General features: G+C 44.5%; 1 protein-coding gene across 1 annotated transcript; it reads right to left on the bottom strand.

Annotated features, from left to right (window-relative positions):
• Positions 1–36489: 36489 nt before the first annotated feature.
• On the bottom strand, positions 36490–71852 carry LOC148662280 (G protein-coupled receptor 22). The gene is made up of 3 exons (XM_088637260.1): positions 70778–71852; positions 47060–47138; positions 36490–41857 (listed from the first exon to the last, which is right to left on the bottom strand). Exon 3 carries the CDS (start codon positions 41715–41717, stop codon positions 40233–40235), a length of 1485 nt encoding a protein of 494 aa, XP_088493386.1. The 5' UTR covers positions 41718–41857; positions 47060–47138; positions 70778–71852; the 3' UTR covers positions 36490–40232.
• Positions 71853–72089: the final 237 nt, after the last annotated feature.

Genomic DNA, 72089 nt, shown 5'->3' with positions numbered 1-72089 from the left:
GATCCCTCGGAAGTCTGATCCAGTCCAGGTTATACTCTTCCATTCCGAATCCCTTGGAAGTTGAATCCGCTCCAGGTTTTACTCTACCAGTACAGATCTCTTAAAAGTCTGATGAGGTCTGGGTTTTACCCATCCAGTCTTGATCCTTTGGAAGTCTGATCCACTCCGGGTTTTACTCTACCAATGCTGTCCAGGTTTTAATGTTCCAGTTCAGATCTTTTGGACATTTGATCCGGTACGGGTTCTACTCGACCATTCCGGATCCCGAGGAAATCTGATCCACTCTTGGTTTTACACGACCAGACCTGATCCCAAAGACATCTTATCCGTTCTGGGCTTTACTCTAGCTATCCGGATTCCTTTGGAATTCTGAGCCGCTTCGGGTTTTACTCTACCAGTCTGGATCCCTTGGAAATCTGATCTGTTCTGGGTTTTTCTTCTTCTAGTCGGGATCCCTTGGAAGTCCGATCCGCTCCTGGTTAAACTCGACCTGTACGGAACCCATGAAAGTCTGATCCAGTCCGGATTCACATCTACCTTTACGAATCCCATGGAAATCTGATCCACTCCGCGTTTTACTCTACCAGTCCGGATGCCTTGGATGTATGTTCCGGTTCGGTTTTTAATCTACCATTTTGGATCCCTTGGAAGACTTATCAGATCCCGGAATTAACTCGACCAATCCACATCACTCTGAAGTTTGATACACTCTGAGTTTTACTCTTAAAATTCAGATCCCTTTGAAATCTGCTCCGTTCCGGGTTTAACTCTTCCAATCCGGTTCCCTCGGAAGTCTGATCCAGTCCTGGTTTTGCTCTTCCATTCCGAATCCCTTGGAAGTTTTATCCGCTCCTGGCTTTACTCTCCCAGTCCAGATCTCTTGGAAGTCTAAAGAGGTCCGGGTTTTACCCAACCATTCTTAATCCTTTGGAAGTCTGATCCTGTCTGGATTTTAATCGACCAGTCCGGATCCAATTGAAGTCTGATCCAATCCGGGTTTTACTCGACCAATTCAGATCCCTTGGAAGTCTAATCTGCTCCGGGTCTAACTCTACCAATCTGAATCCCTCGGAAGTCTGATCCAGTCCGGATTTAACATTTCCATTCCGAATCCCTTGGAAGTTTAATCCGCTCCAGGTTTTGCTCTACCAGTACAGATCTCTTGGAAGTCTGATGAGATCCAAGTTCTACCCAACCAGTCTTGATCCTTTGGAAGTCTGATCCTGTCCGGATTTTTTCGACCAGTCTGGATCCATTGGAAGTCTGACCCGCTCTGGGTTTTACTCTACCAGTCCAAATCCCTTTGAACTCAATCTACTTTGGGTTTTACTCTACCAGTCCAGATCCCTTGGAAATCTGATTGGGTCCTGGTTTAACTCTACCAGTACTGATCCATTGGAAGTCTGATCCAATCCGGGTTTTACTCAAACAATCCGGTTGCCTTGGAAGTCTGATCCGCTTCGGGGTCTAACTCTCCCAGTCCGTATCCCTCGGAAGTCTGATCCAGTCCAGGTTATACTCTTCCATTCCGAATCCCTTGGAAGTTTAATCCGCTCCAGGTTTTACTCTACCAGTCCAGATCTTTTGGAAGTCTGATGAGGTCCGGGTTTTACCCATCCAGTCTTGATCCTTTGGAAGTCTGATCCACTCCGGGTTTTACTCTACCAGTCCAGATCCCTTTAAAGTCTGATCCAGTCCAGATTTTACTCTACCAGCAGGGTTCCCATGGAAATCAGATCTGCTCCGGGTTTCACTCTTCCAGTACGGATTCCTTGGAAGTCTGATTGGGTCCAGGTTTTACCCTAACACTCCTGATCCCAATGAAATCTCTTCCGGTCCATGTTTAACTACCAGTTCAGATCCCTTAGAAGTCTGATCTGCTCTTGGTTTTACTCTTCCAGTCAGGATCCCTTGGAAATCTGATGTGATCTGGGTTTGCTCTACCAGTCCAAATCCCATTGAAATCTGATCCAGTCTGGGTTTTACTCTTCCAGTCTGGATCTTTTGGATGTCTGATCCGCTCTGGGTTTTACTCTACGGATCTGGATCCCTTGGAAGTCTGATCCAGTCTGGGTTTTACGCTACCAGTCCGGATCCTTTGGAAGTCTGCTCCTTTCCGAGTTTTACTCTACCACTCCGGATGCCATGAAAGTCTGATCCGCTCCAGGTTTTGCTCTTCCAGTCTGGATCCCTTGGAAGGTTGATCCGTTCCAAGATTTACTCTTCCATCCCGGAACCCTTGAAAGTCTGATGCAGTCCAGATTTTACCATACCAGTCCAGATCCCTTGGAAGTCTGATCCACTCCGGGTTTTACTCTACCAGTCCAGATCCCTAGGAATTCTGATGAGGTCTGAATTTTAATCTTCCAGTTCGGATCTTTTGGACGTTTGATCCGCTCTGGGTTTTACTCGACCAGACATCATCCCATGGAAATCTGATCCAGTCCGGGTTTTACCCTACCAGTCAGGATTGCGTGGAAGTCTGATCCAGTCTGGGTTTTACTCTGCCAGTCGGGATCCCTTGAAAGACTGATCGGATCCAGGTTTTACTCTACCAGTCCGGATCCCTTCAAATTATGATCTGCTTCGGGTTTTCCTCTACCAGTCCGGATCTGTTGGAAATCGGATGCGCTCCAGGTTTTGCTCTTCCAGTTCGGATCCCATGGAGATCCCATGGACCTCTCCCGGCTTTACTCTACCTGCCCGGATCAATTGGAAGACTGATTGGATCCGGGTTTTACTCTACCAGTCCGGATCCCTTTGAAGTCTAATACAGTCCAGATTTTAATCTGCTAATCCTGATCTCATGGAAATATGATCCACTCCAGGTTTTGCTCTTCCCATCTGGTTCCCGTGGAAGTCTTATCCGCTCCGGGTTCTAGTCTACCAGTCCAGATCCCTAGGAAGTCTTATGCAGTCCAGGTTTTAATCTTTCAGTTCAGATCTTTTGGACGTTTGATCCGGTACGGGTCTTACTCGACCAGTCTAGATCCCGAAGAAGTCTGATCCGCTCTGGGTTTTACTCAACCAGACCTGATCCCTTGGAAGTCTGATCCATTCTGGGCTTTACTCTAGCCGTCCGGATCCCATGGAAGTCTGATCCAGTCCAGGTTTTACTCCACCAGGCCAGATATTTTGGAAATATGATCCGCTCCACGTTTTACTCTAAAACTCCAGATCCCGTAGAAGTCTCTTCCAGGCCGGCTTTAACGCTACCAGTCCAGATCCCTTGGAAGTCTAGTCCGCTTTGGGTTTTACTCTGCCAGTCCGGAACTCTTGGAAGTGTAATCCAATCCAGGTTTTACTCTACCAATCCGGATCCCATGGATGTATGTTCCAGTCCGGATTTTACTGTACCATTCCGGATCCCCTGAAAGACTGATCGGATCCCGGAATTTACTCCACCAATCCAGATCACTTTGAAGTCTGATCCGCTCAGACATTGACTCTTACAATTCGGATCCTTTATAAGTCTGATCCGTTCCGGGTTTCACTCTTCCAGTCCAGATCCCTCGGAAGTCTGATCCAGTCCTGGTTTTACTCTTCCACTCCAAATCCCTTGGAAGTTTTATCCACTCCTGGCTTTACTCTCCCAGTCCAGATCTCCTGGAAGTCTAAAGAGGTCCAGGTTTTACCCAAACAGTCTTGATCCTTTGGAAGTCTGATCCAGTCTGGATTTTACTCGACCAGTCCGGATCCAATCGAAGTCTGATCCAATCCGGGTTTTACTCGACCAATCCAGATCCCTTGGAAGTCTGATGCGGTCGGGGTTTTATTGTTCCAGTTCGGATCTTTTGGATGTTTGATCCGGTACGGGTTTTACTCGACCATTCCGGATCCCGAGGAAATCTGATCCACTCTTGGTTTTTCACGTCCAGACCTGATCCCAAGGAAATCTTATCCGTTCTGGGCTTTACTCCAGCCGTCCGGATCCCTTGGAATTCTGATCCGCTCCGGGTTAAACTCGACCAGTACGGAACCCATAGAAGTCTGATCCACTCCGGGTTTTACTCTACCAGTCCGGATGCCTTGGATGTAAGTTCCGGTTCGAATTTTACTCTAATTTTTTGGATCCCTTGGAAGACTGATCAGATCCTGGAATTAACTCGACCAATCCAGATCACTTTGAAGTCTGATCCGCTCCGGGTCTAACTCTCCCAATCCGGATCCCTCGGAAGTCTGATCCAGTCCTGGTTTTGCTCTTCCATTCCAAATCCCTTGTAAGTTTTATCCACTCCTGGCTTTACTCTCCCAGTCCAGATCTCCTGGAAGTCTAAAGAGGTCCGGGTTTTACCCAAACAGTCTTGATCCTTTGGAAGTCTTATCCAGTCTGGATTTTACTCGACCAGTCCGGATCCAATTGAAGTCTGATCCAATCCGGGTTTTACTCGACCAATCCAGATCCCTTGGAAGTCTGATGCGGTCGGGGTTTTATTGTTCCAGTTCGGATCCCTTGGAAATCTGATGCAGTCCAGGTATTGCTCTACCAGTCCAGATCCCATGGAAATCTGATTGGGTCCGGGTTTAACTCTACCAGTACTGATCCATTAGAAGTCTGATCCAATTCGGGTTTTACTCAAACAATCCGGTTCCCTTGGAAGTCTGATCCGCTTCGGGGTCTAACTCTCCCAGTCCGGATCCATCGGAAGTCTGATCCATTCCAGGTTACACTCTTCCATTCCGAATCCCTTGGAAGTTTAATCCGCTCCAGGTTTTACTCTACCAGTCCAGATCTCTTTGAAGTCTGATGAGGTCTGGGTTGTACCCATCAAGTCTTGATCCTTTGGAAGTCTGACCACTCCGGGTTTTACTCTACCAGTCCAGATCCCTTTAAAGTCTGATCCAGTCCAGATTTTACTCTACCAGCAGGGTTCCCGTGGAAATCAGATCTGCTCCTGGTTTTACTCTTCCAGTACGGATCCCTTGGAAGTCTGATTGGGTCCAGGTTTTACCCTAACACTCCTGATCCCGTAGAAGTCTATTCCGGTCCGGGTTTAACTACCAGTCCAGATCTCTTAGAAATCTGAACTGCTCTTGGTTTTCCTCTACCAGTCCGGATCCCATGGAAATCTGATGTGGTCTGGGTTTTGCTCTACCAGTCCAGAACCCATTGAAGTCTGATTTTTAGAGTTTTACTCTTCCAGTCTGGATCTTTTGGATCTTTTGGGTTTTACTCCACCAATCGAGATCCCTAAGAAGTCTGATGCGGTCCGGGTTTTAATGTTCCAGTTCGGATCTTTTTGACGTTTGTTCCGGTACGGGTTTTACTCGACCATTCCAGATCCCGAGGAAATCTGATCCACTCTGGGTTTTACACGACCAGACCTGATCCCAAGGAAATCTGAGCCGTTCTGGGCTTTACTCTAGCAGTCCGGATCCCTTTGAATTCTGATCTGCTCCATGTTAAACTCGAACAGTACGGAACCCATAGAGGTCTGACCCAGTCCGGGTTTACATCTACCAGTACAAATCCCATGGAAATCTGATCCACTCCGGTTTAAACTTGACCAGTACGGAACCCATGGAAATCTGATCCGCTCCGCGTTTTACTCTACCAGACCGGATGCCCTGGATGTATGTTCTGGTTCGGATTTTACTCTACTTTTTCGGATCCCTTGGAAGACTGATCAGATCCCGGAATTAACTAGACCAATCCAGATCACTTTGAAGTCTGATCAAATCCAGGTTTTACTCGACCAATCCAGATCCCTTGGAAGTCTGATCCGCTCCGGGTCTAACTCTCCCAATCTGGATCCCTCGGAAGTCTGATCCAGTCTTTGTTTAACCCTTCCATTCCGAATACCTTGGAAGTTTAATCCGCTCCAGGTTTTGCTCTACCAGTAGAGAACTCTTGGAAGTCTGATGAGGTCCGGGTTTTACCCATCTAGTCTTGATCATTTGGAAGTCTGTTCCACTCCGGGTTTTACTCTACCAATCCAGATCACTAGGAAGTCTGATGCAGTCCTCGTTTTAATGTTCCAGTACGGATCTTGTGGACTTTTGATCTGGTACGGGTTTTACTCGACCATTCCGGATCCCGAGGAAATCTGATCCACTCTGGGTTTTACACGACCATACCTGATCCCAAAGAAATCTTATCCATTCTCGGCTTTACTCTAGCCGTCCGGATCCCTTGGAATTCTGATCCGCTCCGGGTTTTAATCTACCAGTCTGGATACCATGGAAATCTGATCTGATCTGGGGTTTTCTTCTTCCAGTCGGGATCCCTTGGAAGTCTGATCCGCTCCTGTTTAAACTCGACCAGTACGGAACCCATGGAAGTCTGATCCAGTCCGGGTTTACATCTACCAGTAAGAATCCCATGGAAATCTGATCCACTCTGGGTTTTACTCTACCATTTCGGATCCCTTGGATGTATGTTCCAGTTCGGATTTTACTCTACCATTTCGGATCCCTTGGAAGACTGATCGGATCCCGTAATTAACTCGACTAATCCAGATCACTTTGAAGTCTGATCCGCTCCGAGATTTACTCTTCCAATTCGGATCCTGTCGAAGTCTGATCCGTTCCGGGTTTAACTCTTCCAATCCGGATCCCTCGGAAGTCTGATCCAGTCCGGTTTCACTCTTCCATTCCGAATCCCTTGGAAGTTTTATCCGCTCCTGGTTTTACTCTCCCAGTCCAGATCTCTTGGAAGTCTAAAGAGGTCCGGGTTTTACCCAACCAGTCTTCATCCTTTGGAAGACTGATCCAGTCTGGATTTTACTCGACAAGTTCGGATCCAATCGAAGTCTGATCCAATCCGGGTTTTACTCTACCAATCTAGATCCCTTGGAAGTCTGATCCGCTCCGGGTCTAACTCTCCCAATCTGGATCCCTCGGAAATCTGATCCAGTCTGGGTTTAACCCTTCCATTCTGAAACCCTTGGACGTTTAATCTGCTCCATGTTTTTCTCTACCAGTACAGATCTGTTGGAAGTCTAAAGATGTCCGGGGTTTATCACACCAGTTTTACACGACCTGACCTGATCCCATGGAATTCTGAGCCGCTCCGGGTTTTACTCTACCAGTCTGGATACCATGGAAATCAGATCTATTCTGGGTTTTTCTTCTTCCAGTCGGGATACCTTGGAAGTCTGATCCGCTCCTGGTTAAACTCGACCAGTACGGAACTCATGGAAATCTGATCCACTCTGGGTTTTACTCTACCATTTCGGATCCCTTGGATGTATGTTCCAGTTCGGATTTTACTCTACCATTTCGGATCCCTTGGAAGACTGATCGGATCCCGTAATTAACTCGACCAATCCAGATCACTTTGAAGTCTGATCCACTCCGAGATTTACTCTTCCAATTCGGATCCCGTCGAAGTCTGATCCGTTCCGGGTCTAACTCTCCCAAACTGGATCCCTCGGAAGTCTGATCCAGTCCGGGTTTAACCCTTCCATTCTGAATCCCTTGGAAGTTTAATCCGCTCCAGGTTTTGCTCTACCAGTATAGATCTCTTGGAAGTCTGATGAGGTCCGGGTTTTACCTATCCAGTCTTGATCATTTTGAAGTCTGATCCACTCCGGGTTTTACTCCACCAATCAAGATCCCTAAGAAGTCTGATGCGGTCCGGGTTTTAATGTTCCAGTTCGGATCTTTTGGACGTTTGTTCCGGTACGGGTTTTACTCAACCATTCCGGATCCCGAGGAAATCTGATCCACTCTGGATTTTACATGACCAGACCTGATCCCAAGGAAATCTGAGCCGTTCTGGGCTTTACTCTAGCCATCCGGATCCCTTGGAATTCTGATCTGCTCCGTGTTAAACTCGACCAGTACGGAACCCATAGAAGTCTGATCCAGTCCGGGTTTACATCTACCAGTACGAATCCCATGGAAATCTGATCCACTCCTGTTTAAACTCGACCAGTACAGAACCCATGGAAATCTGATCCACTCCGCGTTTTACTCTACCAGTCCGGATACCCTGGATGTATGTTCTGGTTCGGATTTTACTCTACTTTTTCGGATCCCTTGGAAGACTGATCAGATCCCGGAATTAACTAGACCAATCCAGATCACTTTGAAGTCAGATCCAATCCAGGTTTTACTCGACCAATCCAGATCACTAGGAAGTCTGATGCAGTCCTCGTTTTAATGTTCCAGTACGGATCTTGTGGACTTTTGATCTGGTACGGGTTTTACTCGACCATTCCGGATCCCGAGGAAATCTGATCCACTCTGGGTTTTACACGACCATACCTGATCCCAAGGAAATCTGATCCATTCTCGGCTTTACTCTAGCCGTCCGGATCCCTTGGAATTCTGATCCGCTCCGGGTTTTACTCTACCAGTCTGGATACCATGGAAATCTGATCTGATCTGGGGTTTTCTTCTTCCAGTCGGGATCCCTTGGAATTCTGATCCGCTCCTGTTTAAACTCGACCAGTACGGAACCCAGGGAAGTCTGATCCAGTCCGGGTTTACATCTACCAGTACGAATCCCATGGAAATCTGATCCACTCTGGGTTTTACTCTACCATTTCGGATCCCTTGGATGTATGTTCATGTTCGGATTTTACTCTACCATTTCGGATCCCTTGGAAGACTGATCGGATCCCGTAATTAACTCGACTAATCCAGATCACTTTGAAGTCTGATCCGCTCCGAGATTTACTCTTCCAATTCGGATCCCGTCGAAGTCTGATCCGTTCCGGGTTTAACTCTTCCAATCCGGATCCCTCGGAAAACTGATCCAGTCCGGTTTTACTCTTCCATTCCGAATCCCTTGGAAGTTTTATCCGCTCCTGGTTTTACTCTCCCAGTCCAGATCTCTTGGAAGTCTAAAGAGGTCAGGGTTTTACCCAACCAGTCTTCATCCTTTGGAAGACTGATCCAGTCTGGATTTTACACGACAAGTTCGGATCCAATCGAAGTCTGATCCAATCCGGGATTTACTCTACCAATCTAGATCCCTTGGAAGTCTGATCCGCTCCGGGTCTAACTCTCCCAATCTGTATCCCTCGGAAGTCTGATCCAGTCTGGGTTTATCCCATCCATTCTGAATCCCTTGGAAATTTAATCCGCTCCAGGTTTTGCTCTACCAGTACAGATCTGTTGGAAGTCTGATGAGATCCAGCTTTTTACCCAACCAGTCTTGATCCTTTGGAAGTCTGATCCTGTCCGGGTTTTTTCGACCACTCTAGATCCATTGTAAGTCTGCTTGGGTCCAGGTTTAACTCTACCAGTACTGATTTATTAGAAGCCTGATCCAATCCGGGTTTTACTCAACCAATTCGGTTCCCTTGGAAGTCTAATCCGCTCCGAGTCTAACTCTCCCAATCTGGATCTCTCAGAAGTCTGATCCAGTCCGTTTTTAACCCTTCAGTTCCGAATCCCTTAGAAGTTTAATCCGCTCCAGGTTTTGCTCTACCAGTACAGATCACTAAGAAGTCTGATGAGGTCCGGATTTTACCCATCCAGTCTTGATCCTTTGGAAGTCTGATCCACTCCGGGTTTTACTCCACCAATCCAGATCTGATGCGGTCCGGGTTTTAATGTTCCAACTCAGATCTTTTGGACGTTTGATCCGGTACAGGTTTTACTCGACCATTCCGGATCCCGAGGAAATCTGATCCACTCTTGGTTTTACACGACCAGACCTGATCCCAAAGACATCTTATCCGTTCTGGGCTTTACTCTAGCCAACGGGATCCCTTGGAATTCTGATCCGCTCCAGGTTTTACTCTACCAGTCTGGATCCCATGGAAATCTGATCTGTTCTTGGTTTTTCTTCTTCCAGTCAGGATCCCTTGGAAGTCCTATCCGCTCCTGGTTAAACTCGACCAGTACGGAACCCTTGGAAGTCTGATCCGTTCCGGGTTTAACTCTTCCAATCCAGATCCCTCTGAGGTCTGATCCAGTCCGGTTTCACTCTTCCAATCCGAATTCCTTGGAAGTTTTATCTGCTCCTGGTTTTGCTCTACCAGTACAGATCTCTTGGAAGTCTAAAGAGGTCCGGGTTTTACCCCACCAGTCTTAATCCTTTGGAAGACTGATCCACTCTGGATTTTACTCGACAAGTCCGGATAAAATCGAAGTCTGATCCAAACCGGGTTTTACACTACCAATCTAGATCCCTTGGAAGTCTGATCCGCTACGGGTCTAACTCTCCCAATCTGGATCCCTCAAATTCTGATCCAGTCTGGGTTTAACCCTTCCATTCTGAATCCCTTGGATGTTTAATCTGCTCCATGTTTTGCTCTACCAATACAGATCCGTTGGAAGTCTAAAGAGGTCCGGGGTTTACCACACCAGTTTTACACGACCTGACCTGATCCCATGGAATTCTGAGCCGCTCCGGGTTTTACTCTACCAGTCTGGATACCATGGAAATCTGATCTGTTCTGGGTTTTTCTTCTTCCAGTCGGGATACCTTGGAAGTCTGATCCGCTCCTGGTTAAACTCGACCAGTACGGAACTCATGGAAATCTGATCCACTCTGGGTTTTACCTCTACCAGTCCGGATGCCTTGGAAGTCTAAAGAGGTCCGGGTTTTACCCAACCAGTCTTCATCCTTTGGAAGACTGATCCAGTCTGGATTTTTCTCGACAAGTCCGGATGCAATCGAAGTCTGATCCAATCCGCGTTTTACTCTACCAATCTAGATCCCTTGGAAGTCTGATCCGCTCCTGGTTAAACTCGACCAGTACGGAACTCATGGAAATCTGATCCACTCTGGGTTTTACTCTACCAGTCCGGATTCCTTGGAAGTCTAAAGAGGTCCGGGTTTTACCCAACCAGTCTTCATCCTTTGGAAGACTGATCCAGTCTGGATTTTACTCGACAAGTCCGGATGCAATCGAAGTCTGATCCAATCCGCGTTTTACTCTACCAATCTAGATCCCTTGGAAGTCTGATCCGCTCCTGGTTAAACTCGACCAGTACGGAACTCATGGAAATCTGATCCACTCTGGGTTTTACTCTACCAGTCCGGATGCCTTGGATGTATGTTCCGGTTCGGCTTTTACTCTACCTTTTCGGATCCCTTGGAAGACTGATCGGATCCCGGAATTACCTCGACCAATCCAGATCACTTTGAAGTCTGATCCGCTCCGAGATTTACTCTTACAATTCAGATCCTGTCGAAGTCTGATCCATTCCTGTGTTTAACTCTTCCAATCCGGATCCCTCGGAAGTCTGATCCAGTCCGGTTTTACTCTTCCATTCCGAATCCCTTGGAAGTTTTATCCGCTCCTGGTTTTACTCTCCCAGTCCAGATCTCTTGGAAGTCTAAATAGGTCCGGGTTTTACCCAACCAGTCTTAATCCTTTGGAAGACTGATCCAGTCTGGATTTTACTCGACAGGTCCGGATCCAATCGAAGTCTGATCTAATCCGGGTTTTACTCTACAAATCTGGATCCCTCGGAAGTCTGATCCAGTCTGGGTTTAACCCATCCATTTTAAATCCCTTGGAAGTTTAATCCGCTCCAGGTTTTGCTCTACCAGTACATATCTGTTGGAAGTCTGATGAGATCCAGATTTTTACCCAACCAGTCTTGATCCTTTGGAAGTCTGATCCTGTCCGGGTTTTTTCTACCAGTCTAAATCCATTGGAAGTCTGACCCGCTCAGGGTTTTACACTACCAGTCCAAATCCCTTTGAACTCAAATCTACTTCGAGTTTTACTCTACCGGTCCAGATCCCTTGGAAATCTGATTGGGTCCGGGTTTAAATCTACCAGTACTGATTTATTGGAAGTCTGATCCAATCCGGGTTTTACTCAACCAATCCGGTTCCCTTGGAAGTCAAATCCGCTCCGAGTCTGACTCTCCCAATCTGGATCTCTCGGACATCTGATCCAGTCTGGGTTTAACCCTTCCGTTCCGAATACCCTTGGAAGTTTAATCCACTCCAGGTTTTGCTCTACCAGTACAGATCTCTTAGAAGTCTGATGAGGTCCGGGTTTTACCCATCCAGTCTTGATCCTTTGGAAGTCTGATCCACTCCGGGTTTTACTCCACCAATCCAGATCCCTAGGAAGTCTGATGCGGTCTGGGTTTTAATGTTCCAATTCAGATCTTTTGGACGTTTGATCCGGTACGGGTTTTACACGACCAGACCTGATCCCAAAGAAATCTTATCCGTTCTGGCTTTACTCTAGCCATCCGGATCCCTTGGAATTCTGATCCGCTCCAGGTTTTACTCTACCAGTCTGGATCCCATGGAAATCTGATCTGTTCTGGGTTTTTCTTCTTCCAGTCGGGATCCCATGGAAGTCCGATCCGCTCCTGGTTAAACTCTACCAGTACAGAACCCTTGGAAGTCTGATCCGTTCCGGGTTTAACTCTTCCAATCCGGATCCCTCGGAGGTCTGATCCAGTCCGGTTTTACACTTCCATTCCGAATTTCTTGGAAGTTTTATCCGCTCCTGGTTTTGCTCTACCAGTACAGATCTCTTGGAAGTCTAAAGAGGTCCGGGTTTTACCCCACCAGTCTTAATCCTTTGGAAGACTGATTCAGTCTGGATTTTACTCGACAAGTCCGGATAAAATCGAAGTCTGATCCAAACCGGGTTTTACTCTACCAATCTAGATCCCTTGGAAGTCTGATCCGCTACGGGTCTAACTCTCCCAATCTGGATCCCTCAAATTCTGATCCAGTCTGGGTTTAACCCTTCCATTCCGAATCCCTTGGAAGTTTAATCCGCTCCAGGTTTTGCTCTACCAGTACAGATCTGTTGGAAGTCTGATGCGGTCCAGGTTTCACGCAACCAGTCTTAATCCTTAGGAAGTCTGATCCTTTCCGGGTTTTTTCGACCAGTCTAGATCCATTGGATGTCTGACCCGCTCGGGGTTTTACTCTACCAGTCCAAATCTCTTTGAACTCAAATCTACTTCAAGTTTTACTCTACCAGTCCAGATCCCTTGGAAATCTGATTGGGTCCGGGTTTAACTATACCAGTACTTATTTATTGGAAGTCTGATCCAATCCGGGTTTTACTAAAACAATCCGGTTCCCTTGGAAGTCTGATCCGCTTCGGGGTCTAACTCTCCCTGTCCGGATCCCTCGGAAGTCTGATCCAGTCCAGGTTATACTCTTCCATTCCGAATCCCTTGGAAGTTTAATCCGCTCCAGGTTTTACTCTAACAGTACAGATCTCTTAAAGGTCTGATGAGATCTGGGTTTTACCCATCCAGTCTTGATCCTTTGGAAGTCTGATCCACTCCGGGTTTTACTCTACCAATCCAGATCCCTAGGAAGTCTGATGCTGTCCGGGTTTTAATGTTCCAGTTCAGATCTTTTGGACGTTTGATCCGGTACGGGTTCTACTCGACCATTCCGGATTCCGAGGAAATCTGATCCACTCTTGGTTTTACACGACCAGACCTGATCCCAAAGACATCTTATCCGTTCTGGGCTTTACTCTAGCTATCCGGATCCCTTTGGAATTCTGATCCGCTTTCGGGTTTTACTCTACCAGTCTGGATCCCTTGGAAATCTGATCTGTTCTGGGTTTTTCTTCTTCCAGTCGGGATCCCTTGGAAGTCCGATCCGCTCCTGGTTAAACTCGACCTGTACGGAACCCATGGAAGTCTGATCCAGTTCAGGTTCACATCTACCTTTACGAATCCCATGGAAATCTGATCCACTCCGCGTTTAACTCTACCAGTCCGGATGCCTTGGATGTATGTTCCGGTTCGGTTTTTACTCTACCATTTCGGATCCCTTGGAAGACTGATCGGATCCCGGAATTAACTCGACCAATCCAGATCACTTTGAAGTCTGATCTGCTCCGAGATTTACTCTTACAATTCAGATCCCGTCGAAGTCTGATCCATTCCTGTGTTTAACTCTTCCAATCCGGATCCCTCGGAAGTCTGATCCAGTCCGGTTTTACTCTTCCATTCCGAATCCCTTGGAAGTTTTATCCGCTCCTGGTTTTACTCTCCCAGTCCAGATCTCTTGGAAGTCTAAATAGGTCCGGGTTTTACCCAACCAGTCTTAATCCTTTGGAAGACTGATCCAGTCTGGATTTTACTCGACAGGTCCGGATCCAATCGAAGTCTGATCTAATCCGGGTTTTACTCTACAAATCTGGATCCCTCGGAAGTCTGATCCAGTCTGGGTTTAACCCATCCATTTTAAATCCCTTGGAAGTTTAATCTGCTCCAGGTTTTGCTCTACCAGTACAGATCTGTTGGAAGTCTGATGAGATCCAGATTTTTACCCAACCAGTCTTGATCCTTTGGAAGTCTGATCCTGTCCGGGTTTTTTCGACCAGTCTAAATCCATTGGAAGTCTGACCCGCTCGGGGTTTTACACTACCAGTCCAAATCCCTTTGAACTCAAATCTACTTCGAGTTTTACTCTACCGGTCCAGATCCCTTGGAAATCTGATTGGGTCCGGGTTTAACTCAACCAATCCGGTTCCCTTGGAAGTCAAATCCGCTCCGAGTCTGACTCTCCCAATCTGGATCTCTCGGACATCTGATCCAGTCCGGGTTTAACCCTTCCAATCCGAATCCCTTGTAAGTTTAATCCGCTCCAGGTGTTGCTCTACCAGTACAGATCTCTTGGAAGTCTGATGAGATCCAAGTTCTACCCAACCAGTCTTGATCCTTTGGAAGTCTGATCCTGTCCGGATTTTTTCGACCAGTCTGGATCCATTGGAAGTCTGACCCGCTCGGGGTTTTACTCTACCAGTCCAAATCCCTTTGAACTCAATCTACTTTGGGTTTAACTCTACCAGTACTGATCCATTGGAAGTCTGATCCAATCCGGGTTTTACTCAAACAATCCGGTTGCCTTGGAAGTCTGATCCGCTTCGGGGTCTAACTCTCCCAGTCCGTATCCCTCGGAAGTCTGATCCAGTCCAGGTTATACTCTTCCATTCCGAATCCCTTGGAAGTTTAATCCGCTCCAGGTTTTACTCTACCAGTCCAGATCTTTTGGAAGTCTGATGAGGTCCGGGTTTTACCCATCCAGTCTTGATCCTTTGGAAGTCTGATCCACTCCGGGTTTTACTCTACCAGTCCAGATCCCTTTAAAGTCTGATCCAGTCCAGATTTTACTCTACCAGCAGGGTTCCCATGGAAATCAGATCTGCTCCGGGTTTCACTCTTCCAGTACGGATTCCTTGGAAGTCTGATTGGGTCCAGGTTTTACCCTAACACTCCTGATCCCAATGAAATCTCTTCCGGTCCATGTTTAACTACCAGTTCAGATCCCTTAGAAGTCTGATCTGCTCTTGGTTTTCCTTTACCAGTCTGGATCCCTCGGAAGTCTGATACAATCCAGGTTCTGCTCTACCATTCCAGATATTTTGGAAGTTTGATTTACTCCGGGTTTTACTCCTCCAGTCTTGATCCCTTGGAAATCTGATGTGGTCTGGGTTTTGCTCTACCAGTCCAGAAACCATTGATTTCTGATTTTTAGAGTTTTACTCTTCCAGTCTCGATCTTTTGGAAGTCTGATCCGCTCTGGGTTTTACTCTACCATTCAAGATCCCTTGGAAGTCTGATCCACTCCAGGTCTAACTCTCCCAATCTGGATCCCTCGGAAGTCTGATCCAGTCCGGGTTTAACCCTTCCATTCCGAATCCCTTGGAAGTTTAATCCGCTCCAGGTTTTGCTCTACCAGTACAGATCTCTTGGAAGTCTGATGAGGTCCAGGTTTTACCCATCCAATCTTGATCCTTTGGAAGTCTGATCCACTCCGGGTTCTACTCTACCAATCCAGATCCCTAGGAAGTCTGATGCGGTCCGGGTTTTAATGTTATAGTTCGGATCTTTTGGACGTTTGATCCGGTACGGGTTTTACTCGACCATTCCGGATCCCGAGGAAATCTGATCCACTCTGGGTTTTACACAACCAGACCTGATCCCAAGGAAATCTGAGCCGTTCTAGGCTTTACTCTAGCCGTCCGGATCCCTTGGAATTCTGATCCGCTCCGGGTTAAACTCCACCAGTACGGAACCCACAGAAGTCTGATCCAGTCCGGGTTTACATCTACCAGTACGAATCCCATGGAAATCTGATCCACTCCGGGTTTTACTCTACCAGTCCGGATGCCTTGGATGTATGTTCCGGTTCGAATTTTACTCTACTTTTTCGGATCCCTTGGAAGACTGATCAGATCCCGGAATTAACTCGACCAATCCAGATCATTTTGAAGTCTGATCCAATCCAGGTTTTACTCTACCAGTCCAGATCCCTTGGAAGTCTGATCCAGTCCAGATTTTTCTCTACCAGCAGGGTTCCCATGGAAATCAGATCCGCTCCGGGTTTTACTCCTCCAGTACGCATCCCTTGGAAGTCTGATTGGGGCCAGGTTTTACACTAACACTCCTGATCCCGTAGAAGTCTCATCCGGTCCGGGTTTAACTACCAGTTCAGATCCCTTAGAAGTCTGATCGGGTCTTGGTTTTACTCTTCCAGTCAGGATCCCTTGGAAATCTGATGTGATCTGGGTTTGCTCTACCAGTCCAAATCCCATTGAAATCTGATCCAGTCTGGGTTTTACTCTTCCAGTCTGGATCTTTTGGATGTCTGATCCGCTCTGGGTTTTACTCTACGGATCTGGATCCCTTGGAAGTCTGATCCAGTCTGGGTTTTACGCTACCAGTCCGGATCCTTTGGAAGTCTGCTCCTTTCCGAGTTTTACTCTACCACTCCGGATGCCATGAAAGTCTGATCCGCTCCAGGTTTTGCTCTTCCAGTCTGGATCCCTTGGAAGGTTGATCCGTTCCAAGATTTACTCTTCCATCCCGGAACCCTTGAAAGTCTGATGCAGTCCAGATTTTACCATACCAGTCCAGATCCCTTGGAAGTCTGATCCACTCCGGGTTTTACTCTACCAGTCCAGATCCCTAGGAATTCTGATGAGGTCTGAATTTTAATCTTCCAGTTCGGATCTTTTGGACGTTTGATCCGCTCTGGGTTTTACTCGACCAGACATCATCCCATGGAAATCTGATCCAGTCCGGGTTTTACCCTACCAGTCAGGATTGCGTGGAAGTCTGATCCAGTCTGGGTTTTACTCTGCCAGTCGGGATCCCTTGAAAGACTGATCGGATCCAGGTTTTACTCTACCAGTCCGGATCCCTTCAAATTATGATCTGCTTCGGGTTTTCCTCTACCAGTCCGGATCTGTTGGAAATCGGATGCGCTCCAGGTTTTGCTCTTCCAGTTCGGATCCCATGGAGATCCCATGGACCTCTCCCGGCTTTACTCTACCTGCCCGGATCAATTGGAAGACTGATTGGATCCGGGTTTTACTCTACCAGTCCGGATCCCTTTGAAGTCTAATACAGTCCAGATTTTAATCTGCTAATCCTGATCTCATGGAAATATGATCCACTCCAGGTTTTGCTCTTCCCATCTGGTTCCCGTGGAAGTCTTATCCGCTCCGGGTTCTAGTCTACCAGTCCAGATCCCTAGGAAGTCTTATGCAGTCCAGGTTTTAATCTTTCAGTTCAGATCTTTTGGACGTTTGATCCGGTACGGGTCTTACTCGACCAGTCTAGATCCCGAAGAAGTCTGATCCGCTCTGGGTTTTACTCAACCAGACCTGATCCCTTGGAAGTCTGATCCATTCTGGGCTTTACTCTAGCCGTCCGGATCCCATGGAAGTCTGATCCAGTCCAGGTTTTACTCCACCAGGCCAGATATTTTGGAAATATGATCCGCTCCACGTTTTACTCTAAAACTCCAGATCCCGTAGAAGTCTCTTCCAGGCCGGCTTTAACGCTACCAGTCCAGATCCCTTGGAAGTCTAGTCCGCTTTGGGTTTTACTCAACCAGTCCGGATTCCTTAGAAGTCTGATCCACTCCCGGTTTTACTCTGCCAGTCCGGAACTCTTGGAAGTGTAATCCAATCCAGGTTTTACTCTACCAATCCGGATCCCATGGATGTATGTTCCAGTCCGGATTTTACTGTACCATTCCGGATCCCCTGAAAGACTGATCGGATCCCGGAATTTACTCCACCAATCCAGATCACTTTGAAGTCTGATCCGCTCAGACATTGACTCTTACAATTCGGATCCTTTATAAGTCTGATCCGTTCCGGGTTTCACTCTTCCAGTCCAGATCCCTCGGAAGTCTGATCCAGTCCTGGTTTTACTCTTCCACTCCAAATCCCTTGGAAGTTTTATCCACTCCTGGCTTTACTCTCCCAGTCCAGATCTCCTGGAAGTCTAAAGAGGTCCAGGTTTTACCCAAACAGTCTTGATCCTTTGGAAGTCTGATCCAGTCTGGATTTTACTCGACCAGTCCGGATCCAATCGAAGTCTGATCCAATCCGGGTTTTACTCGACCAATCCAGATCCCTTGGAAGTCTGATGCGGTCGGGGTTTTATTGTTCCAGTTCGGATCTTTTGGATGTTTGATCCGGTACGGGTTTTACTCGACCATTCCGGATCCCGAGGAAATCTGATCCACTCTTGGTTTTTCACGTCCAGACCTGATCCCAAGGAAATCTTATCCGTTCTGGGCTTTACTCCAGCCGTCCGGATCCCTTGGAATTCTGATCCGCTCCGGGTTAAACTCGACCAGTACGGAACCCATAGAAGTCTGATCCACTCCGGGTTTTACTCTACCAGTCCGGATGCCTTGGATGTAAGTTCCGGTTCGAATTTTACTCTAATTTTTTGGATCCCTTGGAAGACTGATCAGATCCTGGAATTAACTCGACCAATCCAGATCACTTTGAAGTCTGATCCGCTCCGGGTCTAACTCTCCCAATCCGGATCCCTCGGAAGTCTGATCCAGTCCTGGTTTTGCTCTTCCATTCCAAATCCCTTGTAAGTTTTATCCACTCCTGGCTTTACTCTCCCAGTCCAGATCTCCTGGAAGTCTAAAGAGGTCCGGGTTTTACCCAAACAGTCTTGATCCTTTGGAAGTCTTATCCAGTCTGGATTTTACTCGACCAGTCCGGATCCAATTGAAGTCTGATCCAATCCGGGTTTTACTCGACCAATCCAGATCCCTTGGAAGTCTGATGCGGTCGGGGTTTTATTGTTCCAGTTCGGATCCCTTGGAAATCTGATGCAGTCCAGGTATTGCTCTACCAGTCCAGATCCCATGGAAATCTGATTGGGTCCGGGTTTAACTCTACCAGTACTGATCCATTAGAAGTCTGATCCAATTCGGGTTTTACTCAAACAATCCGGTTCCCTTGGAAGTCTGATCCGCTTCGGGGTCTAACTCTCCCAGTCCGGATCCATCGGAAGTCTGATCCATTCCAGGTTACACTCTTCCATTCCGAATCCCTTGGAAGTTTAATCCGCTCCAGGTTTTACTCTACCAGTCCAGATCTCTTTGAAGTCTGATGAGGTCTGGGTTGTACCCATCAAGTCTTGATCCTTTGGAAGTCTGACCACTCCGGGTTTTACTCTACCAGTCCAGATCCCTTTAAAGTCTGATCCAGTCCAGATTTTACTCTACCAGCAGGGTTCCCATGGAAATCAGATCTGCTCCTGGTTTTACTCTTCCAGTACGGATCCCTTGGAAGTCTGATTGGGTCCAGGTTTTACCCTAACACTCCTGATCCCGTAGAAGTCTATTCCGGTCCGGGTTTAACTACCAGTCCAGATCTCTTAGAAATCTGAACTGCTCTTGGTTTTCCTCTACCAGTCCGGATCCCATGGAAATCTGATGTGGTCTGGGTTTTGCTCTACCAGTCCAGAACCCATTGAAGTCTGATTTTTAGAGTTTTACTCTTCCAGTCTGGATCTTTTGGATCTTTTGGGTTTTACTCCACCAATCGAGATCCCTAAGAAGTCTGATGCGGTCCGGGTTTTAATGTTCCAGTTCGGATCTTTTTGACGTTTGTTCCGGTACGGGTTTTACTCGACCATTCCGGATCCCGAGGAAATCTGATCCACTCTGGGTTTTACACGACCAGACCTGATCCCAAGGAAATCTGAGCCGTTCTGGGCTTTACTCTAGCAGTCCGGATCCCTTGGAATTCTGATCTGCTCCATGTTAAACTCGAACAGTACGGAACCCATAGAGGTCTGACCCAGTCCGGGTTTACATCTACCAGTACAAATCCCATGGAAATCTGATCCACTCCGGTTTAAACTTGACCAGTACGGAACCCATGGAAATCTGATCCGCTCCGCGTTTTACTCTACCAGACCGGATGCCCTGGATGTATGTTCTGGTTCGGATTTTACTCTACTTTTTCGGATCCCTTGGAAGACTGATCAGATCCCGGAATTAACTAGACCAATCCAGATCACTTTGAAGTCTGATCAAATCCAGGTTTTACTCGACCAATCCAGATCCCTTGGAAGTCTGATCCGCTCCGGGTCTAACTCTCCCAATCTGGATCCCTCGGAAGTCTGATCCAGTCTTTGTTTAACCCTTCCATTCCGAATACCTTGGAAGTTTAATCCGCTCCAGGTTTTGCTCTACCAGTAGAGAACTCTTGGAAGTCTGATGAGGTCCGGGTTTTACCCATCTAGTCTTGATCATTTGGAAGTCTGTTCCACTCCGGGTTTTACTCTACCAATCCAGATCACTAGGAAGTCTGATGCAGTCCTCGTTTTAATGTTCCAGTACGGATCTTGTGGACTTTTGATCTGGTACGGGTTTTACTCGACCATTCCGGATCCCGAGGAAATCTGATCCACTCTGGGTTTTACACGACCATACCTGATCCCAAAGAAATCTTATCCATTCTCGGCTTTACTCTAGCCGTCCGGATCCCTTGGAATTCTGATCCGCTCCGGGTTTTAATCTACCAGTCTGGATACCATGGAAATCTGATCTGATCTGGGGTTTTCTTCTTCCAGTCGGGATCCCTTGGAAGTCTGATCCGCTCCTGTTTAAACTCGACCAGTACGGAACCCATGGAAGTCTGATCCAGTCCGGGTTTACATCTACCAGTAAGAATCCCATGGAAATCTGATCCACTCTGGGTTTTACTCTACCATTTCGGATCCCTTGGATGTATGTTCCAGTTCGGATTTTACTCTACCATTTCGGATCCCTTGGAAGACTGATCGGATCCCGTAATTAACTCGACTAATCCAGATCACTTTGAAGTCTGATCCGCTCCGAGATTTACTCTTCCAATTCGGATCCTGTCGAAGTCTGATCCGTTCCGGGTTTAACTCTTCCAATCCGGATCCCTCGGAAGTCTGATCCAGTCCGGTTTCACTCTTCCATTCCGAATCCCTTGGAAGTTTTATCCGCTCCTGGTTTTACTCTCCCAGTCCAGATCTCTTGGAAGTCTAAAGAGGTCCGGGTTTTACCCAACCAGTCTTCATCCTTTGGAAGACTGATCCAGTCTGGATTTTACTCGACAAGTTCGGATCCAATCGAAGTCTGATCCAATCCGGGTTTTACTCTACCAATCTAGATCCCTTGGAAGTCTGATCCGCTCCGGGTCTAACTCTCCCAATCTGGATCCCTCGGAAATCTGATCCAGTCTGGGTTTAACCCTTCCATTCTGAAACCCTTGGACGTTTAATCTGCTCCATGTTTTTCTCTACCAGTACAGATCTGTTGGAAGTCTAAAGATGTCCGGGGTTTATCACACCAGTTTTACACGACCTGACCTGATCCCATGGAATTCTGAGCCGCTCCGGGTTTTACTCTACCAGTCTGGATACCATGGAAATCAGATCTATTCTGGGTTTTTCTTCTTCCAGTCGGGATACCTTGGAAGTCTGATCCGCTCCTGGTTAAACTCGACCAGTACGGAACTCATGGAAATCTGATCCACTCTGGGTTTTACTCTACCATTTCGGATCCCTTGGATGTATGTTCCAGTTCGGATTTTACTCTACCATTTCGGATCCCTTGGAAGACTGATCGGATCCCGTAATTAACTCGACCAATCCAGATCACTTTGAAGTCTGATCCACTCCGAGATTTACTCTTCCAATTCGGATCCCGTCGAAGTCTGATCCGTTCCGGGTCTAACTCTCCCAAACTGGATCCCTCGGAAGTCTGATCCAGTCCGGGTTTAACCCTTCCATTCTGAATCCCTTGGAAGTTTAATCCGCTCCAGGTTTTGCTCTACCAGTATAGATCTCTTGGAAGTCTGATGAGGTCCGGGTTTTACCTATCCAGTCTTGATCATTTTGAAGTCTGATCCACTCCGGGTTTTACTCCACCAATCAAGATCCCTAAGAAGTCTGATGCGGTCCGGGTTTTAATGTTCCAGTTCGGATCTTTTGGACGTTTGTTCCGGTACGGGTTTTACTCAACCATTCCGGATCCCGAGGAAATCTGATCCACTCTGGATTTTACATGACCAGACCTGATCCCAAGGAAATCTGAGCCGTTCTGGGCTTTACTCTAGCCATCCGGATCCCTTGGAATTCTGATCTGCTCCGTGTTAAACTCGACCAGTACGGAACCCATAGAAGTCTGATCCAGTCCGGGTTTACATCTACCAGTACGAATCCCATGGAAATCTGATCCACTCCTGTTTAAACTCGACCAGTACAGAACCCATGGAAATCTGATCCACTCCGCGTTTTACTCTACCAGTCCGGATACCCTGGATGTATGTTCTGGTTCGGATTTTACTCTACTTTTTCGGATCCCTTGGAAGACTGATCAGATCCCGGAATTAACTAGACCAATCCAGATCACTTTGAAGTCAGATCCAATCCAGGTTTTACTCGACCAATCCAGATCACTAGGAAGTCTGATGCAGTCCTCGTTTTAATGTTCCAGTACGGATCTTGTGGACTTTTGATCTGGTACGGGTTTTACTCGACCATTCCGGATCCCGAGGAAATCTGATCCACTCTGGGTTTTACACGACCATACCTGATCCCAAGGAAATCTGATCCATTCTCGGCTTTACTCTAGCCGTCCGGATCCCTTGGAATTCTGATCCGCTCCGGGTTTTACTCTACCAGTCTGGATACCATGGAAATCTGATCTGATCTGGGGTTTTCTTCTTCCAGTCGGGATCCCTTGGAATTCTGATCCGCTCCTGTTTAAACTCGACCAGTACGGAACCCAGGGAAGTCTGATCCAGTCCGGGTTTACATCTACCAGTACGAATCCCATGGAAATCTGATCCACTCTGGGTTTTACTCTACCATTTCGGATCCCTTGGATGTATGTTCATGTTCGGATTTTACTCTACAATTTCGGATCCCTTGGAAGACTGATCGGATCCCGTAATTAACTCGACTAATCCAGATCACTTTGAAGTCTGATCCGCTCCGAGATTTACTCTTCCAATTCGGATCCCGTCGAAGTCTGATCCGTTCCGGGTTTAACTCTTCCAATCTGGATCCCTCGGAAAACTGATCCAGTCCGGTTTTACTCTTCCATTCCGAATCCCTTGGAAGTTTTATCCGCTCCTGGTTTTACTCTCCCAGTCCAGATCTCTTGGAAGTCTAAAGAGGTCAGGGTTTTACCCAACCAGTCTTCATCCTTTGGAAGACTGATCCAGTCTGGATTTTACTCGACAAGTTCGGATCCAATCGAAGTCTGATCCAATCCGGGATTTACTCTACCAATCTAGATCCCTTGGAAGTCTGATCCGCTCCGGGTCTAACTCTCCCAATCTGTATCCCTCGGAAGTCTGATCCAGTCTGGGTTTATCCCATCCATTCTGAATCCCTTGGAAATTTAATCCGCTCCAGGTTTTGCTCTACCAGTACAGATCTGTTGGAAGTCTGATGAGATCCAGCTTTTTACCCAACCAGTCTTGATCCTTTGGAAGTCTGATCCTGTCCGGGTTTTTTCGACCACTCTAGATCCATTGTAAGTCTGCTTGGGTCCAGGTTTAACTCTACCAGTACTGATTTATTGGAAGCCTGATCCAATCCGGGTTTTACTCAACCAATTCGGTTCCCTTGGAAGTCTAATCCGCTCCGAGTCTAACTCTCCCAATCTGGATCTCTCAGAAGTCTGATCCAGTCCGTGTTTAACCCTTCAGTTCCGAATCCCTTAGAAGTTTAATCCGCTCCAGGTTTTGCTCTACCAGTACAGATCACTAAGAAGTCTGATGAGGTCCGGATTTTACCCATCCAGTCTTGATCCTTTGGAAGTCTGATCCACTCCGGGTTTTACTCCACCAATCCAGATCTGATGCGGTCCGGGTTTTAATGTTCCAACTCAGATCTTTTGGACGTTTGATCCGGTACAGGTTTTACTCGACCATTCCGGATCCCGAGGAAATCTGATCCACTCTTGGTTTTACACGACCAGACCTGATTCCAAAGACATCTTATCCGTTCTGGGCTTTACTCTAGCCAACGGGATCCCTTGGAATTCTGATCCGCTCCAGGTTTTACTCTACCAGTCTGGATCCCATGGAAATCTGATCTGTTCTTGGTTTTTCTTCTTCCAGTCAGGATCCCTTGGAAGTCCTATCCGCTCCTGGTTAAACTCGACCAGTACGGAACCCTTGGAAGTCTGATCCGTTCCAGGTTTAACTCTTCCAATCCGGATCCCTCTGAGGTCTGATCCAGTCCGGTTTCACTCTTCCAATCCGAATTCCTTGGAAGTTTTATCTGCTCCTGGTTTTGCTCTACCAGTACAGATCTCTTGGAAGTCTAAAGAGGTCCGGGTTTTACCCCACCAGTCTTAATCCTTTGGAAGACTGATCCACTCTGGATTTTACTCGACAAGTCCGGATAAAATCGAAGTCTGATCCAAACCGGGTTTTACACTACCAATCTAGATCCCTTGGAAGTCTGATCCGCTACGGGTCTAACTCTCCCAATCTGGATCCCTCAAATTCTGATCCAGTCTGGGTTTAACCCTTCCATTCTGAATCCCTTGGATGTTTAATCTGCTCCATGTTTTACTCTACCAATACAGATCCGTTGGAAGTCTAAAGAGGTCCGGGGTTTACCACACCAGTTTTACACGACCTGACCTGATCCCATGGAATTCTGAGCCGCTCCGGGTTTTACTCTACCAGTCTGGATACCATGGAAATCTGATCTGTTCTGGGTTTTTCTTCTTCCAGTCGGGATACCTTGGAAGTCTGATCCGCTCCTGGTTAAACTCGACCAGTACGGAACTCATGGAAATCTGATCCACTCTGGGTTTTACCTCTACCAGTCCGGATGCCTTGGAAGTCTAAAGAGGTCCGGGTTTTACCCAACCAGTCTTCATCCTTTGGAAGACTGATCCAGTCTGGATTTTTCTCGACAAGTCCGGATGCAATCGAAGTCTGATCCAATCCGCGTTTTACTCTACCAATCTAGATCCCTTGGAAGTCTGATCCGCTCCTGGTTAAACTCGACCAGTACGGAACTCATGGAAATCTGATCCACTCTGGGTTTTACTCTACCAGTCCGGATGCCTTGGATGTATGTTCCGGTTCGGCTTTTACTCTACCATTTCGGATCCCTTGGAAGACTGATCGGATCCCGGAATTAACTCGACCAATCCAGATCACTTTGAAGTCTGATCCGCTCCGAGATTTACTCTTACAATTCAGATCCTGTCGAAGTCTGATCCATTCCTGTGTTTAACTCTTCCAATCCGGATCCCTCGGAAGTCTGATCCAGTCCGGTTTTACTCTTCCATTCCGAATCCCTTGGAAGTTTTATCCGCTCCTGGTTTTACTCTCCCAGTCCAGATCTCTTGGAAGTCTAAATAGGTCCGGGTTTTACCCAACCAGTCTTAATCCTTTGGAAGACTGATCCAGTCTGGATTTTACTCGACAGGTCCGGATCCAATCGAAGTCTGATCTAATCCGGGTTTTACTCTACAAATCTGGATCCCTCGCAAGTCTGATCCAGTCTGGGTTTAACCCATCCATTTTAAATCCCTTGGAAGTTTAATCCGCTCCAGGTTTTGCTCTACCAGTACATATCTGTTGGAAGTCTGATGAGATCCAGATTTTTACCCAACCAGTCTTGATCCTTTGGAAGTCTGATCCTGTCCGGGTTTTTTCTACCAGTCTAAATCCATTGGAAGTCTGACCCGCTCAGGGTTTAACACTACCAGTCCAAATCCCTTTGAACTCAAATCTACTTCGAGTTTTACTCTACCGGTCCAGATCCCTTGGAAATCTGATTGGGTCCGGGTTTAAATCTACCAGTACTGATTTATTGGAAGTCTGATCCAATCCGGGTTTTACTCAACCAATCCGGTTCCCTTGGAAGTCAAATCCGCTCCGAGTCTGACTCTCCCAATCTGGATCTCTCGGACATCTGATTCAGTCCGGGTTTAACCCTTCCGTTCCGAATACCCTTGGAAGTTTAATCCACTCCAGGTTTTGCTCTACCAGTACAGATCTCTTAGAAGTCTGATGAGGTCCGGGTTTTACCCATCCAGTCTTGATCCTTTGGAAGTCTGATCCACTCCGGGTTTTACTCCACCAATCCAGATCCCTAGGAAGTCTGATGCGGTCTGGGTTTTAATGTTCCAATTCAGATCTTTTGGACGTTTGATCCGGTACGGGTTTTACACGACCAGACCTGATCCCAAAGAAATCTTATCCGTTCTGGCTTTACTCTAGCCATCCGGATCCCTTGGAATTCTGATCCGCTCCAGGTTTTACTCTACCAGTCTGGATCCCATGGAAATCTGATCTGTTCTGGGTTTTTCTTCTTCCAGTCGGGATCCCATGGAAGTCCGATCCGCTCCTGGTTAAACTCTACCAGTACAGAACCCTTGGAAGTCTGATCCGTTCCGGGTTTAACTCTTCCAATCCGGATCCCTCGGAGGTCTGATCCAGTCCGGTTTTACACTTCCATTCCGAATTCCTTGGAAGTTTTATCCGCTCCTGGTTTTGCTCTACCAGTACAGATCTCTTGGAAGTCTAAAGAGGTCCGGGTTTTACCCCACCAGTCTTAATCCTTTGGAAGACTGATTCAGTCTGGATTTTACTCGACAAGTCCGGATAAAATCGAAGTCTGATCCAAACCGGGTTTTACTCTACCAATCTAGATCCCTTGGAAGTCTGATCCGCTACGGGTCTAACTCTCCCAATCTGGATCCCTCAAATTCTGATCCAGTCTGGGTTTAACCCTTCCATTCCGAATCCCTTGGAAGTTTAATCCGCTCCAGGTTTTGCTCTACCAGTACAGATCTGTTGGAAGTCTGATGCGGTCCAGGTTTCACGCAACCAGTCTTAATCCTTAGGAAGTCTGATCCTTTCCGGGTTTTTTCGACCAGTCTAGATCCATTGGATGTCTGACCCGCTCGGGGTTTTACTCTACCAGTCCAAATCTCTTTGAACTCAAATCTACTTCAAGTTTTACTCTACCAGTCCAGATCCCTTGGAAATCTGATTGGGTCCGGGTTTAACTATACCAGTACTTATTTATTGGAAGTCTGATCCAATCCGGGTTTTACTAAAACAATCCGGTTCCCTTGGAAGTCTGATCCGCTTCGGGGTCTAACTCTCCCTGTCCGGATCCCTCGGAAGTCTGATCCAGTCCAGGTTATACTCTTCCATTCCGAATCCCTTGGAAGTTTAATCCGCTCCAGGTTTTACTCTAACAGTACAGATCTCTTAAAAGTCTGATGAGATCTGGGTTTTACCCATCCAGTCTTGATCCTTTGGAAGTCTGATCCACTCCGGGTTTTACTCTACCAATCCAGATCCCTAGGAAGTCTGATGCTGTCCGGGTTTTAATGTTCCAGTTCAGATCTTTTGGACGTTTGATCCGGTACGGGTTCTACTCGACCATTCCGGATTCCGAGGAAATCTGATCCACTCTTGGTTTTACACGACCAGACCTGATCCCAAAGACATCTTATCCGTTCTGGGCTTTACTCTAGCTATCCGGATCCCTTTGGAATTCTGATCCGCTTTCGGGTTTTACTCTACCAGTCTGGATCCCTTGGAAATCTGATCTGTTCTGGGTTTTTCTTCTTCCAGTCGGGATCCCTTGGAAGTCCGATCCGCTCCTGGTTAAACTCGACCTGTACGGAACCCATGGAAGTCTGATCCAGTTCAGGTTCACATCTACCTTTACGAATCCCATGGAAATCTGATCCACTCCGCGTTTAACTCTACCAGTCCGGATGCCTTGGATGTATGTTCCGGTTCGGTTTTTACTCTACCATTTCGGATCCCTTGGAAGACTGATCGGATCCCGGAATTAACTCGACCAATCCAGATCACTTTGAAGTCTGATCTGCTCCGAGATTTACTCTTACAATTCAGATCCCGTCGAAGTCTGATCCATTCCTGTGTTTAACTCTTCCAATCCGGATCCCTCGGAAGTCTGATCCAGTCCGGTTTTACTCTTCCATTCCGAATCCCTTGGAAGTTTTATCCGCTCCTGGTTTTACTCTCCCAGTCCAGATCTCTTGGAAGTCTAAATAGGTCCGGGTTTTACCCAACCAGTCTTAATCCTTTGGAAGACTGATCCAGTCTGGATTTTACTCGACAGGTCCGGATCCAATCGAAGTCTGATCTAATCCGGGTTTTACTCTACAAATCTGGATCCCTCGGAAGTCTGATCCAGTCTGGGTTTAACCCATCCATTTTAAATCCCTTGGAAGTTTAATCTGCTCCAGGTTTTGCTCTACCAGTACAGATCTGTTGGAAGTCTGATGAGATCCAGATTTTTACCCAACCAGTCTTGATCCTTTGGAAGTCTGATCCTGTCCGGGTTTTTTCGACCAGTCTAAATCCATTGGAAGTCTGACCCGCTCGGGGTTTTACACTACCAGTCCAAATCCCTTTGAACTCAAATCTACTTCGAGTTTTACTCTACCGGTCCAGATCCCTTGGAAATCTGATTGGGTCCGGGTTTAACTCAACCAATCCGGTTCCCTTGGAAGTCAAATCCGCTCCGAGTCTGACTCTCCCAATCTGGATCTCTCGGACATCTGATCCAGTCCGGGTTTAACCCTTCCAATCCGAATCCCTTGTAAGTTTAATCCGCTCCAGGTGTTGCTCTACCAGTACAGATCTCTTGGAAGTGTGATGAGGTCCGGGTTTTACCCATCCAGTCTTGATCCTTTGGAAGTCTGATTCACTCCGGCTTTTTTCGACCAGTCTGGATCCATTGGAAATCTGCCCCGCTCGGGGTTTTACTCTACCAGTCCAAATCCCTTTGAACTCAAATCCACTTTGGGATTTACTCTACCAGTTCAGATCCCTGGAAAATCTGATGCAGTCCAGGTTTTGCTCTACCAGTCCAGGTCCCTTGGAAATCTGATTGGGTCTGGGTTTAACTCTACCAGTACTGATCCATTGGAAGTCTGATCCAATCCGGGTTTTACTCAAACAATCCGGTTCCCTTGGAAGTCTGATCCGCTTCGGGGTCTAACTCTTCCAGTCCGGATCCCTCGGAAGTCTGATCCATTCCAGGTTTAACCTTTCCATTCCGAATCCCTTGGAAGTTTAATCTGCTCCAGGTTTTGCTCTACCAATCCAGATCCCTAGGAAGTCTGATGCTGTCCGGGTTTTAATGTTCCAGTTCGGAACTTTTGGACGTTTGATCCGGTACGGGTTTTACACGACCAGACCTGATCCCAAAGAAATCTTATTTGTTCTTGGCTTTACTCTAGCCATCCGGATCCCTTGGAATTCTGATCTGCTCCGGGTTTTAGTCTACCAGTCCGGATGCCTTGGATGTATGTTCGGGTTCGGATTTTACTCTACCATTTTGGATCCCTTGTAAGACTGTTCGGATCCCGTAATTAACTCGACCAATCCAGATCACTTTGAAGTCTGATCTGCTCCGAGATTTACTCTTACAATTCGGATCCCGTCGAAGTCTGATCTGTTCCGGGTTTAACTCTTCCAATCCGGATCCCTCGGAAGTCTGATCCAGTCCGGTTTTACTCTTCCATTCCGAATCCCTTGGAAGTTTTATCCACTCCTGGTTTTACTCTCCCAGTCCAGATCTCTTGGAAGTCTAAAGAGGTCCGGGTTTTACCAAACCAGTTTTACACGACCTGACCTGATCCTTTGGAATTCTGATCCGCGCTGGGTTTTACTCTACCAGTCTGGATACCATGGAAATCTGATCTGTACTGGGTTTTTCTTCTTCCAGTCGGGATACCTTGGAATTCTGATCCGCTCCTGGTTAATCTCGACCAGTACGGAACTCATTGAAGTTTGATCCGTTCCGGGTTTAATTCTTCCAATCCGGATCCCTCGGAAGTCTGATCCACTCCGGGTTTTACTCTACCAATCCAGATCCCTAGGAAGTCTGATGCGGTCCGGGTTTTAATGTTACAGTTCAGATCTTTTGGACGTTTGATTCGGTACGGGTTTTACTTGACCATTCCGGATCCCAAGGAAATCTGATCCACTCTGGGTTTTACACGACCAGACCTGATCCCAAAGAAATCTTATCCGTTCTGGGCTTTACTCTAGCCATCCGGATCCCTTGGAATTCTGATCCGCTCCGGGTTTAACTCTACCAGTCTGGATCCCAAGGAAATCTGATATGTTCTGGGTTTTTCTTCTTCCAGTCGGTATCCCTTGGAAGTCCGATCCGCTCCTGGTTAAACTCGACCTGTACGGAACCCATGAAAGTCTGATCCAGTCCGGGTTTACATCTACCAGTACGAATCCCATGGAAATCTGATCCACTCTGGGTTTTACTCTACCAATCCAGATCCCTTGAAGTCTAATCTGCTCCAGGTCTAAGTCTCCCAATCTGAATCCCTCGGAAGTCTGATCCAGTCCGGGTTTAACCCTTCCATTCCGAATCCCTTGGAAGTTTAGTCCACTCCAGGTTTTGCTCTAACAGTACAGAACTCTTGGAAGTCTGATGAGGTCCATGTTTTACCCATCTAATCTTGATCCTTTGGAAGTCTGATCCACTCCGGGTTTTACTCTACCAATCCAGATCCCTAGGAAGTCTGATGTGGTCCGCGTTTTAATGTTCCAGTACAGATCTTTTGGACGTTTGATCCGGTACGGGTTTTACTCGACCATTCCGGATCCCAAGGAAATCTGATCCACTCTGGGTTTTACAAGAACAGACCTGATCCCAAGGAAATCTGATCCATTCTGGGCTTTACTCTAGCCGTCCGGATCCCTTGGAATTCTGATCCGCCTCGGTTTTACTCTACCAGTCCAAATCCCTTTGAACTCAAATCCACTTTGGCATTTACTCTACCAGTTCAGATCCCTTGGAAATCTGATGCAGTCCAGGTTTTGCTCTACCAGTCCAGATCCCTTGGAAATCTGATTGGGTCCGCGTTTAACTCTACCAGTACTGATCCATTGGAAGTCTGATCCAATCCGGGTTTTACTCTACCAGTCCAGATGTCTTGGAAGTCTGATGAGGTCCGGGTTTTACCCATCCAGTCTTGATCCTTTAGAAGTCTGATCCACTCTGGATTTTACTCTACCTTTCCAGATCCCTTTAAAGTCTGATCCAGTCCAGATTTTACTCTACCCGCAGGGTTCCCATGGAAATCAGATCCGCTCCGGGTTTTACTCTTCCAGTACGGATCCCTTGGAAGTCTAATTGGGTCCAGGTTTTACCCTAACACTCCTGATCCCGTAGAAGTCTCTTCAGGTCCGGGTTTAACTACCAGTTCAGATCCCTTAGAAGTCTGATCGGCTCTTGGTTTTTCTCTACTAGTCAGGATCACTTGGAAGTCTGATGCCTTCTGGGTTTTGCTCTACCATTCCAGATATTTTGGAAGTTTGATCTACTCCGGGTTTTACTCCTCAAGTCCGGATCCCTTGGAAATCTGATGTGGTCTGGGTTTTGCTCTACCAGTCCAAATCCCATTGAAATCTGATCCAGTCTGGTTTTTACTCTTCCAGTCTGGATCTTTTGGAAGTCTGATCCGCTCTGGGTTTTACTCTACGATTCTGGATCCCTTGGAAGTCTGATCCAGTCTGGGTTTTACACTTCCAGTCCGGATCCCTTGTATGTCTGCTCCTTTCCGAGTTTTACTCTACCACTCCGGATGCCATGAAAGTCTGATCCGCTCCAGGTTTTGCTCTTCCAGTCTGGATCCCTTGGAAGGTTGATCCACTCCAGGATTTACTCTTCCATTCCGGATCTCTTGAAAGTCTGATGCAGTCCGGATTTTACCCTACCAGTCCGGATCGCGTGGAAGTCTGATCCAGTCCGGGGTTTACTCTATCAGTCCGGATCCCTTCAAATTATGATCTGCTTCGGGTCTTACTCTACCAGTCTGGATCCCTTTGAAGTCTAATACAGTTAGGATTTTAATCGACTAATCCTCATCCCATGGAAATGTGATCCACTCCAGGTTTTGCTCTTCCAGTCCAGATCCCTAGGAAGTCTGATGCTGTCCAGGCTTTAATCTTCCAGTTCGGATCTTTTGGACGTTTGATTCGGTATGAGTTTTACTCGACCTGTCTGGATCCCGAGGAAGTCTGATCCGCTCTGGGTTTTACTCGACCAGACCTGATCCCTTTGAAATCTGATCCGTTCTTGGCTTTACTCTAGCTGTCCGGATCCCTTGGAAGTCTGATCCAGTCTGGGTTTAAATCTACCAGTATGAATCCCACGGAAATCTGATCCACTCTGGGTTTTGCTCTTCCAATCTGGATCCCTTCAATGTCTGATCCAGTCCGGGTCTTAATCTACCTGCCTGGATCCCATGGAAATCAGTTCCACTCCAGGTTTTACTCTACCAGTCCAGATCCCTAGGAACTCAAATCTGCTCCAGGTTTAACTCGACCATTCCGTATCCTGTGGACGTCTGATCCGCTCCGGATTTTATTCATGTAGTCCAGATCTTTTGAAACTCAAATCCTCTCCCGGTTTTACTCGACCAGTCCTGATCTGTTAGAAGTCTAATCTGCTCTGGGTTTTACTCTTCCAGTCCGGATCCTTTGGAAGTCTCATCCTTTTTGGTTTTCTCGACCAATCCGGATCCCTTGGAAGTCTGATCCACTTCGGGTTTAACTCTTCCAGTACGGATCCCATGGATATCCGATCCGCTCCGGGTTTAACTCGACCATTCTGGATCCCGTTTCATTCTGATCTGCCCTTGGTTTTACTCAACCAATCCAGATATTTTGCAAGTCTGATCCAGTCCCGGTTTTACTCCACCAGTCCAGATCTGTTAGAAGTCTAATCTGCTCTGGGTTTTACTCTACCAGTCCGGATCCTTTGGAAGTCTCATCCTTTTTGGTTTTCTCGACCAATCCGGATCCCTTGGAAGTCTGATCCACTTCAGGTTTAACTCTTCCAGTACGGATCCCATGGATATCCGATCCGCTCCGGGTTTAACTCGACCATTCTGGACTGGATCCCGTTTCATTCTGATCTGCCCTTGGTTTTACTCAACCAATCCAGATATTTTGCAAGTCTGATCCAGTCCCGGTTTTACTCCACCAGTCCAGATATTTTGGAAATGTTATCCACTCCAGGTTTTACTCTAACACTCCAGATCCTGTAGAAGTCTCATCCAGTCCGGCTTTAACGCTACCAGTCCAGATCCCTTGGAAGTCTAGTCTGCTTTGGGTTTTACTCTACCAGTCCAGATCCCTTGGAACTCAAATCCGCTCAGGGTTTAACTCGACCATTCCAGATCCCGTTTAAGTCTGATCTGCTCTTGGTTTTACTCAACCAGTCCAGATATTTTGGAATTCTGATCACTTCCGGGTTTTACTCTTCCAGTCTGGATCCCTTGGAAGGTTGATCCACTCCAGGATTTACTCTTCCATTCCGGATCCCTTCAAAGTCTGATGCAGTCCGGATTTTACACTACCAGTCCAGATCCCTTTGAAGTCTGATCCACTACAGGTTTTATTCTACCAGTCCAGTTCTTTTGGAAATGTTATCCGCTCCAGGTTTTACTCTAACACTTCAATCCCATAGAAGTCTCTTCCAGTCCGGCTTTAAAGCTACCAGTCCGGATCCCTTGGAAGTCTAGTCCGCTTTGGGTTTTACTCTACCAGTCCAGATCCCTTTGAAGTCTGATCCAGACCTTGTTTTGCTCTGCCACTCCGGATCCCAATCCTAGTCTACTAGTCCGGATCTCTTGGAAGACTGATAAGATCCCAGAATTTACTCAACCAATCCAGATCACTTTGAAGTCTGATCCGCTCCGAGATTTATTCTTACAGTTCGGATCCCTTCGAAGTCTGATCCAGTCCTGGTTTTACTCTTCCATTCCGAATCCCTTGGAAGTTTTATCCGCTCCGGGTTTTACTCTACCAGTCCAGATATCTTGGAAGTCTAAAGAGGTTAGGAGTTTACCCTACCAATCTTAATCCTTTGGAAGTCTGATCCAGTCTGGATTTTACTCGACCAGTCCGGATCCATTGGAAGTCTGATCCAATCCGGGTTTTATTTGACCAATCCAGATCCCTTGGAAGTCTGATCCACTTCGGGGTCTAACTCTCCCAGTCCAGATCTCTCGGAAGTCTGATCCTGTCCGGGTTTTACTCTTCCATTCCGAATCTCTTGGAAGTTTAATCCGCTTCGGGTTTTACTCTACCGGTCCAAATCCCTTTGAACTCAAATCCACTCTGGGTTTACTCCACCAGTCCAGATCCCTTGGAAATTTGATGCAGTCCGGGTTTTGCTCTACCAGTCCAGATCCCTTGGAAATCTGATTGGGTCCAGGTTTTACCCTAACAATCCTGATCCCGTCTCTTCAGGTCCGGGTTTAACTACCAGTTATGATCCCTTAGAAGTCTGATCCGCTCTTGGTTTTCCTCTACCAGTCCGAATCCCTTGGAAGTCTGATGCAATCTGGGTTTTGCTCTACCATTCCAGATATTTTGGAAGTTTGATCTACTCCGGGTTTTCCTCTACCAGTCCGGATCCCTTCAAATTATGATCTGCTCTGGGTGTTTACTCTACCAGTCAGGATCCCTTTGATTTTAATAGACTAATCCTGATCCCATGGAAATATGATCCACTCCAGGTTTTGCTCTTCCCATCCGGTTCCCTTGGAAGTCTTATCTACTCCGGGTTTTAATCTACCAGTCCAGATCCCTAGGAAGTCTGATGCGGTCCGGGTTTTAATCTTCCAGTTCGAATCTTTTGAACGTTTGATCCGCTACGGGTTTTATTCAACCAGTCCGGATCGCGAGGAAGTCTGATCCGCTCTGGGTTTTACTCAACCAGACCTGATACCTTGGAAGTCTGATTCGTTCTGGGCTTTACTCTAGCCGTCCGGATCCCTTGGATGTCTGATCCGCTCCGGGTTTTACTCTCCTAGTCCGTATCCCATGGAAGTCTCTTAATCACAGAAACATTCACTCATACCACTCATTGAGAGAGGCTTTTGTATTATCTATTATGATAAACGAACACAAGATGGCAGTGCAGAATAATAATGTGCTGATGATACATTGCAACTTGTCATGTTGACCTAAGATTGTCACTTTTCAAGTTGTACATTTAAAGGTCAGTGATGACATTCTTCATATCTGAAAGAAAAAAATTACAGAACAATGCTCTACAGCACAGTCATTGTGGTACAGAACTTCCCAGTATTACTATGACACCACAGTAACTGTAAAGCAAAGCATTGCGATAGTGTGATATATAATAGTCACAGTGGGATACTGTACACTGAAGAAGATAATTTTGCAATGACAGAGTGAACAGCACCATGACGTGGTATTGTGATTGGGTTAGAGGAGGCTTTTATAGCTAAATACTGAAAAGTTTTTCCTTTATTTCTTTAATATGATAAAGTCCACAGATGTCCTCCTGTCTGCAAAATCTGATATCCATTGATCTTATGCTGAACTAAACTTTTTGGACATGAAATATCAATATCAGGTGGGGGGATAAATTAATTTTTCTTTTTAATTTTGCAAATAAAATCTAGGTCATATTGCTACATTTAAGTGGATTGAGCTGAATTCTTAAATGTGGACATAAAAGCTTTTCCAGGCATCCTCTGAGGTAGAAGAGTATATCATTTCTGGAAAGGGGATTGAGAGAAATGGAGGCACCAGACAGCAATATGTAGTTGGACGGCTTCCCATTTAGGACAACCAACCAATTTATCCCTTGAGCCCCTGTAGCATTTTGCACTGCAGGATTTGATAGCAAAAGGATCTTCTTGAACACCTGATGGCTAAACTGTGTTTCCCATGCAGTATATCACAAGATGAAGAACCATCTGTCAAACTCAATTTGATTTCTTACTGAAAAGCATCATATTTTGAATTTGGAGTCTTGCAGTGAAAGGAAGAAAAGGGAAAGTTAATCAAAGGGGAAGGAAAGGGGGACAAAAAGAAACTTGTGAAAATGGAAACAGTAGCTCGGACTACTACTAGCAAAAGAATAGAAAACTAAGCACTTTGAGAACTATATAAAAATATTATTAAATCTGGGAGGTCTTTTCCATTGGATATGTGAAAAGCTGAAATCTGTAAATGCAGACATTTAGAAGTCCATCACTGGAGATGGTAAAAGGTGAGGCCCAATGTCAATATACTTTTTTTTTCACAAAAGCATTACAGTTAAGGATATTGGTGTTGCTTGTTATTGCTGTTCATTTCAACAACATCTTCAAGCAACTTCAAACATCAAAGTCTGGGGCTGGCCTGCATGCAAGGTTTCAACAGGAAATATATGATGATTATTATTACACTGTACAAAATGAAATACTGCTGTCTGACACACCAAGCAACACAGAACAGACTGGGCCAAACAAGATAAAATATTCAGTTTTAATCAAGACTTCATGTTTCTCATCTATAAATACACAAAAACAATATAAATATTATACATGAATATATACAGTACATGTATATATAAATAAGACATACACAGATATCTATGTGCATATATATTTATTGATCTGTGTATATCTCCACATCACAGTTACAGTAGTGCAGCACATTCACAGTTCACAACCTCTACAGTTTCATTCTACTCACAGGCAGGAGATCACATCATTTTAAGAAAAACTATATACTTTTCAAAAAGGTTTTTGGTGGTGAAATAGTTCTGGTTATGTCCATGCCTGCTGTGGATGGTTTGTGCAGATCAGTAAAAAGCTGGTAAGTCCTGCATGTATGGAGTAGCAGACTGGTAACTGTCTGCACAATTCTGTCCAGTGGCCAAGAAGTTACAGGTCCATGCATTTTATTTCAGTCCCATCATTTCATTATTTCATTTCAGTCTTCATTAATGCTCCATAAATCCCCTACCACCTCCAACAAATGCACCATTCCATTTTTCTTTTCCCATAATAAAATAAAACCACTACTGTACACCACATAAGTTAAAGTACACCAAAAAAGGAACCTGAAATATCCTTTAGTATTTTTTGCTTCCTTAATTTTGTAAAATTGTATTGCTGCCAACACATGACTGATCATAAGTGTCCACAGGAGGGTCTCAGAGTGTCAGCTTTTTCCGCATTTTTTTCTTCTTCTTTGAGTTTGTAATACCATCAGATCCAGTGCTGTATTTCAGTGCAATGATCTTAGATCACAGAGAGGCATTTACTGAGAGGCCAGGCTTGTCTTCACCGAGAGAGAAGGGGGATCCTGCACCTCAGTCCAACAGGTTTTCTTGATCTTTTAAATTAAATTTTAATTTAACTTAGTTTTAATAACTATAATAATCTCTTAACTACAACTTAATACCTGTGGAGAGAAGTTCACAACTGGGCTGTGGCTCTGGAGAGGGCAACAGCAACAGCAGTGATCTCCAGACGAGCTCAAGCTCCCATTGCAGGCTGTGGGCTGTGTAGGGGCCTCAAGCCAGCAGCAAAAGGCTTTCTAAACCAAAATAAATAAACCAGAACAGTTATTAGTTCAGGTAGAGTGTGTTAATAAAACCTAGTACACTACCTTAAGAGTTTATGGTTTAATATATTTAGACGTATTTGACCTTTACCTAGTCCTCGCCAATAGTACATAAAACCTTATTTGACATATAACACACAAAAGTCTACTTTTGCATTATTTATTTTTAAAAAATCAGCCAGCATTCAATATCTGTGTGTGAAAAAATGTTAGTTCAACTATCTCAATTAAGAAGTATGTAGAATCAGGTGCAACAAGAAGATGTGCAAATGATTACCTGATCATCAGGAAACTTTGTCAGTTTGGTCCACTCGGGTTTGTGGTAACACATCATGTCCAGATCAAAAGAAACTTGTTACAGTCTCTGAGAAAATTATTGCTTCTTACCAGTTTGGCTACTAGCCATTTCCAACCTTTTCCAAGCCCTTTGTTCTATGGTAAGAAAGATAAGACAAATGGAAATAATTCAAGTCTGTTACCAATCTACCAAGTAGTGCCAGTCCTACCAAATCCTCTCCAAAATCTGACTATATTAAGTTCTTAGATGCTTCAAAGAACCCCGGGGCTACACACAGGGATCTACAGGCCTCTCTTGCAATGTTGAATGTCAGAGTTCATGAGGCTACAATCAGGAAAAGACTGAATAAGAAATAATAACTGCTTTCATGTAAGGATATCCATGAGGAAGCCCCTGTTTTTCAAGAAGAACACCATAAGTCTGCAAAACAGCACTTGAATGAAAAACAAGACTTATGGAACAATGTGTTCTGTACAGATGAGTCAGAAGTGGAGTTGTTTGGCCATCATACAGAATGTCATGTTTGGTGAAAACCAAACACTGTCTCTGACCAGAAGAACCCCATACCAACCATCAAGCATGGTGGTGCTGGGGAGGTGGTTTGGCCCTTCTTTGCTGCCTCAAGACTGGATGCCTTGCTATCGTTGAGTCTAGAATGAATACTACACTACACCAGAGTATCCGAGAGGAAAATGTCTGATAGATAAAGCTAAACTGAAAATGAATCATGCAAAAAGACAATGATTTCAAACACACAAATCTAAATGAATTTCTCTGAAGAAATTCAGGATTTTGGAATGGTCAAATTGCAGTGTAGACATAAGCCTTACAGAGATGTTGTGGCAGAATCTAAAGAGAGCTGTGCATACAAGAAAGCCCTTGAACATCACAGAGCTGAAGTAGTTCTGTAAGAGTGGGACAGAATTCCTTCCAGGTAATGTGAGAGACCGATCAACTCTGAAAAGGAGAAAAATGTATTTAAAGTTATTGATGCAAGACATGCCACAAGTTACTAAATCCAGGGGTGAACTTATTTTTTCACACAAAGATATTGAATGTTAGCTGATTTTTTTTTACAATAATGACAAAAGAGATTTTTTATTTGTCAAATAAAACTGGTTTGATATAATTTTGGGATTTGGTGTAAATTATTATTTTACTATTTTAAACCCTAAAATCGTAAAGTACAGCACTTTTCCACAATAATTAAAGTAACTGAGAAGTGTGTTCTAGTAACAACCAGAAGTACCTGTAGATCTTCATTACAAGAACTGGAGAAACCTAATCTAAAAGCAGATCATCTGGCAGTATTTGTAATTGTTCATTCATTCGGTCACTCGCTGAGCCTCATTGTTTCTCCTTCTGTTTTCTGCTTATTTTCTAATTTTCTCCCACTCCATATTATTCTTCTTCTATTTTAGTAATATCGCTTAGTTACATCCTGTACTATTCATGCCTACTGCAGGGAAACTGCATTATTTTGTTTAATCTAGAGTGGACTACTGTAATGACCTTCTGCAATTTCCCTCACGGGATCAATAAAGTATATATCTTCTAGCTTGGGCATTAAAAACACTTTGAATCGGTGACCACACTGGAGCCCAGAAGGGAGGCTTGAAGAAGTGATTTTTCACTTGTGGCCAGCTCTCACTGGACAAAGGACAACTGTCCTGACATAATGGAGAATCACCACAAAATATAACTCTTAACTGTGCAAGGGAGATATACAGTACATATGGAGGACAGCAATACAACTGCGGAATACTCATTGGTTTACTTGATAGCTTGATATCTAACAGAGTTTAACATGCAGAGGTCCTTTTTAAAGTCATTATGTGTTTGTTTAATTTACAAGTAGTCAATAAAATAATAGCATCTCTGGCTTGTAGAAATTAACGTTAACCTAATGGGGCAGTCTAGAGTAGTCCAAGCATCTTCTGGCACACAGAGTTCACTGTATTTTTAAGAGAAGTACACCAGGATCATGCTAATTATGACTGTAAGAACAGGCCAATGATTCATCATTTTAATTTTTTCATTTTCTCATTTGAAAGAGTGCAGGTACTTCTGGAAGACATTTTAAATATTTAAATATTATACTTAATTAAAAAATCATTATTTAAAAAATAAAAAATATCTTATGGTTGATCATGTAGATTCACTAGAATTGTTGCTGGATTTAAACGTGATGAATACAAAAGGGTACAGCTTATGTTTACTGCCTCTTACAACTGGTTGTAAGCCTTCATGTCTGTCTCACTAACTCCTTCCCTCCATCTAACTTGCTTACTCCCAGGCTTTCCCCTCTATTTCCCCCTGCCCTCCCTCGGGAACTCGGATCTCTCTCACTCTCTCACAGCCTCTGTTAGGCAGCGGTCAGTGGCATCACTGCACTCCAGCCTGACCTTGCGCCCTTTCCGTGGTTCCACCCAGGAATTGTGTATGACAGTGCCGCTGGGAGCTGGGTCCACCTGCAGCAATGAGACCACCCTCTTCTTCACTTTACTCTTCAGCACTTTGCGTAGCTTCTGGCGTGTAAAGGCATACAACAGAGGATGGAAGATGGTGGTGCCGTATGCCATGGCCAGGAAGCAGATCCGAAGCCTGACCAGCCAATCGCTAGGACCCATGCACAGGATCAGCACATTCACCACAGAGATTGGCGCCCAGCAACCCAGGAAGGTGGAGATGATAATGAGTGACATCTTGAAGACTCTTCTCTGCCGCTCGCGGCGATCCCTGTGCCGTCTCACGGCACGGCGCAGGGCGATGATGGCTGACACAGAGGCCTGGACACCCATGGCAGCGGCTGCTGCTGCTGCTGCCCCTCCTTCCCCCATCCCCAGTCCCAGCCCCAGCCCAACCCCCTCTCCGTCGGCAGCAGCAGCAGCAGCCAGATGGGTTTGTGGCTGGGCCACGGTGGGTGTCAGGGGTGGTGGCTGGGGGGAGGTAGGGGTTGGGGAAGGCGTGGGTATGAGAGGTGGCTGAGAGAGCCGCTTTGTCTCACTGGACAGCCCACCGCCCCCCCCTCCTCCTCCCACCCCCTTCCTTCTCTTCCTCCTCCTGCCCTTTCCAGTGCAGCCTGAGCCCTTGCGGCGCTGGCTCCTCTTGAAGTGCGAACCAATACGAATGTTGAGGGCCTGCAGGATCTTTGAGTAAGTGACTAGCATGACTACTACAGCTGCAAAGAAGATGGGCACCTGGATTAGCAGGTGGTAATACATGCCCAGTTCAGTGTGGTAGCCTTGGCCACCAACACACAGCAGTGTTCGGTTCCGCCAGGTGGAGGCATGGTCTGTCGCACGCCCCCCGAAGAACTCCACCTCAAAGAAGGGAATGAAAAAGACCACCAGTGAAATACCCCAAACCCCAGTCAGCAGCATGGCGGCACGGCTTGGGGTCAGTATGCGGTTGGCCGGGCGCACAGATATGTCATATCGATCCATGCTGATGACCAGGACGTTGACAGCAGTGGCGATGCTGGTGAAGGTGACACAAGCCTCATGAAAGCAGCAGACCAGAGCAATGTCTCTCTCCAGAGGGATCAAGATGATAACGATAGTGAGCGGCACACACACCACACACACAATGATGTCAAGCACGTGGAGGTTCACGGTCACCATGTTGCTGACTGAGTCCACCAGGTTGGATTGCACACAATACAGAACCAGGACTGTCAGGTTGCTGCTGAATCCCAGCACCAGCTCCAACATCAAGAAGCTGGTGAGAGACACCTGGAAGCTGACAGGATAGGGGAGGTACCAGCCCGTGTTTGGCCCACTGGTACCATCCGTTGTCTCCAGGAGCTCGTTGTAGCTGTCTGTTTCCATGGCTGTAACCCTGCTGCTTCCTGAAACATAGCAACAGCTACCAATGTTCTTCCGCCAGCACCTTCAGCCTCCAGCTGCAGAACCAAAATCACAAGTGATTGGACTGTCACCCAGCACACCTGAGTGCCTCAGTTCCCCTCCTATTGTAAAAAAAGACAAACACAAGAGGAAAAGGGAGAGATGAAAGAAAGAGAAAGTTCTTAATCTGCAAGAATGTTAAGATTCATCATATCCGTGTGTCACATTAATGACTACATTTAATCCTTTCTCCTTAACTCACTGAGCTGGGTTTTTCTGTCAAGTGAAGATCTTGTCCCAGTGCCTGTTTCGGATCCCAACAAATGTGCAGAGTTGATTTGGTAATAAAACCGATTTTATTTCCAAATCAACTCTGCACTGAATCAACAGATCAAGATTTTGTCTTTCATGTAGACATTGTTAAACTGTCACGATCGCTACTCCCCCTCTTAAGGGCACTCCAGCCCTTCCTCGTTTTCCCCCATTGTTTACACCTGTTCCTTTGCCCAGCCCCTCTTAGTTCCACCTTTAAAGCCAGACGCAGGCGTTTGCCCGAGGCTTCTCATTGAATCCCGTTTCATGAGAGCCCGGGGTCCTGCCATGTCTGGCTCCGTCATGGTTTTAGTTTCCTGTTCCTGATTCCCTGTCCCGCCGGTTCCGACCCGGTTCGTGTTTTTAGTTCCTTTGGATGGATCCCCTGGTCTTGGACTCTGCCTCCTGTATTGGATTTCCCCTTTGGATATACCCTTGGATTGTTTGCCTTGGATTCACTCCCCCTGGACACCTGCACTCATCGGACACGCCCCCCGTCTCCAGACCCTTCTCCTGGATGACTGTTTTTCCCTATTGTATCCTTACAATTCCGGATCGTGTCGTCCGCATAGGGCCCGGAAAGAACTGATCGTTACATAAACACTGTAATTTCAAAATCAGTAATATAGGTTCTGGCCCATTGCTCTTTCTATACAACTGACAAACTAGTAACACTGGAAACTTGTTAACACTAGTGAAACTAGTTAAAATTGCAGATGATACTAAACCAGGGAAGTGGGAAGCAAAAGTAGCAGCAGGGTAGGAAATTGGAAAATTGATTTGAATATGAAGTGTAAATGAAGTAAGGATGCTACACATGAAAACCATCTGGGTGTTCATGTAAATTCCTCTACTCCCCCAACAATACACAGGGGGAACCTATAGGATGCTAAATATAAACGTATTTAAACCCAGGGATGCAATGCTCAGGTTTTACAAAGACCCCATTGAGAATACCACATTCCATTATAGTCACCAGAGCAAAAAAGGGTTCTACACCCTTAGAAAGAGTTCATAGAACAGCAACTGGAAGGATTGCTGGTCTCAAGGGAATGACATATAAACGCTGGTTAAAGAGCTTCAATATTCATGTTTTGAAAAAGGAGACTGGGAGATTTAATTAAAGTTTATAAAAATGTTAACCAAGGGGACTATTTCAAGTTCAGTTGTGAAACAAAGAGATTCTTGGAAACCTAAATTTAATTTAGGAAGAGGAAGGGTGTCTGGGACAGGTTTTCTAACTAAGGCCCAAACTCTGGGCTCCTTCAAGAAGTCTGAACAAATGTTAAGAATTACTTACCTGCTCAACTTTTTTTTTTTTTTTTTTTGTTAACAACTACCAGGTTAACAAGATTATTTCTTGTTGGCAACTTTTATAATGTTCTTATTTGTGAATTAAAAGTCTGACAGGAGAGATTCTATTTAGTACCGACCACATGCTGAGGCCTGTATCCAGGCATCACCAGCCCAAGCCTGGCCTGTGGCACTGCATGTACTTGGGGCAAAGGCTTGGGGGGTTGTGACGAGAAACTGGCACTAACTCTGCCGTAAGTACCTGTGGATCTCAGTGTCTGAAACACAAATGATTCAGACAGGAAAGGGAGCCAGAAAATACAAAACATCATTCACCCTGTTATACTGCAGGTACAGTAGTGAGCCAAGCTGATAAACAATTGACAATCCAAGGTCAAAAGAGTACAAAGTGGGAAAAATCACCCAAAATTCCACTTGAAAAAAAAAATGACTGAGCTGCTCTCCAGAACCGAGTTGCATTCTTTCAAGTGTTCGAAATAAGTTGCTTTATATTGCTGCAATGTTTAAACACTGAGTTTCATGAGTGCTTTCTTCATCATGGTTGTGGATTTATACTGTCTGTCTACATATTGCAGCTGCTCAGCTAGATGCTCAGCTAGAAGCAGTGGTTATGTAAATCAAATAATTATTTGGTTTTCTAATTAATTTTGTAACAAAAACATTTATTTTCCTTGCAATTGTTAAACAAGAGGTAGGACAGGGGCCCAGTGACAATGACTGCAGTTTAAAAGACTGGGACCATTCCATTGGGACTCCTGTCTTCAATTAAATTATTCACTGAAACCACCTAACTGATCCTGGTGGGTTTAATAAATGTCTGGTAAAATGTACACATAGTGTAAGAATCATTACATTTAATAACCCATTTATTTGGATTGAGGAACTAATTTTTGAAGATGTATGGCAAAGACAAGTCTACTCTGGCTGGCACACATAGAAATACAAACCAACACAGAAACACACATTTGCTCAGTTACTCATTAGAACAAAAAATACACAAAGGAAGACAAAATAATTCAACAGTGCTTGAGATGTCCATCTGCTTATGAAACGCATTGGTAGATGAAAGAAAAAACGTTATGAATACAGTATACTGTCTCCCAGGGGCCTTGTTAACATCGCCACAGAGGGAAGACTGTACTAATACCATCTGTTACCCCTGGGAACAAATGGCTTTTCAGGAACTCAGGTTCTCTCAAGAGCAGTTTAGACATTATCTGCATCTTCCTCATAACCTAATTTCTCTGTAGTTACAGCCTTCTGTTATGCTACAGAGAAACACTTCTTAGCCGTCTGCAGGTTCTGCTGTTAACATTCTGCTAACCGTATTGCTACCACGATGTTGACAGTGGCAATAGTAACAATTTCCGAAGAAACAACATATCCTATGAATTTTTAATGTGTTTTTTTACCACTGTTGCTGCTCTCGTGCAAAATTGTATCTCCCAGTGAAATAGTAGTAAATCACTTTTTCACAGCATGGCAAAGTTTAAGCATGGTGGAAGCATGGTAATTCTTGGAAAGCTTGTTAAAGTTCTACATCAGTCTACCATGGTCTTGGAATGTACCATGAACTTAAAATATTTTCAGAAACATTTACAACCTACAATTGAAAGCTTATTGCTCAAAGTATTACTTTAGCAGATTCAGAGCATTTCAAGGTTTTTTCAAGTGGGAAAAGATTCAACAGTGATTCAACAGAAAAAAGAGATAAGGACATTAAATAATGATATAAATAACACCAACGGTTTCTCCCACTTTGAGCAATACTGCAGGATATCTTGTTCAGTTTTATAACCACGTTTTCTAGAGAGCTAGAGAAATTAAAATGTTAGTGCTCAGACTGCACAACATCATTATCCTGTTGTCTGGGTTTCCAGTTTGCACACCAAGCAACACCAGGTTTGAGTGGTCTTCATATGAGTCAGGATGTCCTTAGTTTACCACTGAATGCTGATGTTTTCATCTTGTCTGACATCAATGAGAAATAGTTCAATTAGGTAGCTGTGTTAGCAAGCGTAGGCTGCAAAGGAACAAGTAAAGGTTTATTCCATGCTAAAAAGAGAAGAAAAGAAATACAACGTTCCAGCCGTGGAGCCTTCTTCGAGTGTGAGGAAGGCTCCACAGCCGAAATGTTGTTTCCTTCTCTTTTCAGCATGGAATAAACTTTACTTGTTCCTTATCAATGAGAAGTGTTTGTGAGAAGCATCTGTCCTCCAGTATGTAATAACTCTTCTTTAAGACAAAAGAATGTAGCAGTGTCATTAGTTTGTAATCTAAATTAGAAGGGTCATAAAAAGAAAAATAGAGAATGATTCTAACTTACAAAAGCTTCATGATGAGATATGATGAGGGAATCATTTAAATATTAATCTACGCAAGTAGTACAATGGGCCAAGTAGCTCCTGTAAATTGTAACCAGGCTGATGATCTAATGGCAAATATTCTGGCCACAAATCACCAGTTCAATTAAGCAAATTATTTATATTGCCTAAATAGGAACTGAAGCAACAATCGAAGCTAGAAGACATTGATCCTTAAGATCTCAGAAAGATCTGGACCTTAATGGCTGAACCTAATAAGTTATTAAACTGCAAGGATGGGCGTAGACTTCGCACCCAGAGTATTCGTACACACTACTAATATTCTGTCATTGGTACAGGAATAAGATCCTGCCTCCTGCTCACTGAAATCTCCAGTTTGTCTTTACCACTTGTGGGTCCGAGCCTGGCTGCTCCCAGGTGGACTCTCTGAGGATAGAGTAGGGCTGATGGTTGTTTCAGGCAGTGCCTGAGTCAGAGTATTATTGACTTACTGTCAAGAATAAAGTGTTTTCACTCAGTCAGCAGAAACTATATGAGGAAGGAGGCAAAGGTGAAAAAGAGAGAAAGAAGAATTATGGAGCAGACAAGGGAGAGGGGATGGGTAACATCTATATTTTGTATGCATGAAAGGAGCAGTCATTGCAATGAAAGTTAAATAATTCAAAGTTAATTAGCTGACCTTCTCAATGCTGTGCAAAATTAAACATTGTCCACTATATTCCCATTGAAACCACCATCATCCCAGCAATAGCAGGTTTCCCATATTCTCTCCCAGTATCAGAGTCCCCATTCTCAGGAGCTGATGTAGGGTCCCCAAGACAAAGCCCCTCTGACAACAGAATCTGCCATCTGTCTCTATTTCTCCCCGCTGGCAGTGGGAGCACAGCCTGTCCTCTCTGGGTAGTCAGGTCTGCCTGTGTCGCACAATTTTTATGGCCAGGCTGTGGTCACTGAGCCTGTACTTCTTCAGGGTCTGTTTCTTTTTGCTGTTTCTTATCTTGGTCAAATATTCAGATAGCATGTATTGTCTGTTTAGGATTCTGTAGCATTCCAGTTTATGTTGTCTTTGTGTGTATGTGTCCCAGTGTGTGAGATATTGCTGTTTGATCTGTTCTGTGATGTGGTTGAGTCTGAGTTGTGGTGCTCTAGCAGTGCTGTCCTGATGCTGGTTAGTGTCGGTGTGGCTAGGGTCAGTGAGCCTCAGGACCAGCTGGCTCAGGAGGCTCTGTTTAGGGCTCAACTCTTGGCTCAGCAGGTGGTGGTAGGAATTTTGGTCGTTGTTTTTTAGGTGTCTCTTTTTACTATGTCTCTCACTGACATAGTGAGGCCAAATTAGTAGAGCAGTGCATCTCAGTGACACTACTGCATTCTCACCGGTGTCTCTGGAAACAGCACTGCGGTCTGTCTGATCTGCTTCTTCCTTTCCTGCTGTGGTCTCAGCCAGGGCGTAGTTCTGCAATAAGGAATGAGAAAGGGATCCATTTTTTCATTGTACGCAATGTTAAGCATTTGTCAGAAAGTAAAATAAATCCCTCCCTATCTAATCAAAAATTCCACCTATTCCAAATATGAAAAATGTACCACCAGAAGAAAATAGAAATCTGAAGAAAATTTTTCAGATTAGCAGTTTCTACCTTTTCATCAAGCTATTCCACTTAAAAGAGGAGAAGGGCGTTAAGCGCAAAAGAACTGAAAGTTAATTATTCAGTTCTTTTGCGCTTAACGTCCTTCTCCTCTTTTGACAGTGAATCAATATTTTTATTTTTTAAATTAAAAACTTTTGAGTAACAAAAAAATGAAAACAATTAGTATACGTTTCCACGTTCAATGATGCACACTGTGCAAACCAGAAAAGGAAAAGGCTGTTAATTGTGAAGCACAGAGATCCAAAAGACGGGGACAGCGACTCCACGAGTCCATTCAGAGACCGAGTGTTGAGTAAGCATGAGCAGGGAGGTACGAGACTACGAGAGCATAGATATCGATTATAGAGTAGCAATAAAAATGCACACAGCCAAGTTGGGCCTCTCGCAGCCAGTCTCATGTGGTCAATTTAGCATTTTTCAATTGCCAACCATGTTTGTTTTATTATTATCATATTTCTTGGAATTACATTTTTTGTGTGCAGTTCAATTTCCTATGTGCGCTTATTTCATAACCTGTATGTGCACGCACACGCGCACAGCTTAGAGGGAACATTGCAGGGGTCTCAGTTCTGCTCCTGGAGTGCCTGTCCTGAAGGTTTTAGAAGTGTCTTCAATTGACAAGTCAGTGGATTTACATTCACTGAATCGAAAATCAATTTCTCTTTGAAGTTCAACATTAGTTCCACAGAGTGAAGTACTTTCTCAGTTGTCCCCCTGACCTCCTGACCTGCTGTGCAGAATCGCTGGCATGTATTCACTAGTAGGAGCAGCACTGGTGGAAGAGAGAACTGAGCTCCTGTGTGTGAAGCACTATGTCATCCTTTTGAATGAAAAGCACTATGAATCCATCTATCTGTTAGCCACAGCAGCCTCACCCAGTTGGGTGCCACCAGCTCCTGTGTCTCTGGAGGTGGATGAGGCTGCACCATGCAAGACGAGCAGTGGCAGAGTTCTCTTGTGCCCAGTGATGACCCTGAACAACTGCGGTGACCTTGGGATTTGGCTCCACACTGCACGGTGATACCACACAGACCACAGGTAAGAGACAGCTGGCCAGGGCATGGCCATGGAGGCTTGGATAACCCTAGGGTACTGCTGAGTCTGGGCTGTTATCCTGAAGTTATGCCACAGACTTCCCACATGTCAGCACCCATTAAAAATACATAATTAATACACATATATCATCATTATAAAATTTTCTGTCTTAAGGAGAAGTCGTGTTTGCTCTTTATTAATAAGGGGTCTCCTTATTATCTCAGTTCAAGCCATGAACAACACAGTGACCACACTGTATTGTTTCCCACTACTCCATTGAGTGCTCACTCTCCTGTGAGAGACTATGGAACCCACACTGTGTCAGTGAGGCACCCCACACCTCCAGTCAGAGCCCCCTGAGCCCACAGTGTGTCAGTGAGACATGGACAGGGAAAACACCAGCAAAATGACATTGAATTTAGACAAGGGCAGGACTGACATAGAACAGACATAAACTTTAAATACAGAACTAAAATGGGAAACTGAGAGGCTACATATTAAAAAGAGGGGGTTGTTTATGTTATTACTTCAATTTTATCTTATAGACAGGGTGGAGAAGAAGTAAATGTTCAGATACATAGTCAAGAATGCAAAATTTAAATCAAGGGAAGTTAAATTATGATCATACACTATAAATCACAAGTAAGTATGCCTCCTTTATAATACTGTGTACAGCTTTGGTCATCATGTTACATTAAACATTCTGGAATCAGTCTAGAGAAGATCAGCCAGATACATTCCAGGGCTTAAGGAAATCTTCTACACTGACAGGGTAAAACAACTTCTTAGTATTAGTTCAAGTTTAGTCTTGAACAGAGTGAACTGTGCCGAGATCTGATACAAGTATTAATAATCCTCATAGGCATGAATAAAGTGTTTAACCAGTGGATTTATTTAAAATAAACAGTGAAAGTGGATCCAGAGGACAAAAATGAAATCTACTGTATGTGGAAGTGCATTTAAAACAGAGGACGGATGGCACTATTTAAACCAACGGTTATGTTAAACAAGCTGCCCAACCATATTGTTCATTTTGTTTATTTGAACGCAGGTTCTCTCTCTTCTTCTGCATTCTCTGGTTTCCTCCCGCAATCCAAAAACATGCTGACAGATTAATCGGCTTCTGGAAAAACTGGGCCCCAAAATTGAGTGTGTGAGGGCTTGTGCCTCTGTCCCCTTCGATGGACTGAGTCCCGTCCAGAGTGAACTCTGCCTTGTTCCCATTACTTTCCGGGAAAGGCTCCAGCTCCCCCACAACCCTGAATCGGAGGAAGCTTTTAGAAAATGGAAGGATTGATCAAGTTGACATAAAGAAAACGTTTCACATAATGTTCAGTAATCCACTACTTTAGGGGTAAAATTATTAATCTTTATTCTTTACTTGCATAGAAAGCTGCTTTCAGGATTTGATTTTTATCCTTTGATAATTTCATTTTAATAACCTCCTTATTTTGTCATTTAAACAACCCCACATTTATCAAATATAACTGGTTATATATACAGTAGTTAAATATAAATACAGTTAAAAAAAATTAAAATGATCAACATTAAAAAGGAACTGCAAGTACCTGCCGCTGTTCTTTAGCATGGATAATAGCCAACATATCATACAAACAGCACAATACTACTGCACACAATCCCACACATTGTCATAGCAACACACTACACTCCATTACAACACTAAAGCACCCTTGTAGAAGTGCACTGTGGTAAATTAATAATGAAGTGTAGAAAAGCACAGTAAAGCTGTGGTAAAGTAATGGTATAGAGATGTAAAGGACAACAGAAACAATGTTTGAACAATAAAATGGGGTTGTACAGTGTGATGAATACAGCACACTGCTGCCTAGGTTAGTAACATGTAATATGTACAGCAGTGCTGAATGGATGAACCTGAAATCTGAGATTTCAAATACAATCCAGAGTAAAGCAACAGCGGAGAACCAGGATGAGACCAATGAACAAAAATCACCAGAGCCAGTAATATAAATATGTGCACCGTGTGCTAGAGGCCAGGACCACAGAGGGGTCAGCACTGTTCTTCACTCGCCACCCACTAGCCTGCCACCCTGCTGTCTTTTTCACCCCCTATCCCTCCCACTCTCTCCTTCTCTCTCTGTCCTTATCTCCCTCTCTCCCTTTCCTTCTCCCTTTTACTTTCAGTCCTGCCCACTTCATGACTCCCCCTCCCTGTCTCTTCCCCCCCTCAGTGTTATGTAATTCTCCACTGACTCCTCTGCAGTTACTTTCCCACTCAGTTTCCAGTAACACTTTACTGCCAGTCAGAATCAGTGCAGTGCTTTTACACACAATTATTTTCTTTAGAATATCATAGAAACTGCAACAACAAACCAGCCTTTAAACGTTTTCGCTTTTGGAAGGTCACTGTGGTTGCCTATGAGGGTTCATATACCAGCAGCCATATCACCCTGCAACTCCCAGCTGACAGATGACAGCCCACTGGAGCTCAGCAGGTGTGAGCCTGGTCAGTACCTGGATTGGAGACTCCTTGGAAACTCCCTTCTGCCACCTTCAAAAGACGATGGTCGTTTCAGATGAGACTTAAAACCAAGGTCCTGACTCTCTGTAGTCATTAAAAATCCCAGGACGTTTCTCAAAAAGAGTAGGAGTGTTACCGTAGCGTGCTGGCAAAATTTCCCATTGGCCTTTACCAGCCATGGCCTCCTAATAACCCCATCTCTGAACTGGCTTCATCACTCTGCTCTCCTCCCCACTGAGAGCGGGTGTGTGGGGAACAGAATGGAGCATCACCCAGGTGGGGCTGCACACTGGTGGGGGTGGAGGGGATCTTCTTTACCTGTAAAGAGCTTTGAGTGGAATGCTCAGAAAAGCGCTATTGAAGTGTAAGCAATCATTAATTATTATTTTATTCACCCACAGCTGAGCACCGGGACTGAGAGCATCAGACTGCCAACTGCCTGGGACAGGGCGTGAGCATCAGGGGGACAGTGTAAGAAAAATAGTAAGCGGTTTGATAACTATAAGGATTGAAAAGACACAGGCAGAGCCATGAGGAGCAGGAGCAGCCATCAGAACATAGTGATCTCCTTATACAGAATGTGCACATCCTGTGTGTTTGCTCTGTATTCAGGGACATCTACCTCTTGACAAATAGAGCCCTGAAACAAGACTGAACAATCCTGGACACTGTGCAAAACACCAAGCACCAAACAGCATCAGGAATGGCTTTGTCTTGAGCAACTTCTCCATTTACAGCATTCTAATTATTTTTGTGGCACACTGAATTAGGAGCAGATGGTCTCTGCATTAGCAGATATAGTTAAGAACAGAACACTTTTAGAATAAAGACCAAGAAAAACAAATGTATTGCAAAAATAATCTGAATTGAAAACAGACTCTTAAAGAAAACAATGGCTTTGAGTAGGATGGTTGTTTACCTATAGAATCAACCAATCTCTTTGTGTCAAGAGCATTATTAGCAAACAGCAATTTTGTGTGGCACGATGGGATATTGTCAGCTGACAGAGTGTATGACCTGCTGGACCCTGATAGACCACAATGGTCCTGCGAACCGGCAGGATCAGACCACATCAAACCTGGTCTGACCACCACCCCCGGCACACAGCCCACAGCCCCGAGCACAATGTCGTCGAAGAGAAAATAGCTTAGAAATAAAAGAGAGAAAGAGAGCAGCAGTTGGTCCCTATGCTTTAAACTTAAGTAGATCTTGACTGGGTGGTAATACCCACCTCACTTTATTGTATTCAGTATGAATTTTATGCTGCACAGGGTAGTCCTTCAGAGATGTGATGAGCTACACAGCTTTGAAAGCGCTCTATGCAAAAGTGCCAACAGAGTTCCCCCTCCCAGCGAGCTGTGTGAAACAACCTTTAAGCTAATTAATAGCAATACCGTCTGGGAATGACAAAGAAAATCTATTCATTCTCACCTTAGAGTCTGTCTCTGTACTCGGATCTAACAGGACATTTGCCTCTCCAATTATTCTGTCACAGTCAGCAGTGAAGCTGTGTGACATTTAGAAGTCTTTTTATTCCCTCTCTCAGTGCCTGATAGCCTTGTCGAAAGAATCACTGGCCAGTGAACTGTCCAAAGACACACATATATGGACCCACCCAGACTGACCATTTGGTCAAGGGAAGTTTTGACAGAATTTTGTCTCCATAATATTGATCCTATGCAGCAAAGCATGCTGTAAAAACCCTATGCGACATCTGCATACCTGAAAAGCTTTGTGCTTTTCTGTCATTTACTTTGATTAAATTTTCATTTAATATTCACCCTCACATATAAAATCTTGAAGGATTATGTGTGCCCAACACCTTGGGCATCTCTGTAGATATACCACTTCTGTACCATTGGATGTGTTCTGCAGGAGAAGGAAGCTGAGGAAGATTGAGAGATAGAATCAACCTACTGTAATTAACTCTTACAGGCAAACAAGCTTCCCTGAAGGCCTGTGAACACACTGGCACCAGCCTCCTATCTGGAGCAGGATGTCCCAGGACACTTCCCCCAGAGAGAGCTGTTGCTAAGCACATGCCTATTCCTGCTCCCAGCAGCCAAACTACTTTTCTCCTTCCTTCCTCCCTCCCACTTCCTCTTTCTCCCTTGGGATGAATTAACATAGGTAACTCCACACGCTGGACAGCTGGAGTTGAGCACCACAAGAGGCCTGTCTCATTATTGCGCTCTCTCTCATTGGACTGCCAGTCTCCTTCCTGATTTCCAAAGCAGATACAGTGCTGATAGTACAAGTGAGACTGAGAAGTATTTTTAAATAAAATTCCACAAGGTCTAATTATGTAGAGGCTGTCATGATTAACCTTTAACCTGGATAGTGTCAGAAAGTCTCTCAATATACAGAATGTGGGAGTGACCAGTGAACCGGGCAGAAGCATTACCATGGGCATCTCTGCAGGAGAGTCACTTACAGAGAGAGACAACAAATTAACTTGAATACTGAAATCAGGGTGTCATAATTAGTGGAGTAAAGCAGGGATCTGTACTTGAACCACTGCTCTTTCTAATTGATATCAATAGTCGAGGTAATGGTATAGTCAGTGACAAATAACGGTGTTTGTCTTTCCTGATAATCATTGAAGTCCTTGTGTTTGATGTATCTTGTGTTTCCAGAGCCCCATACTACTATCTGTGCTCTCGAGACCCCTGATTCAGCCTTGTGTGGTCTTCCTGAAGTATTAGAATTATAGCAGAATGGCCAATTGAATATGACCCCAACTCAGAACTACTTTACAAGACAATAACAAAGTGGACTTAAGTAAAATGTAAATCTAAAAAAAATACATCAAATTCAATTTGATCATTTCGTTATCATAGTCAATTGGTTTGATTGAATCTGGGCATGCTAAGTGTGGCGCTTGACCTGTGTTAACGTTTTCATTCCAAATAATCTTCACTTTACTTCACTGAAGAAATGGTAAGATACAGCTTGAGAAAGTGTACAGTTTAAGTAGAGATAAGCTGTAATACCACACAGTAATGAAGTAAGATTTTAAAAAGTATTGTGTATAATTTTATTCCTTTGCTCCAAAAAGGCAATTATTACTCGAATAAGTAAAAAGAAAATCATAAATTATACACACAGGCAGGCTGAGAGCACATAGGCATGCAGACACAGGTTCCTGCACATCAGTCAGGGCTAGCGGGAAGTCTGAAACTGAATGACGGAGTGCTGGGATAAAGGAAGTGGGAGCACAGAGAGGGAAATTTTGGCGGAAAATGCAAAATAATTAGAGGACATGAATTTTTAAAGGGGTTTTTGATGTGTATCACCAGGGGGGTTGTCATTGTGAGGAGAGACCAAGGTTATTCCACACAGCCAGCACAGCTGTCCTTCCCTCCATCTATCCTGCATTCTGTTATCAGCATTCTGGCTGGGGTGGGGGGGCTGATGGGGGGATGATAAAGAGAGGGAGAGAGTTAAATAGAGAGGGAAGAGACAAAGAGGGAAGCATGTAAAAGGGGAGAGGGAGATGGAAGAACACAGAAAATGAGAGAGGAGAAACTGATGCAGGTTTTGAAACTACATGCTCAAGCACACCTGTGTTTCGTAAATGAGTCTGTCTTTTAGTTGTAAAACCTTAACCTAAGTGCTTGTTAGGTATCAGTGTGGAGGAGTGGTTACAAATCTCTACAAAGACAGGCATTTGACCAAAGCCTAGTAGTACAAATGTTAGTTGCTTTTGGTAAAAAGGTTATGTAAATGAAATACAGTGACAGTCAGACTATTAATATAGTAAACAAGACAGTTTGCCATAGGAAAACTAAACCATGTGCTTATGCGAACAATGTATCAATTTGAAAACAAATTTTGCTCAGCTATTGTTTTCATTCAAACGTACCATCATGGTTCTTCCACGGTTTATTAACTATGAAGTTTTGGTATTTAGGATGAATACCACAAACAACAGGTATGCCAGCCAGTGAGTTAAGTAGACCCACATTTTTTCAAATTGATCTCAAAGGGATTCTGCTGTTAACCTGTGATGAAGTGTACAACAAAAAAATCCTTAATTGTTTACCATCGAACGGAATGTGGCTCTTCACCTCATTAATGTACAATCCCATTATCACTGAATAAAGTCCTCTGTCCCTCATTCTCTCTCTTTTCCTCTGCCCCTGTCGCTGACCAGCATGCAGCTCGATCTCCTTGGACACCTTTGAAGACTGACTGACAGGCAGTCAAAGTTCCAATCGCCATGGTTACTGGGACACCCGCAGTGTACACTTTGAAGTTCTGTCAGCTCATTCCCTGTCCTGGTGTAGACACATACACCCATATCCAGCCTCTCGAGACAGGGACAGGGACAATGGCATCCCTCACTTTAAATATGTAAAAAGGACAGCTGTCAAAGGGCCTTGCTCCAAGGAAGATTTTGTTTTTATTTTTTCAAACTCTGATTTCATTTTTCCAGTGCTGTGTTTGAGTACTAATGGTATTCATTAAATTTCTGTCACCACTTCCTTTTTCTTACATTTTCTCAAGCTCAGGTAGTGATTCCTCAACACCAAAACTCTTATCATCAGATCATTTCTGTCCAGGAAACTCCTGAGAGGTCAGAATAAGATTGGAACTGCAGTCCAAATTTCTCAGACTGGTTAATAAATCTTGGTCACAAAATAAATTCCTTGACAGTACAGAAAGAATTATACGATTTTCGAATTAAGCACAAAATCATTATTTTTGTGGAAGTCACCATGCTGTCACAAAACCCTGGTCTCACCATGGGCGGGAGCAGGTTCCCACAAATTGTGACATAATGCAGCCTTTCCTGCTCACTAGTTCTGTTTGACAAATGTAATTCAATGTATAAGAGAATAAGTGCAGGTTGTGCAGCAGATATTTCACCGCAAAAAGTTTCCAACATGATCTGCATGTAGTTAACAAGTAAGTTATTGGCAAAACTGTCTTGAAGACGAGAGCAATGTTTATAGTATATTGGATTTAAAGAGATGTGTTCACAAGCCTGCTTCTTTACAATGTCATGGGGCCACACGTCACAGGTTTTGTTGCCTCGTTCTGAATAACAGAATATGGCGCTGAACATACCTGGAAATTTCATCTATTTCTTAATGTAAATTGGAGGTTTTACAAGATACTTTTTGCTTTTATTGTGGTTTGAAATGCACTCATCACTGCCGATTCTTTCTAAAATAGCGCTCAAGTTCCATTTTAATCTGTTCACTCTCCTCTGGCAGGCCCTGATGGGGGCAGCAGCGACCCAGGAAGTGTTGCCAGCCTGCTAATGCCAACCCTGCTCTGACTGGCACTCTGCCTACCATGCCACTGCTTGGGGTAATCAGAAGTCTACTTTTCCTTTCACAACAGCTGGAATACATGAAAAATAAAAATAATGATCCTGATCTTTCAGAAACCGCTTTATATACCACTGACATAGGAATAAACTTGCTGACCGTGGAGTGGAGCTCAAGTAGAGCCTGTAGAAATCTCACACTTAGCTTCTCTGCTCTGCCCAGTTCCCAGCCACAAAACTACATGGTTTACTTTGACAGTTTAATTACTTGTTTACAAGCTGATCCAAGCAGACTAAAAACTAAAAGCAGATTTTATTTGCAATGCTAGCTGTTTTCTTCATAGACCAAAGAACTTAGAGTTCCATTCATTCAATATGTGCATACGAGCTTTTTTGGGATGATCTTGTACCAGTTCACCGGAAAACTAGTCCAATTAAGTCACACTGAGCTCAGTAGAACAGAACAGCAGAAGGTGGCTTTCCAGGACCACCTTTAGAAACGGTTGCAGTTGTCAAAGTGCAGCACAATGTAATCAGGTTTGGTAAAGTTAATGGGAAACCATGACACAGTGAATGCATGCATGAGAATGATACAGCAGCAGAACTGCGGACACAATGCATAGATACAGGTTTTACATTTTACTTAAGGGCTGAGTCAGAATCCTATATAAGGCTGTTCACGCTCCCTATACACAACAAGTGTGTGTTTGACTTTGAGCTGCAATGTGTTCAGAGAGCCAGCAAGTCACTAATGGCACACTGTCCACATTAACACATTCACTTTCAGCATCACCACCCTGGAATCAAAGATCAGAGTTATTCATCCTTCCATTTACTTGAGTGCATACATAAATCTTTTACAATGGATACCAAGATCACGAAGGACATACCCTGCCTTTCAAAAGTGTGGAGACTATGCAAAGAGAGGCTGCGACAGAGACCAGCACTTGTGGAACAGTAAGTATCCACGCTGTCCACTGACACTGCAGCCAGACCCTGCACCTGCAGATCACTGGATTGCATGGAAATAGACTGGTTGCTAAGAACTGTGGGAACTGTGGGAACTATACATTTTGCTAAAAGTAGTTACAATGCATGCAAATGCAGTAATTTGCCACTGTATTGTGTAGGTGTGTCTGTCCTCCTGCATCCTACCTTGTCTCTTCCATATGTTTGTATCGTGTGTCTGACAAACGTAAATGCCAAAAAGTGGACAAATAAGGTGCCACCAGCTCCCGTGCTTTCAATGTGAGTGAGACAGGGCAGTTGTGCATGGGGCCATTTTGGGCTAGAGCCCGTATTCAAGTGCATCTTCATAAAGAGTTTTACATTTAGTCTTGGAATGTGACTCAATTTCTTTATACTCTTTACACACATTCAATGCACCACAGAGACTATATAATAATGGTCATAGCGAAAAATATTTATATTAATTTACATACAAAATGTCTTAATTAAATGCATCTAAAAACCTGTATAATTCATGAAAGGTTTTAAAGTGAAACATTTCCCCAAAAGGATAACTGTGTCCTCTTTAATAATGTACTACAGACAGTGATGTCTAAGTGTGATAGCAGCCCGGTCTCTCCTGTCACTACAAATGCCAAACAACTGGCATGGTGTGTGTAGCCTGATGCTTCAGCTTCAGGAACTCTCATATTAAATATGTATTTTCTCTGAACACACAGAGATACTTCTATTTAACAAAACTAATGTATTGTGTTAACCTTTCCCAAAATTGAAGAAGCAGTTCAATTATGTACTCTAATTTGACTTGTCAGATCACTCCCTCACCTCCTCCTCTGCGTGTTGTAATGCACTACTAAGGAGTTGTCGGTTCTGGGGTGCAAAACTAGGAAGAAGAATATGTGTCTCTCAGGCCCTCTTCTGTGCATGCTTTCAGAATCTGAGCCATTACAGTCAATGCATAAAATGTGCTGCTCAGTTCTAAGGGGCTCCTTTCCCCACTTCTCAACACACCCAGATCCTAATTAACTCCCTAGTTAAACCAAACCAGTTCATTAACGAGCTTTGTGACCCCCAGTAATAATCATATGTCTTCCTTCATCTCAACTGACAGCCAGAGAGAAAGGCTAATTAAGACAAATTACTAAGGCTTCTTCAGTAAATCATCAACTTCACTGCCTTCATCAGATCTATACAAAACCAGAAGAACTTCAATCTGGATATTCCAGGCCATCATAAGAAAGGTTACAAACCAGAGGCTTTTCAGCTCTTCTGATGATCAAGGATCTTACTGAGCCTTTCCTTGGAGGAAATTAGGGAAATCCGTTTCAACAACATTGCTGGGTATACAGACTCTCAGAGTCATAAATAAGGATATACAGTAAGAAAAGGCTGCAAGCAAGCAGAGCTCTTTCATATGACCTTACTCATTTTGTTGGGTGCTTCCTGTTCTCAGATCTAATTACAGTTAGATTTCCATTGTGACCTGTGTAAGACATTGTTTAGAACACTGTCTACTAGTTCACCTCAATTATTTTCATAAGTATCTGCTTGAAGCTCACAATTTCCTATCTTATCTGTACGGTATGGTTTGATTATTCTTCCTGTAGGTCTGGCTTCACATTAACTCTCCCATGGCTCCCCTCTGAGCTCACACCCTTGAGAAGATGATCTTCAGATCTCATATCTTCCAAAGATGCACACTAACAGACAACAGATGTGGCTCAGGTGCAAAGTCTTACCTGATTCCCACTAACAGACAACAAAAGGTATAAAATAAGTGATGGGCTTCAGTCACTCTCAAGAGTGACCCATTTAAGATACAGTTGGCGAGACAGACAAGACTGCATGTTATAGAAATAATTCCAAAACAAGCTTCCAGCATTCAGAAACCTCTAAATACAACACAGGATATGAAAATAAATTATTTAAGGAGCAGATAACTAATAACTAGGTACCATGCAGTAGACATATGCAGAGAACATCGGTTCTTTGCAGGAGATTGGTAGTACTGGCACTCCTGTGCCGAACTCCTTAGGTACAGTGGAACATCAGGCAGAGACTCTTGGCCTGTGGGGGCAGCAACCTCCTGAGGATAAATCCCACAGGGAAGTAGTGATGATGGGGTCTTTCTAAGTGCTGAACTGTGAAAATCAATCAAGTTTTAATTTCATACTAAATTAATTCTTTTTAATTAAAGCAGTGGCAGCACTGGCACTTGGCCCAAATGAGGAGAGGCATGATAATGAAACAGCTAAAGCTTAAATAATCACAGCGGCATTTCTGCCCTCTTTCACTTTATCACTCCTGCTATCTCTCCCTCTAGCCTCCTCTCTCTGCCCTCCTCTCTCTTTCTCACTCTTCTCTATGAACATCTTCAATTGGCACAGCATTTATTTTATATCATGTGTCATGTGGTTATGCAGTCACATTAAAAACAGCCCAAAATGAGCTTCAAACCAGCACTACTGCAATGTGTGTTTTTATGTATTTGTAGAATTTCATATAGAGACATGCAGAACAGTCTAACTGGACATTGATTGCCAGGAATATGATGTGTGTGCAAGAAAGAAAAGCAACTTTTCTTTCTGTGATTTGGGTTTAAAGACCTCTTCCCCCTTCCTCCTGAGCAGATTTATGTACTTTGTGTACTCTGCCCCCAAGTCATGCTTACATGTTGGGACACGAGAAAGAAAGATTATCTTCAACATTAACCCTCAAGGAACATTTAAATAAGGCAGCTGCTAACCCACCTGCCCTGTTCCTAAACCTGTGAGGTAGCCACCTGTCTTCTTCAATTCTTCTCCACGTGTTTAGACAAATAAGCTTCCTTTCTGCACAATATAAGCGATTCTGTTGTGAAAGCTATCTTCAGTTAAAATAATTTAGCAATGCTGTGTTGACTATAGTCTTGAAGTCAGATTTATTTTTGCTTACAAAAACTTTTGTATTATCTCACTAACCTACAAAAAAACTCTCCCACCTACCCCCCCCTTCCTCCCCAAAAACAAAACCCAGGTGGCATCATTGATCGCAATGTGCACCTGTGCAGACTGAGACCAAATGAGTTGGATCAATGACCTGACACAGTTAAAACAATAGACAGAAAAAAAAACATACAGGTCACAGTTGTTGCAAACATAAGAATAATAAAAAATCCCTTGACAGATTGTGACTGATTAATAATCCAGGGTTTTGAGCTCTAACACTGAAACGGCTGAGAAATCATTTCCCCAAGCGCAGAAGTGAAAGGGAACAAGGAGGAAAAAGGAGGAATGAAGGGAGAAAGAAAAAGAAGGAAAACTGCAGACTCAGAGAGGAGCAGAAAGGGGAACAGGAAGGGAGTGTGAGACAGAAAGGCAAAACCAGACGATAAAGAAGCGAGGAGCATAGAAAAAGGGAGGGCCGAGGGAAGACACAGAGGAGCAGCACTGCGCAGAATGTTGGTCAGTCAGAGGCGTGAAAGGGCAGGTGTTTGTTCCTGCGTGATAAGGTCACTAACAGTTCTTAGAGTTGAAAATCTATAAATGGATTATTACAGGCTATTGCACCTGTACATTTTTGTGCATTAAACAGGAATCTAATATACACTGGGCACCTGCAGTGCAGGCCTGTCTGTTGCCTGGAAGCTGTGCCCCAATTCACAGTGTGTACTGCCTTTCTGCCCCTCGGGGCTCTGGAAGCGGGGTCTCACTGGGGCTGATGCAAGAGCAAATCTAGGCCATCTAATTCACAATTACTCTGAGTGTCTGATTCATAATTACGAGACCAAGAGCGACCGAGCCAAATCTATGAAGTCATTGCATCGTTTTAGGAGAAGGAGAGAGAAGCAGGGAAGGAGGAGGCTCTGACTTGTGCTGATAATGACTTTGTGTTGATGTCTGTTATTTCAGTCCTTTGGCAAAAGCTTAGGCAATTCTGTCACGTCAATAAAGCCTTTGAATCTGGGAGAGAGGGAGAAAAAAAGATTTAACCAATTCTATAGTTTAAACTCATTATGTCCTTCTAAGTAGAGAAAGAGAGGAAGAAAGTGCAGAAAAGAGAGGGGATAAGGGGATGGAGAGCAGGAGGGAATGAAACAGAGGAGAGTCTCTATATACGCGGAAATGAGGGCTGTGTTGTGCACAACATGACAGTCCTCTCCTCTCCTTTCTGCTGAAATTGTGGAAGAGATAAGAGAGTTGGCGAGAGAGAGAAAGAGTCATATGAATTATCCTGTACTGCACCTGTGCACTGTGTTCCTGTGCTGAACATTATGAATGGAGAGAGTCTGAGGTTGATTAAGCAGCAGAGTTGTGAGTATCACTCCCCAGAGCTCTCTCTCTGATCCCGTCTAACTGCAAGGCACAGAATCATGAAGGGGAGGGTGGCAGAGGAGAGAGACAGTGAAAGGCAAAGAAAAAGGCCAGGAAAGGGAAAGAAAAAAGGGGAAAGAGTGAGAGACAGATAAAGTAAAAGAGAGAAAGAGATAAGAAAATTGGAACTCCGAGGAAGAAGGAAGGTGAGATAAATGTTTTTGTAGGTCTTTATTTGTAGACCTTTGGCAGTACAGTACTCTTGTGTGGAAACGGGAAAGAGTGTGATTGAAAACAAAGCAAGATAGAGGCGGTACACATCTTACAGCTCTGAAAGGGTCAGCTCTTCACTGAAAGCCCAGGCAGCTCCTCTCTCCTCTGTCTCCAGCCTGTACAGGGGCTCAAGCAAGCAGCAGCGGGGCTGTGATGCCAAATACAGGCTCAGTCATCTTGCAAAAAGTGTTGCATTTCACAAGAAAGTAAATAGCAACATCACTGGCACACTGGTCTTTTCTTCAGACTCCACAAAAAGATGAAAGAGGAGATTGAGATGAAGAAAATTAAGTGTCAACAAATGCTGGCATCATGTTTGGTAAGACCATAAATCTGGTCTTTGCAACTCTGGGATTTCTTTGGCTTCCAAAGTGTGCTACACTGCTGGAAGGACTCGGAGGAGAATAGAGAATGAGACTTTGCAGCCCACTGGAGCCACAGAATCACAGGATTGAATCCAGAGTCAGGATGGAACAGGGCAATTGCACATGTTTGCATGATCTCAGATCAATGATGCAATTAGATCTTGGAAGAACAGGTACAGAATGAGACATTCAACCTCCCTCCTCTGATGACCCCCCCCCCCCCCCCCCCCCCCCAGGCACTGTGGTTTGGATTATGAAACAGACAATAGTTGGCTTGAACATGTTCCCTGTGGTCCCATTTGTAATTTTACCTAATTGTGTTGTGCCACAGTCCACAGTTTAGTTTACAAGATATAATTGTTTGAATAGGCCAATTAGTTTTACAAACACCCTGTACATGTAAATCATCATGCAGCTTCATGTCTTCATCTGTGCAGAAGCTTTTTAAAGCTTTTCAAAGCTTTTCTATTCTTTAAACAATATGGACTGGATTCCTAATTCTCTGTGCCACTGTGGCATCTCAGTGGATGAAACCCGGTGTCATCTTGCCCTCACAAGGCAGAGTCTCAGAGAAAGGCAGTGTATCACTGAACAATGGGTCAAGTCGCAGTGAATCACACTGGTGATTGAACCAGTTTAGTCCACTGGCTTCAGCTGCAGACACCTGTGAAACCAGGAGAAGCACCACAGTAAATCTGCTAAACGAAAGATCCTGACTGTGTTTCACGTGGACTAACTTAATACTGTGGTGCTTAAGACTAATTCAAAATGATCACATATCTACAGCAGAGACATCTATATCTACTTCAACTGGGAAGCTACTTTCAACAGCACAAGCATAGCACTAACGAATGAGACCGGTTCGGTTGCCCTGTGGCGTTGTAGCAGGGCTGAGTGATGTCACAACCCCCAAAAATGCACTATATCTCAGAAATAAAAGTACCCCAAATGCTCTTTTCAACAGCACAAACTGGCACAAATGCAGCACAAATGAATAAGGTGGGTTTCATTGTTTGTGCTGTTTGTAGGGGGGCCAACATCACAGAGCTCAGAGACAGCTATAGAGACAGCTCTCACGCCCACAGAAGAGACACCTAAGGTTTTTATGTGAAATGGCTATATTTAAAAAAAAAACACATCACATTATACAGGCTTTCAGATTTGGAAGTGTAAAGAAATGCATGGTAAGGTAAAAGCGATAAGTTTAAGAATGAAGTAGTTCAGGTGGGTAGCTGGGTCAGCATGCATAAGCTGCAAATGAACAAGTAAGGGTTTATTCCATGCTGAAAAGAGAAGAAAGAAAACACAATGTTTCAGCTGTGGAGCCTTCTTCTGGTGTAAATTTAAGAACTATTTGATTCTGCAGCTACAGACTATTCCACATAGTTACTCCTTCAATGCAGAATCAGTTACATAAGAGAGGGAAAATTATTTTAAAACCACAACAGTAACATATTAACAATCTAATATTTAGAGGTCTTCAGCATCCAGAGTTGAATTCTGTCTCCCCTGCGGTTTCACATCTTCTCTGACATGAGTGTATTATCTTCCAATGACAGCAGAGCAAGAACCTGAGATTCACCTGAGTGCCTGTGTGTATTGGTCTGCAAACCAAATATCCTTTGGAGAAAAGAGAAATTAGTGCTATTGTATTAAAATGCCATTCAGGTTACTAAAGAAGTACTGTAGCATTTTAAGAACAGATTCTGTAGACCTGAAAAAATCATTTCAGAGATTGAGGTTCCAGTTTATTGTTTTCTTTCCAACAGAAGAGGTTACAGAAACAGTTCTACACATTGTGCTGTCTCTTTTCATAGCATGGAAGTAACAATCAAACACCTGTGTGTAGCCTGTAAGGACAAGATGGGACAGCACGAGCATTTTCTCCACTGAATTAAAATACAAGATTTAACAGACAGGAACCTCTTGTGCTAATTTCTTTATATGTCTTTGATCTTCACAGAGTTTGATGCAGTGTTAGACAGTTAATAGAGAATCAGTTATGTTTGTGCCTCAAACCAAGTCAAAGGGTGAAGAGAATAAATCGAGAGAGGAACCCACACAGAAAGGTCTTTCATTATTGCACAATCGATGATGAAAAAATATAAATTAATGCGCAGGCTAAGAATAAATGAATAGAGGAATAGAAAATTCAGATTTACAATCTTTTTACTCTTTATCTAGAAAAGTAGGTTAGTCTACCTCATTTATACCCACTTCAAATCACCTAAAAAATTCCCAAGGTTAGATATAATGCGATCCACTAGTTCACTATATTTTCAATCCATGGATTAAGTCACAGGTACGTTGCAATCAACCCATTATATGTTTCAGATCATAAACTGACCAACTCCCACTCCATTTGCAGAGTTTGAACAACAGTGTCCATTGAAGCTCAGTGAGAAGGGGGGGTTGTTGGTCTAACCATCACCATTGAGGCCTCAAGACTAAGGTCAAACCTCTTGGTATTGAAACAAACACTACTTCAGCTTTTCTATCAAAGGAAATCTTATCAGTAGCAGCACCACCACTCTCCACCAGTAAGCAAGACCTCATCACTGTCTTCACTTTAAACACACTACAGGTGTGTCTCATTAAGTTCTCAGCCACCCTTGTCAGCCTTCCAGGCCTCAGCTGTGCATCCAAGACCTACAGTTTCACCTGCCAAGATTTCCTAAAGCTCAAAATATCCCAAGACCAGCTGTCTAAACCCTTTGCACATCCATAGAAGACACAGCTATAGAGACAGCTCACACATCCACAGCAGAGACAACTATAGAAACAGCTCACAAACCTACAGCAGAAACAGCTATAGAGACAGCTCACACATCCACAGCAGAAACAGCTATAGAGACAGCTCTCATGCCCGCAGCAGAGACAGCTACAGAGACAGCTCGCACATCCACAGCAGAGACAACTATAGAAACACCTCACACACCCACAGCAGAGACAGCTATAGAGACAGCTCTCACACCTGCAGCAGAGACAGCTATAGAGTCATGGAGGCCCTGGTGTCTTCTGGCTTCTGTTCCACCCAAGTTGTCACTTAGATGGTATAATCAGTTATCTGCAGAATTGTAACACTGGTAACCAGGCTCTGAGGTAATTTATATATAACTGCACCTTTAATGAAGTGATTGTCTTGTGGAATCAATTGTAGGAAACTTTAAGTAAAATCCTATATGTGTCTAATTTAAGAATTAATTAGGTTAATGTTTAATTGACTGCTGAGGTTGGAACAAAAACAAGAAGTCACAATGTCCTGCTTCTCATTTCAGCCCAGCTTAATTACCTAATTGAAGCCTTAATTGAACTAAAGAGGTGCTTGATTGGAATATTTGCAATTGTTTTTTTTCCTACACAAAAGCTTGGAATTTTATTTTACTTATGAATGTAATACCTTAAAGACAAGATGCAATGTGTTTAAGAACTGAAAACCCCTTATTAAGTCAATATAGGGTTCAAAAGTGTAACTGAGAGCTCAGCTGAAATAAAAAACAGCAAATGTGTGGATTTGAAATTCCTGGACTAAACTCTTCTTTTTTTCCCAGTCTTGCCTGATGTCCTGTTACACTTTCCAATTTGTCAGCAGGAACAAGGACTTCAGTTTCTTCCCACCCTCCTCCTACGAACCGTCTCACCACCCAACACTCCGAGAGCCAAGGTCCGGGAGAGAGCAGCAGCCTCAGGCACCTCTCTTTTCAAGCCCTGACTAGAAATATCCTGGAGGGCATGTGGGTTAGCAAGATCCCATTTCAACTCAGGAATTAATAGATTTAATAATCTAAATCAGATCGTTATCAGGTTAATTGAACAAGTTCACAAACTTTTCCCAGCTGTTTAGATGTTGCTATTTTAAAAAGACTTAAATAATCAATCAACAGTCCAGCCTCTGTGACCAGCATTGGACTGGCCTGGTCTGGACTCCAGCATTCAATCAGCCTTCTGCAAGAGAACCTTCACTAAACGAACCGATCTGAACATTTTAGCTTTTACTTCAACGATTATTAATTTGTAACAAAGAAACAAATGACACTGGACTAACAAGAACTATGGACAGGAAACCCTGCTTTGTAAAGACAAGGGGACTGATGTTGGCTAACAGTCTCACTGCACACACACTGCGGGCTCCATTTCACAAACATTCTAAAAATAAATACACCTGACTGGTTTGACCACAGAATTACTACAGGGTTGGATACCAGCATTATGTGGGCGAATACATCAGGCACTGCACAAAATACAAGCCCAAAGCACATCAGCTATTACTGTGTTTAAGGGTGCTCTGTTTTATGCTTGACATTGTGTTGCAGATGTATTGAATCTGCACATTTGTATGTTAGTTGGGCTGTGTATTTGTTTTTCTCTTTATCCAACATAATTGAGAAATTTACACACAATTTCACAAACTTGGTTTATCTGGTGCAGAGTGGCAGGTTGGGCTCCAGCCACACTGGACCTCAGCTCCAGGCTGTTAGTAGTGCCAAGTCTTGGCAGAGCAACAGAGAGAGAAACAGATAGTGGAAGCAAGAGGGAAAAAGAGCAAAGAGAGAGAGAGATGGAGAGAAAATTACCCTTTCGTCCCCTGAAGCAGTTACAATCATCAATCCATCTATCCCTCCAAGCCTGTGCTCATCTGTCCAATCCATCTGTAATTTTTCTGGCTTGCCGTAGCACCCTAGCAAGCTGTGTGCCAAAGCTACAGAGCTGTGCTGGTGTAGCACTTCTGCATTACGACACAGCCGCGTCCCAGCACAGTGGAGAGCAAGACAAGCCCCTCTGGCTGTGTGCCTTCCTGCTGTTCCCATCCTCCTGGCACCTACATGGGCAGAGCAGCAGTGAGTATCCTGCTTTACTTCTTCGACGCAGTGCTGAACAACGCCTGCAGCATTAAATGATTATGCCACACAACACCAAGCATGAAACAGAGCAGGCACAAATACAACTGTTATCTGGTATAATTCAAAGGGCATCCTGAGATACGTGCTCAAGTAATAGGCTGATATTCATAAAACTAGCATGCAAAGAGTGGGACTACAGGGTAACCTCCACTGTATCGATAGTGTGTATAGAGAATGCTGTATGACCATACTGTACAGCAGTGGATTATGAGTAAGAATATGAATTATCTTTTTGTCCACTCATAGCTCTACTGCAGATAAAACAATCTTGTTAATGCTTATTTATCACCTTGACTTTTGTTTGGACTGTATATGGATCACTTATGATAAGAGCACAAAAATAATAATACAATGCAGGAATTAATTAAGCTGTGATTCTATAATAACAACACCTATGAAAAGAATGTGGATCAAGCAGTGCACAAATTTGTCTGCTGCAGGGAACTGGAGCTTTCTGGCAATACTGACCGCAAGTTTCAGTGTGATCAATAAGCATAAACAATTCATATTTTGTTAAAAGAAGCACATGCTTTACTGATCCCTGTCAGGCATGGATTACTCAAAAGAACCTCAGCATCATTCACATATTGAATCACCACTTTGGGAGAAATTGTTTCCCATTGCCATGTAAGTATCTTCACATGAGGTTATCGTGACATACAGGTCCTGATGAAGCACGGGGGTGACCCGGCTCATTTCAGATTGACTCGGTCCTCTTGTGCACACAAACCTCAGGACTGCTTGGCTACAGAGGGCTGTGTTGGAATTTATGAACAGCAAGTGGGTCGAAGTTCTGATCTATCCAAGCGGTCAAAGTTATCAGCAGACAGAGGGATATGTGCCGACAAGTCAGTTCAAAGAATTTTGTTTTTACTGTATGAAGCTGGACAGTGGGTGGCATTAATAGAGCAGATTAGGAAAGCTCCTTCAAGAGCCCTGTCTTTACATACTTAAAACAAGAACTGCTATAGATAAACACAGATTCATTCAGGCTTCTATCTTATCCAAAAATAATTATACTCCATGAAATTGCAAAACAATTTACACCCCTCTCTGCCGTTCAATCTTGACTATTACACCTGCCATCAATGAACCCGCCTGAGAGAGTCTCTGTGTCTGAGCTACACCTTCTGTGTGATTATTAGTAATGGCACGCCATCGATTCCTGTCAGGACTCACAGGCAGGATCAATGCCAACAGCACCACTGTCTTGGGGTGAAAGTTCATAGAAAAAATGAAAGATGGACAAAAAAGAAAAAAATGAAATTAATTTAATTTACAGGCACTTAAAGTAAAATATGACAATTCAACAGGAAATGCTAAAGAGATTTTGTCATGGCTCCCCAAGCCTGCTAAAGATGCCCAAGTAAAGAGAACACAATTAGTCACATTTGTCTCATGCCAAGTAACCCTTTAAACATCTATTTTATCTGCATATTCAAAGAATCATGCCTTCGGTTTCCAGCTGATATTCACTCTTTTTTTCTTATTTTTTCTTCTTGATCAATGGAAGTATATTTGCATCCTTCCATTTTCTAACCATTTTATCTAATTCAGGGTTTGGGGGAGCCGGAGCCTCTCGCAGAAAGGGCCAGGCACAAGACAGGACACATCGTGGATGCCATCACATCACAGGGCACACATAGACAGAAACACAGACACCTGAGAAGCTACCGAACCTACCAATATGTCTCTGTACTGTGGGAAGACACCCATCTGAACAGGGAGAGAACATATGAACACCACGCAGACAACACCCCAGGTCCGGGACTGAGCCTGAGGCCCTAGTGCTGCGAGACAGCAAAGCTAAACTGGAACTTCATATGTCCTCTTATAAATGAAAGCCTATAACCCTGGGCTAACATCAAGGGCCATCAAGATCCAGTACCTAGAGCTCACACAACACTGCAAATCCAAACACAGGGAGGTTCTTTCTCACAGTTTCTTGGGCCTACCTGTCAGGAGAGTCAACACAGGAGCCACAGCGTCTCCCACTGGTGACACTGATGAACTACATCCCTTTACTCCTCAATGCCCTACACAGGAGCCCAGCCACAGCACCTATCGCTAGTGAACTACACCAAAAATGTTTTTACCAACCATTTTACCAACTGTGGTTACATTTTCAAGCTTTCCCTTATCCAGAAAATGTTTCTCACATTCTTGCACACAGCACTCTGAAGGAGCAGTCTAGTGTTCATAAACACAGACAACACTCTGTTGACTTGACTCTGTATTAAAACAACACAAATCCTAAACAGCCCTGTTGGATCACTCTACTGCTCTGTCAGAACATAGCTACATGTGATTCCAGTCAGCTTTAGTTCATTAACAGTATAGCTGGTGAATTCATGTTTCAAACCATTTAACAAGTCATCTGACAGATGCATTATGTAGCTACTGTCATAACCACAAGATTACATGTGGTCAGACCCCCAGAACAGCCTATAGCATCACTCTGTAATGTTTTATCACAGCACAGTCTGCCACACTGAGCAACCAAGTGCTGAAGAAACTTGTAACACAAACCAAGAGGCATATTTATGCTGTTAGTCTTCATGCTCCTATGGAAGATCAACTGTGAGTAAGTGTGAAAGGGACACACAAAACCAGTCTGCATCCCAGTATACAGGCAATGTTAATGTCAGTGGTGGAGTTGAGGTTAGGATTAGAGCTAGTGTTTGGTTCAGGATACTGCAACGTGCTTACATCTAGTCAGGAGCAAATCACTGAAGCCAACAATAATATTGTTATTCCCCATTAGAGAAGTAGTGCACAGGGAAATCTCAAGCACCTGTTGTGTTCTCTGGTTACGAAACTTTGCTATGGAGACAACCCAACCACATGAGCATTAACACGCTCACCACTAAAACTGTCCACATGTTTCATTCCATTGCAAATAAAAAAAAATCAAATTAAAAAATGTAATTATTATTGTTGTTGTTGTTAGAAAATGACCGTCATATCATTTACACATGCACCGTTCTTCTTCCAAGAAATATCACAGCATCTGCAAGAGTTGCGCACAGTTCCGACAGGTCTGAGAAGTTCCGCTCAACACTGCTGCTGGCCCGTGAGCGGCGGGGCAGGAGCATGGGCGGCTCAAGTGCGTTTCAGAACACAGCTTGTGATCCACATAGCAAAGCAGATGCAACAGCGAGGGCAAAGATTACTCCTTCAGCACCGGCCCTGGCGGATCCCTCCGCCCTCCGCACACCCACGACCTGCTCTTGAGGAAGTGGGATGGCAAATCCACGCGCTCGCCTGTCGGTGCCACAGCTCGCTTATGCGTTTTTATATAATCGAGAGCCTGTCCTGGAAAAAAATGACGGGGATATACAGTAACAGCGGCAGATTGCTTTCAAGAGGTTCCTGGGGGACTGGAGAGAAACTGTGCTGCTTCCATTAGAACAAGCGCTGAGAACACCGACCCCCACCCGCGCCGCCGCGCGAAGTGCCCGCTTCTGTTCAGTGAATTCAAAATGTTGTTAAAATACTGAAATTAAAACATTCCGGATAGTGTTAGTAAGATAAACACACAGGAATATTTTGCACACACTGATTCTTTTTTTTTTTACATTTTTTTTGTGGATAAGACGTATTTTTATGGTTTATGGTCACAGTAGAAAATCTGCTGTTGCTGCCTGAACACCAATTCTTTCGACAGTTCTGACTGCAGTTTAATAATAAACTTGATTTAGTAGGCTATAAACACTCTAGTTCTGGCATCACACGAACGGACACTTCCCAAACTTCGAGTCTCACAGCCCGAGCCAGTTTCCTTCTGTCCTACACGGTAACTCCGCGGAAGGCGCCCGGGCTGCAGCACTTACCTCCGCCTGCTCCCAGCCGGAGTCCCGCTACATCCTGCCGCAGGTGTCGGGGCGCTGCAGCGCGCTTAATCCCACTGGCAGTTAGGCTTAGGTGAACACGAATTCCTTTGCTTTATTTCATTTCTGATAACGTAAAGAAAAATGGTTCTGATCATGAAGGAAAACGAGGATTGAAGAGGTTGCTGCATGTATTTGGACTCGGGTTCGGTAAGGTCCTCCTTCGAGCACAGACACATCCACGCGCCAGCCCGGATCAACTAGCACGCGAGAGCACATGGACCGCGCGGCTCAATGCGCACCCGCACGGGAGCCAGGCGCTCGTGCGCTCCGCCGCTATGATGCTGAGGGGGGGTGGAGAGAGAGTGAGCGGGGGGAGGGGGGGTCACAAATGCAAGACAAGGACGAACGAAGCACTTCAAGGGTGTACGTGTGAGGCAAGGGTTTCCTGTCGATACATCAGACCCTGATGTGATTATTTTATATCGAGATTAGCCGTCTCTCTTTCGGGGGGGACTCCCCACCGCGCAGTGTCCGGGCTGCGGTCCAGGCTGGCCTCCCTGATCGACTCTCGAAGTGTTGCAGTCACGCAAAGCCCACGCCGCATCCGTCACTCTGTCACAACAAAGACCCCGCGCTGCTGGCGCGCGCTGGCCACGGATTCCCCGCGCCTCGGCTCGAGAGGGAGACGCGAGCGCACGGGGGCGACAGTGCAGAGCCGGGAGAGCGAGAAAGGTTGGGGTTCGGAGGAGGCGATATGAAAGAAAGGGGGGACGGAGAGAAAGAGCGAGAGGTGTCGAGGAGAAGGCGATATGGACGGAGAACAGTACAGGGCGCCTGTTTCTGTCAGAATGACCTTGAAAGCGCTCCGGCGGTCACACACCCAAACACGCAGGAGTTTCTGCTGCTCCACGCCCACAACAGCAGAGCTCCCTTCAGGAATCACTTGTAGCCGCTGATACCAAATCCCTGCTTCTGTGCTATTTTACCACTTCTCCAGCAACAGGACCGTATACTGATGCACAAATTCTTGTTTTATTGTTTAATTGCAGAAATTGTTGTGATTTTATTGTCCTGAGAGCACAGTAAAGTTAGAAAAATCCTGAAGTGGACACCTTTCACAACACACAACATACACACACACAACACATAAGTTACTAACACACATCACGCACAGTCAACACAATTCACACAAACTGGTGTTCATCTGGCTGAGTCCTGGCACAGCTGAGGGAAAAGCCCTCTCCTTCACCCTTCGGTCAGTCTGCACAGACAGGTGACTGGGGCACGGTCACCACAGGAGGAGAACAGGAAT

This window comes from Lepisosteus platostomus, chromosome 6 (genome assembly GCF_059453375.1).
Source record: "Lepisosteus platostomus isolate fLepPlt1 chromosome 6, fLepPlt1.hap1, whole genome shotgun sequence".
In the NCBI taxonomy this organism is placed as follows: domain Eukaryota; kingdom Metazoa; phylum Chordata; class Actinopteri; order Semionotiformes; family Lepisosteidae; genus Lepisosteus; species Lepisosteus platostomus.
The sequence above is the reverse complement of the archived record's forward strand: the minus strand, read 5'-3'. Positions and strand labels throughout refer to the sequence as shown.

Excerpts from the sequence above, each read along its gene's own strand:
- LOC148662280 (XM_088637260.1), bottom strand. The coding sequence starts at position 41,717 with ATGGAAACAGACAGCTACAACGAGCTCCTGGAGACAACGGATGGTACC.